This window comes from Thermobia domestica, chromosome 2 (assembly GCF_964235325.1).
Source record: "Thermobia domestica chromosome 2, izTheDome1.hap1.1, whole genome shotgun sequence".
Taxonomy (NCBI): domain Eukaryota; kingdom Metazoa; phylum Arthropoda; class Insecta; order Zygentoma; family Lepismatidae; genus Thermobia; species Thermobia domestica.
In genome coordinates this window covers 30,125,768-30,197,856 of record NC_137455.1, presented here as the reverse complement: position 1 = coordinate 30,197,856, position 72,089 = coordinate 30,125,768, and the positions used below count along the sequence as shown (strand labels likewise).

Here is a 72,089-nt window from a genome sequence, read left to right as displayed (position 1 = left end):
GAATACATATAGAAAGCAAGAGAGAGAAATTAACAGTCAAGAACGGAAGGTACTCAAGCACAAAAGAGTTGATCGAGGGAAAGGAATATCAAGGAAACGTAGTACAAACCATTGTTATAGTGTGGCGGCTATTATTACAATGAAATTGATGGGAACGATTGGTTCATGTGTAATGAATGCAAGGGTTGGTTCCATGAAGACCATTTTGGGCGAGATAGAGTCCAAATTGGAGTATGTACTGTTTGTCGTGATTACTGATGGTTTATAGTAGGGGAACACTCATGTTGAAGTTTTATTTTTCACTTGTTTATTACATTTACTTTAAGTTTTTTATACATCAGAGTACAATTTAAGGTGTCCATCTTTGCAAACCAACTCATTAAGAGTGGGCCAACTTTGACATATGTTTGTAGACAGCCTAGTTTCCACTACCTGCTATTTTGGTTTCTTGTGCAGACAGGATATCTGGTTAGTGGATAAAACCTGTATTTTCTGATAACCTAAATAATCATTAATCATTAAATAATCATTAATCATTAAATAATAACCATAAATAATCATTAATCATCATTAATTATATCATTAAATCATTAATCATTAAAGTATTAATCATTAAATTGCTTTTTCTTCAAAATTGATATTTTCTTGTTATTCGAGAGCAATGTCCTTAAAGGTGCCCTCTTTGAACAAATGATAGTAATACGTGACGATTCTCTGCATGACAAAGCTATATATGCCGAAACTGTTTAGTCATGGACTGATTCATAATTTAATTTTGAAAAATATCAAAAGAAAAAAAAGAAGTGAAGAGAAATAACTATGATTGGGTGCTTATCAACTTTTGAAAACTTTTTGCTCGTAGCAATGGATTTATTTATTGTAATCTTTTCTTCTAATACAGGACTTTAAAAAAATGAATACAATTTTGTTTGTACGGTGCTGGGAAGGTAATTTCTTTATTCAAATGTATTCGATTTTTTGTTTTCTTTAATGCCTCCTCTCTTGATAGAAGCATTAGATCAAAAACGCTGTGTTGTACAAATTATTTTACACGTAAATCTTGGACGCTAATTTTGTACATGGTAAAGTAATTATCTATCAAAACTAAGGTAGATTAAACAAATGACTAGATGGCTATGAAAATAACTAGTTAAAGAGCTTAGTTCTGAAAAAAGATTAAGATTCTAATACAGTAAGTCAGTGATACTAAACCCAGGCCCGTAGCGAGCCTAAAAATTTAGGGAGGCGGTAGAAGTTAGGAGGAGCCCGACCCAACCATATTATATTTAATAGTTCATCACTATATTATAGTTCATTTGCAAGCCTACCGTGAAAATTTAGGGGGCCCGGCCCACCCTAGTCTCCCGTGGATACGGGCCTGACTAAACCTAATTCATATCACTACCCCCATTTTATCACATCCTCTTACCAACGACCTCCTTATAATTTCTGCTTTCTAATAAGCTTGTGCGGGATTTTTAATATACCTCTTGCGTAGATTTAGAGATACCCATCTATTTGTATAATAGTAGAATCAATTTATAAATATATATATATATATATATATATATATATATATATATATATATATATATATATATAGTGGATACAGTAACTTCCTTAAAAGCGAAAGGATTAAAACAATATTTGGTCAGTTCATTCATATTACAAATATCGATCCGATACTGTTTCAAAATTTAGGTCTTTTGAAAATTTGAAAACTTCATAACTTTCTTAATTTTTGGGTCATATGATAAAAAAATAAAGTGATTTCTAATTTTTGTGGGAAAGAAAACTGGGACAGTTGTTAAGTATTTTAATTGAGTATTTTAATTTTTGAGAGGCCGCAACTTTGAGTTACCTCATCTTGTTGTGAATTTTGTAACATAATTGTGTTTGTGTTCAGTATCGCCAATAACTGTTAAAAGCAACTCGTATATGTTTAAAATTTAGGAAACAAATAAAACCCGACACCAAAAATATACCTTCATTGTGGCCAATTTGCTAAAAAAAAAAAAAAAAAAAAAAAAAAAAAAAAAAAAAGAAAAAGAAAGAAAAAAGAAAAACTTGTTTCTCACACACATACATGTACCAGGCACGTAGCCAGGATTTCGCAATGGGGGGGTTCCGTGACGAAATACTATAGTTATCACACCAGGAGTTCGATCATTCTAAACTATTTTACTGGTAACATACATTCGTTCGTTTAGCCAGGATTTCGTAATGGAAGGTGGGGGCGGGGAGGGGGGTGCGTGACATGAAATACTGTGGTTACAACACAAGGGGTTCGATCAACCTAAACTATTTTACTGACAACATATCCATATTGGTTTGTCAGGACAATAAAATGAGGATATGTTAGTATTTTAATTTAAAAACTATGAAGAAATCTTGCGTAAAAGAATAGAAAAAAGTATGGAAAAAGACATAGTCTTCCGAGGTCATTCGAACTCGGTTCTTTTCGTCTTCTTATTTCTCTTGTCTTAGTTTAATGTCGTCAACAATAGCAACAAGATCTATTTCGGGATTAAAGACATCCTATAGAATGGTTTAGTATTGCCGCGAAATTCAAAATGCTTCATATTATTGATAATTCTGGACATTGCTTAAGTTCTACATGAGATGCTATCTGACCGAACCGGTTTATCGATCATCATTTGTAGTCCATAGAGTCACTGGCGCAAATCCCGGGGAGATGAGGGGGACATGTCCCCTCCAATCTTAGAACTGGGGAGGACTTTCCCCCCAATAATCCGATTTGAAATGCTTTTTTTGGGGAGAAATATGATTATTTGTGTCCGATTGCGACAAAGGAAAGTGAAATAAAATTGATGCCCCGCCCCAGCCTCAAATCTTCCCGCCTCACAATTTTGAAGACAACTCTGCTCCCCTGATCCTCCGCAGATTTGCTTTTCAACTTCTTAAATATTTTGAACATCCTTAAAAAAATTATGAGAACTGTCTTAACCCTCCCTCCCAATGTTGATGACAGATTTGTGCCGCTACATAGGGTTAACATGGACCTAGATGGAATTCGGAATGTTCCCTTACAATAATATCCAATATCAACTTGATCCCCCCCTCCCCCGTTTCCTGCACACAATGCTCCTCATAAGAAAGAGTAACCAAACGCTTATTGTAGCTTATTCTGGAGGCTGATTTATCTCTTTCTCGTTTCTTTCTGTTTCATCTTTCCTTAATATTTTTCATTTCTGGATCCGAAGGACGGGTCCGAACCCTCCGGACCCAACCCTTGGCTACGTGCCTGCGTGTACAATTCTGCAAAGAACAACAATGGATCCTGAACAAAAGCAAATCCTCTTTATTCTCGACAGAATAATTTGTCCATTGTTGATTTATCAACAAACGCAACAAAGCTATTTCGGATTGGTGTTTTCAGTTTTAATTTATTACAATATGCAGGTTCTGTTGTATTAGTGTTTTTCTAGTATTTCAATATCCAGTTCTTATTAGTTTCTCATGTTGTTCCTCTTTCATTTAAATTGATTTTTAAACAACCATGCATCTGTTGAAATTGTTTAGTAGATCTACCTTTGTTTTTCTTAATAGTATGAATTTTAAAAAAATGCCTATCAGAGCAAAATCCAAAATAATATTTAAAAATATTTTACTCTAGTAGATTTAGTTGTATTTATCTTCGCTTATCTTCGCGACCCCCATGAATGACTCTCACGACCCTCTAGGTGTCGGGACCCCAGATTGAGAAACCCTGCAGTAAGAAAGTCAGAAAAAGATTAAAATTGTAGTGTCTTCTCACAGTGATACTGCCAGATCTACTAATATCTTGTCATATTTTGTTCTGAGATCAGCAAATGGTTTTGAATTGTACTTTTTACATTAGTTAATTTGGTAGCTTATAATTTGTACCTGATTCCGATGTACAGACTGATAGCTCGACGGACAGGCAGGTCTTAATGTGGAAAACAAGTAGATTAATCCACGATATTGCTATCAATTTTGGATTTTTTTCTCTCAAATGTATCCTTTTTTCCCGAAATATAAGCTCTTTGAAATGATCGGTTGGATATACGGAGAGACCACGATATTTTTAAAAGATAAATAAATAAATAAATACAAGTTAGCTAAGGCTTGTAATTCCAATTCTAGAGCCCATAAATTGATAGACCTTACTGGTATCGAGATACTGAGGTTTTTTTTTGGGGGGGGGGGCCCTGGAGGCATGTACTGTAGGTGGATAGAAACTTCTCTAAACAGGATACAAATAAGTTAAGTAATTAAATAACTACCAGATAAACTGAGAGAACTGATTCCAAGTATGAAGTTTGTTTATTGATAACAATTTTTTTATTCTGAGATGCAAGAAAGAGACGAACAAATTGGTCATAAAACTTCATAACCGAGTCTAATATTCGTTTTACATTAGCTGTTTTCTTGTTTTTAAGATCTAGTAGTTACACTTAGAAAAACCTACAAAAGACTACTAAATCCTAAATGAAATAAATATTATAAATAAATAAATATAAATAAATATAACGTTTGAAAATATTGAAACATATACAGTCACTTCAGTAACTGACTGAATGACATTTCATTCTATGAATTATTGAACATACTTTTTTTTTTTTGAATTCGTAATATCTATTCAGGGTCGCTTTGTGGCTCAGTGATAGAGTCTAGTGTCCATGGTTCGTAGGGTCCATGGTCCATGGTCCATGATCCTCTGGTGGGTAGGGTCCATGGTTCAACACACTTCGCGGTAAGTGGACTTTTTGGTGGACAAACACCATGTGCTAGGGTTTTCCCATACATTCCTCATTCCACCATTTCTCATCATCACCATCTCATATAGCCTACCCATCACAATAGGATGCAAACCAAAGATTTAACTTTCATTTCATTTTATTTTCAATTCATATTAACCGTACTTTTGAAAGTTCAGCTATAATGACTACAGCAACACGTAACATCCTAACAAAATCTAGACTATACAGGGTGGCCCAAAAGTAGTTAAATTAAAACCTGCATTGATAAAGTATAACATTCTAGCTTGTAGGTTTATTTGCTTCGGCTGTTCTGACCTTAAGATATAAGTAAAAAGACATTAAGAACAAATGATAAAGAAACTAAGTCTACCTGATGGATAACAATAAGAAATGATATAAAAAGCAATGGGTTTATCAGTACGGGACTGTATACCTACTTTCGGGCCACCCTGTATATACAGAAATGAATGTGACCGTGTTTGTGACTTAATAACTCTTGAACTACCTGACCAATCTCGATCAAATTTTCAACGTAAATGAGTTTCGGGCCTGAATGGATTTTATCGTTTCAGTTAGATGGTGCAACGTGGGAAATCGGGGAAATACATAATAAAGATCGAAGATGACCGACATCAGAGAGCGCTTTGGTACTAGTAAAACATGACTGACTAACGGAACATATAGTTTTACTATTTTTTTCTTTTTTTAACCCAGCGAAACAGGTAACTGACGCTAGAAGTTAAAGTTTGACACAATAAAGTTCACACATGTCTTCAACTTCGACTGGTAGATGTCACCGGTTAGATTATGCTTTTTGCCATCTAAATGTAAGTTGCATGACTTCTAACACTCAACGGCAATACACCTTTCCTTCAATAATGTAAAATCGAGACACATAGCCATTGTTCAGATCACGTTATCCATTAAAATATTAATAAATTAACTCCATTAAAGAAACCGGTCGAGACAGTGGCGGATGCAGAAGATAAAAACTGAGGGAGACAGCCAGAACCCAGATTATGAAAGGAATATCATAAGTTTATTGTAAACTTTATAAAAATATATAAATAATAGCTTAGATTATTTTTGTCACTCAAAAATTGAGATGGACCTAGGCCCCTCAGACCCCAGGCTACATCCGCCACTGGATCGAGATAGTCGGTCAGAGAAACAAATCAGAAACTCAAGAGTTGATGTATCGAGCAAGTATATACTACTATTACAATCTTGTAAAGCTAACTTGCGTGAAAATAGTAAGTAAATCCCCCTGTGTCGTGAAAACAGTGGAGAAGGTGTTCATTCACGAGCACTATTTCCGCCCATATGAACACCTTCTTCTCTGTTGTAAGTAACATTATCTTTGCGCCAATTGCACACTACGCTAGTCCACACACGACTGAGCACACGCGTGGCGCTTACAGCTCATACCACGTTGCATCTGTGAGCTACCCATACGCGAATTTTAGCACTGTTTGTTTTGCGGCATACTGTAGTAATACTATTAGGAAGAGGTAGAGAAACTGGTTGGGACATCGTCTAAGAAGAAATTGTATCATGAGGGACGTCCTAGAGGGTATGGTGGCGGGAAAGAAAGGAAGGGGGCGTAGGAGACTACAATTAACGGATGATATTAAAACAGAAAGATCATACGTGAAGACGATGAAGTTAGCGGAGGACCGTGGAGCATGGAAGCTTCTCAGCTGCGGCAAGTGACCTGCCAATAAAGGCAGAATACCTATGTTGATGATGATGTAGTAATATTTCAAGTAAGGTTTCCTCTCTCTCTCTCTTTTCTTTCATTCTTTTCCCTTGTTTCTTTCCTCCTCTGTCTTCTTTTCTTTGTACCTCCCGAATTTTGCACCCCTTACTTCGGCGTCAGGAGCCGTCGCCCCGCGCCCCCCCTTAGCCGCGGCACTGTTATCCCGAATACGTAGAAAAAATGTGAGTGATATTTGCAAATTTCAACCCACCATGTGTACCTCCAACTTTCAAAATATCGAAATGTTTGTCTTGCTAAAATTGTTTCCTGTTGGTGGCAGTGAAATTACCAGCCAAAAGTGTTATTTCTTTTAATACCGATTCAATTTGTCAAGCACGTGTATCCTCCTTTCTTTGGAAAAACAAGGTTGCTTCCTTGTTTCGCGAACAAGAACTCAATACTTGGAATGCTCTGATCTCATGATTCTAGACAATTTCTACATACCCGTGAATGTGTTTCGTGTTCACAATCATTATACAATTGCAACTCAAAGGATTTTACAAATTGTTCTTGCGAACAGATTTTCTAAATTTAGTTCCTGCATTTGCAGACTACTAATTATATGCTTTTACTTGTTTTTATTAGCTGACAACAGAATTGTATAAATTTCATAAAACTTATCATTATCAAGAATCTTAAGCTTGACATAAATTATATTAGTTATTTTTCTTTCACCAAATAAAAATTTAAAATCTTTCATAAATCCAATATTCCCAAATAAACATAAAATTAATCGTTAAATTATGAGCTCTGCTATCTGAAAATACAGGCTCTGCCACATACCCCTTCTTGAAAAATTGTTAGCTACGCTAACAAACTAGATCTCATCGGAGATCGTGATTAAAACAAACGCCCTGTAGATATATGACAAAATATATGAAAAGATAACTTGAAATTGAAACATAATATTGACAAAAATAAAGAGTATATAACAACATAAATAAATATTTACAAGTCAATTGAACCATTTCCTAACCCAAAATTTACTTAAGCTATCAATATTTAATCATTATTTAATCATTCCATTTGGTTAATATGTGATATACAAAATATACATTTAAAAATGTAGGCTCACTCCATATCGTGAGTACAACCAGAGACAGAACGAAAGCATAATTTGTTGTGTGTTAATTGCGTCTCTGGTAGTTCTTATAATTCGCAATTAAGCTTATCTGTTACTAGGTGGATAGTGAAAATTTTCCGTTGCTTTATTGTCCATACTTGCCAACTTGCCAACTTGTTGACAGTATATGCAAAGTTTTATTTTCCACTTTTTCCACACTATATTCATTCTTCGTTTGGAAAACGACACTTCTACACTAACACTAATATTATATGCACTGTTGTGATACTGTGATTGACAGAAATAAGTATCACTACATCATAAATTTATTTCTTAAAAAAATAAACACTATATTTTCACTGGTAGATAAGAAAATTCTCCTCTAGGCCGTTTGCTACGGTGCGGGTAACTTTGAGTGTGAACCGCAAATTCAGCATTTTTGCACCAAAGTTAATCGGAACTTCCGTTGCAAGATCCATTTGGGTGTCACCTCGGTTGAATGTTAGCACGGTGTTGAAACCCACTGAAAATTTAACAAAATTTATAATAGTTTTGCGTTTTTAAAGTATTATCACGTCGCAGGGAAAGAAAAACTCCCTGTTGGCGTTGATCGTGCATTCCGTTTTTGCGGGTTTTTCGGAATTTATCACAAAACTGTTCGATTCTTTATTCGTGACATGTCCCGTTTCCGTTTTGTGGTGTTCATCTAACCCAATATTTGAAGTGTTGCTTACCAGTGTAACTTAAATTTCAGCATCAATGCTAGTGCATTGGAACACTATGCTCAATCTGGCTTTTCGTTAATTATATAGTGAAATATAACCGTGATATAATATAACAGTGATCTCTTACCATAATAATAAACATAAACAATGTGGACAATAATAATAAACATCTACCAGGGTAAGTACAATGATTTCCTATTTAAATGTGTATATGTATGTGTATATATGTTTATAATTACTTAACTATCCTAACTTATAAAATAAACTATGTATTTATCTAACACTAGATAACTGAACACAAAACCCGGTTAAGATTCAGGGGTAAAAATCGATGGAATCTCGAATTTGTGCGAGATTCGATAGAGCTTTGGTTGTTAAACGGCTGCTCGACTAGCCGTCCATCCTAATCGAGAATTGTTTCCAGTTATTACATTTACAAAGAACTAAAATGTATATACAAAATTATAAAAATCTGACAGGGTAATATAAATTTTGAAAATCTGATTCTTCTTCATACTCAATTTCTTTGTTTTTTCCACTAAATTACTTGTGACGAAAGAATAATTGTTTTAACTTAATTAATATTAACTTAATGTGTAATTAATCTATATCGACATAATCGGTGATTTAAATAAATTCATCACTCTGGTGAACATAGACGTACTTGTTATTTTATCTAACTTCATTGCTTTGGTTGGCCATTCCAAAAACAAATTCCATTAGCTAAAGACAAAATATTCATAAATTAATTATGCGCGCGTTAATTATCATTTACTATTATTTATATTATATTATTATTACTATTACTATTCATTATTATTATATTCATTTATATTTATTACTCTTATTATTATTAAAATATGCCTACAGGGCCTTACTTGTGAAATGGAACCTCATAATCAGTCGTCAGACTCCGTTATTTTGTCCATCTCTTAAATGTTCCTTTCTTGTTTAGGGCTAACACTTGCCGAATCTCCTTGTCTGCTTTTCCCCAAATCTATAATTCTTCTTTTCTTCTGCGCTATATCTATATCAACTTATATTCTATTTTCTTATATTCAGTATTCACTATTATTCAGTATATTAGCGCTAATAAACTCATATATTCATCATAAATTCAACGTTGCATGCACTCTTTTCTATATCACTTATTTCTATTAATATACTTCTTCTATTATTATTTATTATTTATTATCTATTTATCTATTTATTATTCACTTATTATTTAATATCTTCATTCTTCTTTATACTAATATTTTTAATTTATATACTTGTATGTCTTTATTATGTATTTATTAATCTTCGTCACGTCTAGTTTTATTCTATTTAGCTATTAATTTGCTATCACTCCTATAATCTATTTTATTACTATTTTGCTTCTTCTCACTACTCACATTCCTTCCAACACCTTCTCTATTTCTTTACTTCCTTCAATCCATATACAAATTTATGAAAATTAATGCTAGACTCTCTTTTACTTAATTCATTAGCAAGAAAACTAAAAATAGAATTATATTTTAGTTCTTATTACTTTTACTCTAGTTCTACTAGATATTAATTAATCTTTCCGTAATCACACTTATTTGCTATATCCTATTCTTACATACTAGGATACTAGATTACTTATTAACTACACTAATTTTAACCTTAATTTAGTATTCGCTAGGATCTAGTCTAAAAATGAAGGATATCACCCCCCCAAAAAAATATTCACTGCTTTGCACGTGATAAACGAGTCGTCATCTCTTGTGTCTCTTTGAAATTATCACGGAAGACTTATGTGATTTCTTAAATAAATTATTCTCATCGACGTTCGGTAATCGCCCAATTTCAACTCGAGGAGAATGGGATTTTGTTCCTAATTAGAGTTTCCCCTAATGAAAGGTTTGCCAATTCTCACTGTTTGTCTTAATTTTAAATTTCTTATCTAGCTTAACTTTACATAATTTGTATCATTCATTGTGTTTTGTTATTTATTCTTTCTTGCCTTCCTTAATTCTACTTTTCCCTAATCTTATTCTGATAGCAAAAATCATTCAATTTTTTTCATTCTTCTCCATAGTCATTTTCCCTAAAACTAGTTTTTTACTTAAAAATAATCATGTCACCATTAATTTACCAAACTTCTAATCTCTATAATTATCTATATGTCTTAAAGACATAGTCAAAATTTCCAATAATCAAATGTCAGATTTCTACTTATTTATCACTAATAATAACACTACTACAAATTAACATATACGCGTATTTACTTATCACTTAAAATTCACTTATTCCTTAAAACTAAATCACTAACCTAAATAATCACTTTACACAAAAGATTAATAGCTAATAATATTCCTAGTCTTACCGTCCTAATATTCCTAGAAAATTTTTGAAAATTAGCTTCTCAAAATCGTGTTTTAATGCTATTCCGACAGTAAAATTGCTAGTTCGAAAGTAGAGTAAAATCCCCCCAAAATTTTTCTCAATGGCGCAGCTTGCGCCATACATCCCCCCTGTGGGCGGCCCTGTTCGTTACAATAAATTGAAAAATATCACTACGACCCATAACTATATTTTATGTTACTCAGCCAAGAATCAACCTCGTGACCTCAGCCAAGAATCAGCCAAGAATTCATCGCTGGACTTTAAACTTTAGTCTTAAGTAGTAACAAGTGGCTTAAACATAATTATGCAACTACTGTACTTCCACTGTACTTCCCGTAACATTAGTAAGGGTGGGTGGGTGGGAATTATTTATATTTATAGCAATTAAAATCAAGCAAGTAATCTTCAACCATGACATTAGCGAGGGTGGGAGGGAGTGAATTAATTTAGTTACGTTAATAATCTTCTGCGAGAGTTAATCTTAACATGTTTTTCTGAGAAAGACCCAGAACATCTCCGCCATGACAACCTCCTCAGTTCGTGCCTTTGAAACGGGGATGTAATCGTTGAACTGAGAAGATCACCTTCCACTCACCATCTAGAATGAGTGGGTACGTTACTGATTTCTATGCGAGAGGTAAACACTTTAAGCATGTTTCTTATGGGGATTAACTTAAAATGATAACTCAGAAATTAAATGGGTAATTGACAGTTATATTTCTGATTAGGCCTACTAGGTGTTGCTGTGTAAATGTTGTGTTCTAAAACGGATATCTAGAAACTTTGCCAGAAGAGCAACGCATGCCAAGCATTGAGCATTTGTTCACTGATTTCGAGGTCACACATACCTTGAATGATGACTTCCGTCGATGGTCGCTGGTGGTGCTCTCCTGGGCTGGACTCTGAGTGTCGATATCGCCAAGTTGATATCGTCCTGGATAGGTGTCTCTCTGGTTAAGACACGGCTAACATTGGTAACGGCTTTTCTGATCAATGTCCTAGTTAACTAACTCCCAAAGTTAGTTCGGTGAATATAAGCGCTTTGAGACTCCAGTCTCAACTTCGTAATCGGAGCGGTACTTTCAAGTCACATACTAACGACTCCGTTGTATTGGAACTTCTTCACTCTATCGACTCGGTACTTCTCTCTCTCTAGACCTCCTGTCCTCTCGTTTTGTTTGAAAATCGTCCTCAGGAATTCGATGTTGTCGACTGACGTCAAGCACGTGTGTCCTCCTTTCTTTGGAAAAACAAGGTTGCTTCCTTGTTTCGCGAACAAGAACTCAATACTTGGAATGCTCTGATCTCATGATTCTAGACAATTTCTACATACCCGTGAATGTGTTTCGTGTTCACAATCATTATACAATTGCAACTCAAAGGATTTTACAAATTGTTCTTGCCAACACATTTTCTAAATTTAGTTCCTGCATTCGCAGACTACTAATTATGTGCTTTTACTTGTTTTTATTAGCTGACAACAGAATTGTATAAATTTCATGAAACTCGCATTATCAAGAATCTTAAGCTTGACATAAATTATATTCGTTATTTTTCCTTCACCAAATAAAAATTTAAAATCTTTCATAAATCCAATATTCCCAAATAAACATAAAATTAATCGTTAAATTATAAGCTCTGCTATCTGAAAATACAGGCTCTGCCACAAATTGTTTATTACTTTTGTTAGAGTTGTTTCTTTCTCATTTAAATGTTAATTATAATTTTCGTTTATGAGTGTATGCAACTCTTTTTAATCTTCTAAATAAGTTGTTCCATGTGAAAATTTAGATATGAGGTGATCAGGCATTTTTCAATAAACATACTCCGTTCAAGATTTACCGATAAATGATAACTCTAACGGTGTTCGGCTGCCGTCAGTTTTGAAATTTTTTCGTTCCTTTTGCTAACAGACATGCATGTTTCGTCGTTTTACCTGTTTTCTATAGTGATAAATGAATTAACATATATGGATGAAGAAGAAATAACAAATATTATAGCAGTTCCACCCTATGATAACAATAATAAACATATTTTGCATAATTTGGCGCGAGTAGTTCCGAGTTCAATTCCCTGCGGGGACACTAGATAAAACATATCTAAAGGCTTTTACCAGGTCAGCCATCTTGAGTGAGATTTTAATGTGTATACTCATTCACACTAGTCCAGAGTTTCTCAACCTGGGGGTCACGAGAGAGTATCATGTGGGTCGCGAAGATAAGCGGAAGAGAAATTGTAATTAGAATCTAACACCAGAAAATATTTTTAAATATTTTGAATTTTGTTGTAATAGGCATATTTTTGTTTTTGTACGTACTGCTAAGAACAACAAAAAATAGTAAACATTTTCAACAGGCCCAGAGTTATTTAGAAATCAATTTAAACGAAAGAGGTACCGGTACGATATGAAACTAATAAGAACTGCACATTGAAATACCAGAAAAATATAAATGCAACATAACTTGCATATTCAAATACAATTAAAAGGAGACAGACCCTACCTAAGCATGGTGTGATTTCACTAGTGCGGTAATGTCTGGTTCAATTTTCATGACACATTATCAAGTCATTTAAAATACTCAAAAACTTTTTTAACAACTGCCTAAGTTTCTGTTTAACCAAAATTAGAAATCACTTTATTTTTTTTTTTTCGTATGACCCAAAATTAAGGGAGTTATGAAGTTTTAAAATTTTCAAACGAGCCCCCACTTTGAAACAGTATGACGGGTCGGATTCGATATTTGTGATATGAATGAACTGATCATATTCGGTTTTAATCCATGCACTTTCAGGGAAGTAACTGTATCCACTATAATACAAGAAATGAATTCCACTAGACCCTATTATAGAAATAGATGGATATCGTGAGATCTCCGCAATAGTTATATTAAAAATCCCACACAGGTTATTACAAACCATAAATTATAAAAGGGTCGCTGGGAAGAGGATGTGATAAAATGGAGGTCGAAATAGGGATTAGTACCACTACATTACCTTAATGCCGGGATAGTACCTAACATAAGGTTCCAAAGCGTTACCTTCCTTTCCCATTAACTTCCTTTTCCCTCGTTTTTTCGATACTATAATTGCCGAGAGATGGTGGTATAACATAGCCATAGATGTTGGAAGCTCAAAGATTTCGTTGCAAATCAAAATCTTGAATTTTGTATCTTTGGCACATTACCTTTTTCCACCTACATGTAAAAAAAAAGCATTTCTTTTACGTGATGAAGTATCTCTTCCACATAACACAACCTTTAAATGTGGCATTCGCCGTAAATACAAATGTTTAAAGATGTATTACATGGTTTATTAAGTGATCCCTTTAAAATTCATTGCATCTCATACCAATATTTTCTTCTGAATTCTTTCTGTTATAAAACATCTAGTTATATTTCTTTTTTTAGTGAAAATGTAGGTGGAATAATCTTTTCATTTATCGTCTTTTAGGGTGAAAATTTATACACGTTCAATATTGCATAGGCTTTGGCTTGTAGTATTGGACCCTCTTTAAAACTTGGACTCCTCTAAAAAAAAAAAAAAAAATCTGAGTTCGCACCTGAAATCGCTGTTTGACAACTAAGACATGGTTGAACTTGTGTTGACCATAAGAATCATGGAATTTGTCGTCTCGTCTCGAAGACAAGACGATAACAATCATGGTTCTCGATTATGGCGAAATTTCAAAATGTACGTCTCTTCTCGTTTAGAGCAAAAATGGTTTGAAACGTTTCTTGACTTGAAGAATATTTAATTCCAACCTACATTCCACTATTAAAATAAGATCCTATTACTTGTGGTTTTAAGGTTGGGTTCCTATGATTTCGAAATGTATATACAATATTCTCAAAATAATGTAGGACGAAAAGGACTCGATACCTATATAGGAATATATACTACTTATAGTAGAACTTTGTCAAACAATATTAGAGGATTATTAAATTTACACTTTATTCAGTGTAGGCTATCTCCGCAATTCTTTATTACATTTGGTTCCTGTACACTTTATATGTGGTCTAATATTCAGTATACGAAGGGAGGTAATGCTTAAGGCCTTGGATATATTGATTTTCTCTCATTCTTCTAACCATCTTATTTGTGAAAAAAAATGACAAAGTATTTTTATTTCAGTGGGAGGAAAGGGTTAGCACTATCATATAAAAGAGACATATTCCCCATTTTTTTAAAGCTGGAACTCCAAACTGTGTGCGTTGCGTTCACAATCTTCTGCTTAAGGAAATCCTGCCTCAGGGGAGTTAGTTTGAGAAACATGAATTGGTATGAGGGTTGCATACCATAGAGAAACCACAGAGTTTTTTTTTTTTTATCTTTCCCTTCCTCCGTCTACCCGCACACCCATGTCTGTCAGCAAACCTACTTGAGGGAACAAACTCAATAAAAAGGAAGAGAGAGAGAGAGAGAATGTGTGGGAGGGATGGAAGGACTCGCTTACTCTCTTATAACTTCGATCTGTATTTCCCCTAGAGGCTCTCTTGCTTGCATAAATCTTCATTTCAATCCCTCATAGTCAAGAACTCATTTCGTCCCAAACAAACTCAGTATCTAATTTGAATTCGGATTATACGTTTTTTTTAATGTTGACTACTAATGTATATCTGTGGTTTCCCAGTGGTTATTGCTAAATGTCATAGATATTAAAAAAAGTTTCTTATTTATACTACGTATAGCTTTGTTCAAGAAATTTTGGCCACCTGTCTTGTTTTAAAAAAAACATATTTTAAAATTTTCAGATGGGAAATTCTTATACTATGATACTAATTAAAGATCTAGATCTCTAGATCTCAATAGGTCTCTAGATCTCAATAAGTGGCAGATCTAGAAGATAAAATTGGGGGAGCGGCCAGAAACCAGATTGTGGATATGTGATGAGTTTATTATAAATGTTTAAACATGTATAAATAATAAACCATTTTTGCCATCCAAAAGACTGAGGGGCCTAGTCCCCCAGGTCCCAGGCTAGATCTCAATAGAGCAAAAGAAAATAAATATTTGATTTAATTAATCCAAACACTCGATTCCAGTATAGATATTTTGGAAGAGAGGTAGGTAGCCGGTTTTAAGGCTATTCATTTTTTTGTATTATGTAATGTTCAATTAAATTAGGTACATTAAGATTGTGCTAGTGGGCTTTATAAGATTGTAATATAAATACGCGTGTCCGTCAGACAGTTATTACACATGATAGCTCTTCATCAGAAACCAATTCTGGAATTCTTGCTTTTTCCAATAGACAGCCAGAGCAATTATTTCAGCTGGGTTCTTTAATGGAGTCAACGAAATAACATATTCACAAAGTCTTGCTTTAAGTTTTACGTAACACAGTTATACTGGTTAGGCTAAAGAAAATGGTGATCCCTGAGAAAACCTATGAACATGGTATTTGTCCACCACAAAGCACACTTCGCGTGAACCGGGATCCAACCAGGGACCCCACGCGCCAGAAATGAACTCTTTACCACTGAACCACCGTGCTCTTTAACATATTCATGTATAATGGTGACCCGTGAGAATGAAACCCCAGATTCCTGGTGCATGAATGATTATAAAAAGCCTACAGCTTTGCTGTAGATTAAACTGATGTCAAATAACTTTTCGTTAAATAACTTAAATTACACTAAGGAACAAATTTGAATTTTGGGTTTGTTACGAGAGAACTAAAATATGTTCCTTATTTAAAAAAAAAAATGATTTCAAAAGTTGCTTTCAGTTTATTCTATTGGGCTGAGTTGTAGAGTAACTCCAAATTCAATCTACAGCCAAAAGGCCCTTTTGCATTGTAGTGTAGTACCCTATCATATTTTATTATGCATATCACTTAAAATTGACTCTTGGTTGAACTTCCGCGGAATGTTGCATTAGAAAGGCCTCCTTTTTATGTTTCAGCATTAACCTGCCAACATCCTGGAGTTACTTCTGCCCCAATAACGACTCTCCATGATGACAACTCTTGGTAAAACCTTTGCTCATGTTCATCACTGACAGCTCCAATAATACTAGAAAAGAAATTCAAGTGAGAGTGTAAGAAAGGATGCATCCCATTTCTTGTAGGTTTGTAGGAGCTCTTTTACAAGCACTTCATATTTTTCACCGCTACGACTACTAAGAAAGATCTTAACGATGCTAGCAAAAGATGGCCATACAGCCAACTCTTATGGATTTAAGTAACGTTCAAACGCTGGGTTGTGCAGTAATGTTTGAATTTGGGGACCAATAAAGATACCTTCCTTCATTTTTGCTTCATTGAGTTTAGGAAACTTTCTCTGTATGTACTGGAAACCATCCCCATTACGATTCATGCCTGTAACCAATTTTTCATGTGTGCCATATTATTGTGTAATGGATACAAAAATACTTTATCCGAAGGAACTAGTGATTTATGCACCACGTTGGTCTCGCCAACTACGGATGTTTCTCGCTTTTCCCATTGTTGTTTAACGTTTAACGTAGTGTTCCTTAAAATTCCTGCTATTTCAGAGGAATATGAAACACCATAACTTTGTAAAACCAGGTTTGAGTCCTAACAACAGCGAAATAACTTTAAAATTTCGATAAATATGCCATCGGTACATTTTATACTGTATAATGCTCAATATTATTTTAATGTTCTCGCAAGATTCACTTATGTTATTAGGATAAGCTCTGGGAAGGATGTTTTTAGATTTTAGATTTCCAATATGAATTAGAACTGCTATCATACTAGTTTTAGAAGAATTTAGAAAGAGTCGCCATTCGTCAGGATTGTGTTGATCTCACACGGAATGCAACAATGAGTTTACATCATTACAGATAATCTAATTGTCCGATTGGAAGGAAAAATATTCAAATTCCGTTTGCCTTCGTCTCAAAGTACAGGTTCTGATGTCTTTATAAAAAAAAAAAAAAAAAAAAAAAAAATCCAACCTTTCAGTCTTGGTGCTAATAAGTCACCCTCCGTTTTGGACAAATCAAGGTCTCGTACCTGACATTTTAATTTTGATTGGTTGACAATGTGAGGTTCGTTGATTTCTTGAAAACCTGGATCTTTCTTTCTTCTGCATCTGACAACATGTTACATACATCTACATAAATGTTTCTTCTTTCTCTAAGTTCCATTTGTCAGGCGTACACAGGGGGTGGGTCGTGGGGGTACGGACCCTCCCCGAAATTCCAACTTTTTTGTAAATGTAGTCTACTTTAAGGGGCAATTTTAGAAATGTTCATATAATTTAGCCTCAAATTGTATTTGGACCCCCCGAAACGCTTTAGACCCCTCCCGAAATAAATTCCTGCGTATGTCCCTGGTCAGGTACCAGCAGAATGGGAAGGGTTTGAATGTAGGAAGTCCTAAACATGGTATAAAAGATCTCTTATACCTTGTTTAGCACATCAACTATTGTGTTTATCAATATGCATAGTACAGTTCATATTGTGATAAAATATTGGTAAAACAATTTTATATTTCCTTGCCTGTCCTGCCATCTACTGGAACGTGCAGCGTTATGTAAAATTACAGTTTTTAGCATACAATTGAAAAATACAAATTACAAAAATCTGGAACCCGTTACATAATCTTTATCACGGTCAGAATGTTTCCTGTATGCATTGACCACAATGGCTTTAGAAAAGGAAACCAAACGTGACCCCGAGTGACGAAACCACAACAGATCGTAAGAAATCCTGAAACAAATATATTAGTAAAGCAAGAAAATAAATACCACTAAGTATCATTCAAACCAGCACACAATCTTCAAATTTAAAATGAATGGAAAAGGGTAATGGATTTTTTTTTCTTTGTGTGTAATTATTTAAATCGGTTGAAATGCAACAGCTAAAATTTCACACTTTGAACTTTGAAATACGTAATTTCACTACAAATATTAGGATTGTATCTAAAACTACAGTCCACATACAGAAAAGGAAGAGAAAGTAGAACATGTTTGTAACACTTTTTAAAATCAATTCTCCGCTTTAATTTGATGCTTTTTCTCCTTCCATGATATTGCCTTACTCTATTCTGTAACTTTTGCTCCTATTTTTCTTCAACTTCAAGATTTTTACCCCAGTTTCAAAAGAAAGTTGATACAAATAATTACACGAACAACTGAGGAATTTGATCTAATAAGAGCGTAAGCGAGTTTAGGCCCCTTCTTTCGCATCAATCGCATTTGTGGCTTTTGCCATGCTTCTTTAGTCTCCTGGTAACACTTCAATTCAATATCGGAATAAAATGCTGCATATTACATTATTTTATGTAAGAAAAAAATACTATTTACATTTTCAACATCGTTTTCTCCAACTGCATGATTCAGATTGCATCAAACTCCTTAATTGTATTAAAAAAAATAAAATTTGAACACATCTTCCCCTAAAGAATTCCTGTCTAAACTGTATAGGAAAATTACGTGGTAGTTGAAACTTTATGTGTTTCATTTACAAAATTAGGTTTCGGAATGTAGATTTCGACAACATACTCTGTGAGTATTCATTAAAATGATTGGAAAGAGAACAATATAATAAATCTCAACTTAAAATTGTGTGTGTATGGTTTTTTTTTTTTTTTTTTTTTTTTTAAATACTTACCATATTAATGCCATTTGTCCCTCTTCTTCCGTGTGTACTCTTATGACCACGGCCACCATTCAAGAGCAATTGTTCCAACATCTTATATGTAACACATCAATGCGCACACATTTTGAATACAGATAAATTAAGTATGTTTAATTAATATTCAAGACGAGACCGAGACTTTCGAGACTGCACTTACAAGGGAAGTTCAGGAGAAAGCACTAACCTGCAGAGAATCTAACTACATATGCCATTGGAAAGACCAATTCATGCTGATTACAACAAGCTAATATAATTCCTGTATGGTTGAGAAGTTCTCTAGAGATTCAACTTTAAATGCACAGTTGCGCCTCATAGCGACTTAATGGTTTACACTTGCTACTGGTTGGTGAATGTTGTCCATTCAGAGACAAATTGTCCATTGCAAGTTAGATGACGGAGCGGCAAGGACATAGTAGTTGAGAATATACCCAAGAAATGCACACGGTTTTAACAGACATTTCATGTGTTTGGATTCCGACCAATCAAAGATTATAGAAGGAGATTTCTACATAGCATGAAAAATTTTCATCCGAACGTTATGATGTAGCAACGATACAATCAAATAAAGTTCGTGTCCATGGTAATGAATTAGTTCCGATCATCGCGACACATTGGACTGTTTCAGTTTGCTTTCTAGAAGACAGGCTATCAATCAAGTTATATACCTTTTGAATCACCTGTCGAATTTGCTTTCTGCTTTTGTTATGCGAATCGTTCCCTTGATAGATTACGGTCGTCGTTAGCGGAGGGTAGGGGGGACGCGTCCCCGGAATTTTAGTCAAAGGTATTTAAAGAAACTAAGACAACTTTGTATATATAAAGTTTGTCGGAAAGAGGATTTTGATTCATCCCAGATTTAAAAAGCTAACGACGCCAGTGGATGGATGCAACGGAATTGCACATATAAAATATTCATGATGCAAGGAAGTCTTTTGCCGGAGTCATTTTTCATGGAACAGAACAACTACAACAACTACATGATCAATTGTCATTTCTAACCTATCATTATTGTGAACAGTATAATGACTAATTTTATCTAACAGACCCTTTAGTTATTGCAAAACATTTTTTTTCTATTGCCTCAGATAGATTTCAAATCGTATGTCATTTCGTTGGTAGTAATGTGTATTTAAATGCACATATACTCATTATATACAGGGTGTTTCAGATAAAACGTCCAGTGCTTATAAATCCGAAACGGCTGAGAATAAAAAGATGAAACAAAAACTGAGATAGGAAAATGTCATAGGGCGCATCACATGGTGTTGTTGTGGTGCCCCCAGGACCCTCCTTCAATGGGGCCCAGGGGCCAACTTCAAATTTTCAAATAAGAACATACATTGAATCATACCTCATTCAATAGTACTTGAAAAACGAAACAACGTTTGTAGGAAACAATTTTCGATTTGGGCCACCGTTTTTAAATGGCCGCAAAAAGTGGGTCCTATATCAGATAAAACGTCCAGTGCTAATAAATCCGAAATGGTTGAGAATAAAAAGATGAAACAAAAGCTGAGATAAAAAAATGTCATAGGGCACATCACATGGTGTTGTCGTGGTGACCCACAGGGCCCTCCTTCAAGGGAGCCTTGGGGCCAACTTCAAATTTTCAAATGGGAACATGTATTGAATCTTATCTCATTCAATAGTACTTGAAATACGAAACAACTTTTGTAGGAAACAATTTTCGATTTGGGGCACCGTTTTCAAAATGGCCGCAAAAAGTTCTGTATCAGTTTGAAGTTCGCACCTGGGCCCCCTTCACGGAGTTTCCTTAGGGTCAACACAACAACACCACTTGAAATGCTTTATCATCGTTTCTATCTCAGTTTTTGTTTCATCTCTCTATTCTCAGCCGTTTCTGATTTAGGCCTATAAGCACTGGACGTTTTATCTGATACAGGACACACTTTTTGCGTCCATTTTGAAAACGGTGGCCCAAATCGAAAATTGTTTCCTACAAAAGTTGTTTCGTTTTTCAATTACTATTGAATGAGGTATGATTCAATACGTGTTCCTATTTGAAAATTTGAAGTTGGCCCCTGGGCCCCCTTGAAGGAGGGCCCTGGGGTCTCCACAACAACACCATGTGATGTGCCCTATGACATTTTCCTATCTCAGTTTTTGTTTCATCTTTTTATTCTCAACCGTTTCGGATTTATAAGCACTGGACGTTTTATCTGATATAGCACCCACTTTTTGCGGCCATTTAAAAACCGTGGCCCAAATCGAAAATTGTTTCCTACAAAAGTTGTTTCGTTTTTCAAGTACTATTGAATGAGGTATGATTCAATGTATGTTCCTATTTGAAAATTTGAAGTTGGCCCTGGGCCCCCTTGAAGGAGGGCCCTGGGGTCTCCACAACAACACCATGTGATGTGCCCTATGACATTTTCCCATCTCAGTTTTTGTTTCATCTTTTTATTCTCAGCCATTTCGGATTTATAAGCACTGGACGTTTTATCTGAAACACCCTGTATATATATATATATATATATATAAACTTTCAAGTTCAATCTTTCGAAACGTTCTCAACCGTACAGAAATTTTATTAGCTTGTTGTAATCAGCATGACTTAGTCCTTTAAATGACTTAGTCCTTAGTCCTTAGTTGCCTACAGGCGAGTGCTTTCTCAACTTCCCTTGTTAGTCTTTTCTCAGTATCGTATCAAATCACACATACCTGTCTTGATCTCTTTCTGGTCTAGAGTAAGGCTGAGCCTCGTATTAATTTACAAAAGTTCGTCTCGATCTCGATTTCAGTACCATCCCTACATTAGGCCTTAAAGTATTACAATAGTTGGTTTATTTACTGTTTACTAAGATCGATAAAATATATGTATAGAAACGTAGTTTTAAACTTTACGTTGAGCTGTAAGTATTAATGCTGTTTGAAAGTAAATACTAACTAGATATTATACAGGGTGTCCAATAAACAATGCACCAGGCAACACTGCTATTAATTTCTATGGGGCTACTTAAAGAAAGAGGTATACAAGAATATAATCTCGAACTATACAAGATTTGGAAACGATTTTTCGCAGTGCCTATGAGAACATTAACACTTCTACTCTTCGTAAAGTTGCTGCCAACATGGTGAAACGTGTGGACCAGTGTTTGAATCAAAACAGGGGTCACTTCCAGCATCACTGTAGAGCTGATAACTCGTTTCGTGATAGTAGCAGTGTTGCCGGGTGCATGTAAGTAAAAGTTTTATCATGATAATTTCAAAGTTTCTTTTTCATTATTTTCAGGAATTGCAAAATGTAGACAGATCCTTAACACACTGTTTGATGCACTGAAACACTAGCAATGTTGCCAATTCAGACAATTAATGAAAACTACGTTTTCCCTAGTTCCCCCTTACACAGGCCTCATACGATTAGTTATCGCTGGAAATGAAAAATTCTTTGTTCTGTTCCTTAGTTTCCATGCTACTTCAACTAAACAAACTGAAAAGTAACGACAGAACAACCATACATATGAGTTATGAGTCAATTTACATGTTTTGAAAAAAAAAAAAGATTTATACCTTCGGTTACAGCTTGCAACACTTTGTTTTTCCTAGTGTACTTCAATCGTTGCTTTCTCCTTTAAAAATATATGCACGAACAAAGCTTCATTTTGGTATAACCATTATTTGTGTATCGCTTCAGGTTCAAAAGTTCTACTATCCCAAACTCCGGGTTGCATTCAGGCACGTAGCCAGGATTTCGTGAAGGGGGGGGTCCGTGACATGAAATACTTTGGTCATCACAAAAGGGGTTCGATCACTCTAAACTATTTTGCTGGAACATATATTGGTTCGTTTAGCCAGGATTTCGTAACGGCGGGGGGGGGGGGGACATGAAATTCTAGAGCTCGATCAATCTAAACTACTTTATTATCAACATATATTGGTTTGTTAGGACAATAAAATGAGGATATGTTGGCAAGTATTTTAATAACAAACTATGAAGAAATTTCGAGCAAAATAATAAAAAAAGTATTGAAAAAGATTTTGCAATATTTACGTCCTTCTCCTGTTTATTCAAATATAACAATTTTCCTTTCGTTATAACCTCAATTATTATAAAAAGTACATACTGAATACTGCCTTGTAAACTATCTTCTAATATAAATAAAATAAAGAATTTGTTTGTGTGTTTGTCTGTCTATCTGTCTGTGTGCGGCCTAGGGACCAGACGAGTGGACCGAGAGTTACCAAATATTGGTCAGGGGTGCCTTGGCCCAGGCCCCAGATCAAGACGAAGCGATTTTTTTTAAAATTTCGAAACAGTGGGGTCTCAGGGGGGCGTTTACCGGAACCGGCTTGGGAACCGGACAAATTGACCGAGAGTTACCAAATTTTAGTCACGAATACCTTTGTCCAGGCTCCAGACCGGAGTTGAACGTTTTTGTCCAAATTCGAACCAGAGGGTCTCAGGGGAGCGTTTACCGGGACATGTAAAAGTAGTAGAAAATGACCGATATTTATTTATTTATTTATTTATTTAACAATCACCAGATACAGCTCATAGGCCATTTTACATTGAATATCCAAGAACATTAACAACGGAAAGGATTTGGGAAGGTATCGGCCAGGGCCTGTTTAGTAGGTGCCATCCCGGCATTTATCTGGTAGGACTGAGGGAAACCCTGGAAAATCTCAGTCAGGATGGTAGGCAGCGGGATTCGAAGCCACGACCTCCCGAACTCGAAGCCAACGCTCTACCACTTGAGCTATTAGTGTCGAATTCATATTTTCGCGGTCGCTAAAGTCAATGGTGAAACTCCAGTCGCATTAACTTCCAAATTCACGCTATTCGGCTCCGAGCCGGGGGTCACCGGAGGGGAGTGAGATACCAAGTAATATAAAAGTAATCCAAAATGACCGATATTAGTGTCAAACCCATAGTTTTCGCGGTCGCTAAAATCAATGGTGACACTTCCATTAGCTATGACTTGTAAGGATGCGGGCCGGGAGTCAGCGGGGGATGGATACCGAGACATGTAAAAAATAGCCCAAAATGTCCGATATTAGTATCAAATCCATAGTTTTCGCGGAAATCAATGGTGATACTCCCACAGGCAAATACAGCCCCTGTGCGAAGCATGTGTATATTCAACTAGTTTTACAATATATGCGATCCTTTCTCTGTTGAATCAAATGCTAACAGAACGTTCTTTTAACATAATTTTTGTTTTTATTCTTCCGTCAACTACTGTCGGTTCCAAATGACAGGTTAAAGGAGCAACAGAAAATTGTCCTTGAAATAACATGTTTGATACTGCAAGGATGCGATGACGAAAAGTTATGATTAAAAATGTCCACGCGGTTACACAACGACACTTATGCTTTCGAAAGCTTGAAATCTTCCTGACTAGTAGCAGGAATTCTGAGAATTCCATAACTTTTCTTGAAATTTCAAATTCCCCGACTCTTCCAGAATATCTCGCTTACCTCGCCACCATATTGCAAGTAATAAAAAACTCCTCATAAGAAAGAGTAAGCAAAAGCTTCCTGTAGTTTTCTTTTTAATTTTAACGCTGATCCTTCTTTTTGTCATTTCATTTTGTTTTATCCTTCCCTAATTTTTTTCATTTCTGGTCTCGAAGGGGGGGGGGTCCGGACCCCCCGGACCCCCCCCTTGGCTACGTGCCTGTTGCATTGTATATAGGACACCCTCTAGTAACAATACAGAATATAAAGGCAATAAATAAAAAGAAGGTGAAACGAAACTTACCAGTTCATCTTCTGTACGTATTGAAGTAACGCTCGAGAACAGCAAAAACTTCCCAGTTTGCAGTCATAACTTCGATTTTTCAACCGCTGCTTTAATACCCTTCCAACAACTACTGATAATATGTACCATTAGACTCTGTTGTGATTAATATGACAAACATTAGTTCTTTCATTTCTGTAATTTTCTGCCTATTCCCTACTGGAACAGTAATGATTTCATACCGAGACGTTTGTTGGCACAGTTACCAAATAAAAAAAAAAAAAATAGTATACACACTATAAATATTTTATCAGTTTCAATTTCTAACAAGTTTTCAACTGAAGTAATATTGACAGTGTTGTACAGAGAATTTTGTTCTCTCTGTACAAATCGAAATTGAATTAAATGGGTAGATTAATTTCAAAGTTATTGACGAGAAACATTAAATTTCTATATACTTACTATTTTGTTCACTGCACCAGGAATCAGTGCCTTTTGAGAGCATTATTGATCGCTAATAGTTCTTTTGACAGTTTCCTTTCGAAGATTATCGTAAAAGATAAATTTAAACTTAATGGGCGAATTTTCCCAACAACAATGAACAATCTTGTAGGTACTACATGAGAAATGGAGAAAGTTCGAGAGCAACATATAAATTTCTGACCTTGTTTTGCTCTTTTTGGCAAAGGCAACAAGTGGTAAACAACTGGCCAGTGCCTAGAGGAAAAGAACGTAACCTATTCTACAACATAACTTTTATTTGAGAACAGGGATACCCAGTACCACCAGCGCACAGAAACAAGTTACATAACTTGTGACTCCATGCTTCCAATCTCGTCTCTCTCTCTCTCTCTGGAGGCAGATGTGTTCCTGCAAAAGATCAGAACCAAAAAGTAGCTAAGGAAAACGTATTTCTGTTTTTTTTTCTTCTCCTTCTTTCTGTAATTTACCCATTATGCTTTTGGCGATCTTTTTTTTTTCTCTTCCGAAAATTAGAACAAACTGCTGGAATTCAACGCACCAATTGTGACCACTCCCAACATCATCTTTTCGAATTCAATCCTCGACTCCTATAGAGATAATTTGATTAAAATTACAGTGTTACACCAGAATATAACCACGAAAGAAGAATTGCAAATGAATTATTGATTCGTTCACGAAAACTAAGCAAATATAAGCTAGTTTAAAGAAAAGAAGATCCAATTTTACAGTACAATAGCAAATTACGAAACTCTATGAATAACTACAATTTATATATTTATTACATTAAAAATATTGAATCTGTATTTATCTGTATATCATTCTATTTCATATATATATATATATTAAATCTTTACATTTTACGTACCACAATTATACCGGCTAGGCTCAAGGAGATGATGATGAATGGAAATGAATGGAATGATGGAATGAAGAAATTGGAAGGAAACGGGAGAACCTGGAGAAAACCCATGCACACGGTGTTTGTCCCCTACAAACTTAACTTGGCGCGAGGTGGGATCGAACGAAGAACAGCATGCGACATAGGTAGGGTGACCAAATCGTCAACTAGAAAAAACGGGACCTGGACAGGTTGCTCCCCTAAGTATATATTTTTTTTAGCCTTTCCGTTCCCTCTCTCTCCCTCCCTCTCTTTGTAACTCACACAAAAAAGGGCAAATTACACTTTTTCGTTTTAAAATCTAAGGTAAAGTTTTTGGAATTTATAAAATGAAATATTTGAAAACATTACTAAAAATATGAGTGCTCAAATCTGTCACCAACAGGATTTATCATCACTCTCAACATCGGATCCCACCTCCTTTTATTTGCATTTTCTTACTTTTAAACATTATTTCACTTCCCACACAGCAAGGAATATTTTCTCAACCAAAAGAAAATATTTTCCTTGGTTTCCAAAAGGTTTTCCTTCTCTGGAGATTTTCATGCTGGTTTCCCTAATGTATTCCGAATATTTCCGGAAAATATTTTCCCAAAAATGTTTAGAAAACATTTTAGAAATTACCGAAAGTACATTTTGAGAATGCTAGCCGGAAGGTATATCCAGGAAAATATTCACAAAATGTATTAGAAATATTTTATTGGATGTAATCTAATATGTTTTCACTATTGAGAAGGAAAATATTTTCGAAATGATAATAAAAATGTTTTCAATATATGATATGGGAAACAATGAAAGGAAATATATTCCATATATTTGAAAAATGTTTTCTAATAGGTTATTTGCAATATTTTCTATTTTTACAAGAAAACATATTGAATATGTATTTTTTAAAACGTTTAGAATATTTTAAAAATAAATTCTTTCGTAACATAAGAAATATTTTTCAGAAATGTTTTAAAAAGGTTTACTTAATTTTAACAAAAGTATTTTGGTAACCTTCTGTTATAACTTAAATGGAATATTTTCGTACAATATTTTAGTCTTATTTCCAGGATATTTTATCGGATTTTGAATATAAAACTCTAAAACAGGGAAAAGTAAACATATTAAAAATGAATAAAAAATGTTTTCCGTTATGTTTTGGAAAATATTTTGTGTTCTTAGTGAACAACATTTTCTGATATATTATAGAAATATTTTTACATTGTTTTCAGAATATACTCTTCCGTTACTGGAGAAAATATATTTCTTGTTATATCTGAGAAATATCCCAAATACTTACCGGAAATATTTTTAGAAAATGTTTGGAAAACATTTTATGAAGTACAATAAGTATATTTTTAGAACGTTAGAAGGAAAATAATCTAAGGAAAATTTTCACAAATTCACTATTATGTTGAATGTAATGCAATATGTTTTCAATGTTGAGAGAGAAAATGTTTTCAAAGTAATACTGAAAATGTTTTACATACATGATATAAAAAACAGAACAGGAAATATATTTTATAGATTTTACAAACGTTTTCCAACGTGTTACTTGCAATCTTTTCTATTGTTACGAGAAAACGTATGAAATATAATTTTAAAAATGTTTCGAATATTTTAAAAATAAATTCGTTCGTAATATGAGAAATATTTTCCAGAAATATTTTTAAAAAACCTATTAATTTTGTATGGAAATGTTTTTGTTACCTTCTACTGTAAATTAACCCTAGGAAGTCCAAGAATTTTTTTGTCTCAAGTAGGTCCAAGGGAGGGCTCCTCGAACCCACAGTATAACATACTATAACTCACATAATATCATCTAACAAGAAATGAATATAGAATAAGCATTCAGAACTTACTCGTGGCTGATATGTTGTTTCCCAACATAAAAACACAATCCTTGTTAAATACAAACGAAAAAATCTAAGTTCAGGAAATATACTTGTAGAAAATATGTCACATGGAAGTCCAAGGAGGGGGTTCGATGAGCCCACTACTTAGAAATAATTTTTAATTTACAAGTTACTAAATAATACCGCACATTAATGATGTGGATTTATCAAAGAAGTAATAATACACAATAAATAAAATTCTCAATATTTTCATCAAGACTTACGACGGGGTTTTTTCAAGAAATACAAACGAGTGGGCTCGAGAAGCCCCTCCCTTGGACTTCCTAGGGTTAAATAAAATATTTTCATACAATATTTTAGAATTATTTTCAGAATATTTTATCTAGTGTTTAATTAAAAAAGTTAAAACAGATATTAAAAATGAACATAGTTTGATGTTTATGAAATATAGTTTGTACTTTTAGCTAATAGTATTTTATTATATATCAAAGAAATACTTTTACATTATTCTCATAATATATGCTTCTGTTACAATAAAAGTACATATTCCTTGTTATACCTAAAATGAATTTTATCGGAAATGTTTCTGAAACATTTTTCTTATTTAAATATGTTGGAGAATATATATATATATATATATATATATATATATATATATATATATAGAGAGAGAGAGAGAGAGAGAGAGAGAGAGAGAGAGAGAGAGAGAGAGAGAGAAAAGTTACTAATATCAGCCCCCTATCCCTAATCCGTCACCCCAGTCTCTAGAGTTTCTATGAAGCATAAACAGCCAAGTGTTGTGCTGGGCACACTACTTACTTCGATTAAGAAAAGGAGCTGATATTAGAAAGTAATCCTAAAAGTTTGGGGGCTGAGAATCAGTAGGCATTGTGATTTGAGTGACTTGCAAGTTTTGATAGTGTCACAGAAATCTGAAGTTTCACGATAAAGGAGTATGGGTAGGCAAAATTTTCATTATAGTAGCTAATTAAGGAACTACAAAGTAAGTAAATACGTGATTAGTAATGCATTATAAGCTTTAAAAGCTTTAATTGCGAAACAATTACGTTTGTTTCCGCTACAGTTTAAAGTGGTATAACAACTACATGAGCTCCCAGCGCAAATCGAACCATGGTCTCTATATTGTTGAGTTGATATTGAGTTTAACGTCCCTTTTAGCAGCAAAGCGTGGACCTACTGATTAACGTGGAATCCGAACTAAATGTGGACGTCTTTTAGGGCGCGCCTCTATTACTTCCGAATGCGATTGCGAATGCGAATTTCCCAGCACGTGTAAATAAATTGGAGAGGCCTCGACTAGTTCCGACCAGCAAATTGTGAAAAAACCGACGAAAAGATACGAATGATCCCAACCTGTTGGGATTGTTCGTCCGAATACGTGCGAAGGAGATTTGTCTGCAGAGGAATTGAGCGCTACGAGAGAAATAAAGTTTGTTTTGCGTGAAAGCAGACAACGTTGCAAGGTGCGGAGATAAAATAAAAATTAAGATGGAAGTAGACAGTAGCGTACCCAGGAATTTATTTCGGGGGGGGGGGGGTTCAAACTAAATATGAAGCTATTTTATATTAAAATTGCTAAAATTGCCCCTAAAATTAGGCTAAATTTTTAAAAAGTCGAAATTTCGGGGGGGTCCGGACCCCCGTGTCCCCCCTTCCGTACGTCCCTGGAAGTAGATGTTCATGGTTTAATAAATTGTGCTTTTGATAAAGTTGCATTGTGGAACCAAGCTTATCCAGATTATCACAAACGACACGTCGTGAACAAATTATGGGCAGATGTAAGCAAGGAACTTGGCGTGGAAGGTATCTATATTTTTCTTTGTTTTGTCTTTAAAATATGAAGATTTAATTAATACATGAATTCCAACTTTTTATTCAATTTATTTTTCTTTCTGTTCCTTAAATAATGATTTTTCGGAATATATGTAATTATTGACAAATATGTTTGAAATAGCAAAAACGGGTTCCTTTTACTCATGGAGAATAGTTACTTAGAAAGTAGATTGAATCTGTAATCTTTAATTTTATTTAGTTAATTTATTTTAAAGTGAAAAAAGTAGCGGTTACCACGAAAGCATAATAATAAAGGGAGCGACATTCAGTCTATTTTGCACACAAAGGAAATGCCATTCATCCTTTGAATGTGCAAAATATGTCATTTATCCGCATTCGTCTTCTTCGTGCTCTCAAGATTTTAAGGTACGAATTTTGAAGCAAAAATATTTCACATTGAAGCGTTGAAAGAGACATTGCAACTTGATTCGCATTCGCAATCGCATTCGGAAGCAATGGTGGCGCAGCCTTTCACGTCATTCTTTTACCTGTAGTATGCAGCGCCAGGGGCAAGTATATGAACCAGCGTTGCCATATCTAGCATAATGATGCTAGATCTAGCATAATTTGCATTTCTTTAGGATCTAGCATCTTGCTTTTAGCATCCTACCCAAATCTAGCATAATTTCGGCAAGTTTATCAAAAAGGCGTAAAACTTGAAGATGAGAAACAAGTTCGTCATGGGAAGAAAAAGAACGGCAGAAATGTATCCTCTTTCATCGATTCATATAGTCGGTAAACCATACACGCAGTCTTATTTTCCGAAGTAAGTTAAAAACGGCTTTGGGCTTTTTTTGTGGCTCCACCCACGGTTTTCTAATCCTTTAACTGTGAGGCATGGTCGGAGCTATGGGGGCCATTATCCCCCCAACTTTTTGACAATTTCACCATCTTTATTTCTGACTTCATGACCATCTTTATTCCTGAAATGAAAGGTCAGAGACCGACCAAAAATTTGCCCCCCCCCCCAGCAGACAAATCCCAACTCCGCTTATGCTGCTAGGTAATTTTCTTTCAAAATATGTAAACAAACACTTTGCATTCATTTATACGATATATACGCCATTGAGTCTGGCAACGACTGCACTAGTTTAGTTGAGTTAAAGCTTTGGTGCGTGAAGTATTGAGTTCTATCCACGCATTCTTGCGCTCTGCGTATTTTAAGTTACGTTATCGTATCTCAACTTCGTTCTTTTTTCTTTTAAAACTCCTGAAATAGTAATTATGAGGATCTAGCATAATTTGACCGAATAGTCTAGCATAATTTCGATCAGGTTTTGGAATAATTCCGAGCTGTCAGTCTGGCAACGCTGATTTGAACCTGCGAATTTTGAAAACAAATGAGTGTTAGATATTGGTGGACCATTCGTAACTGTTGGGTGTTTATGTTGTGTTGACGTGTATGAAGAATTGCTGGCAAAGTCTAATAAATACATAAATTAGTAAATGTTAACATGAACAATGCAACGCAAAGTAATGTTAATCTTTATTGCAATATGCTTTTTGCCTGTCATTGCAGAAAGCAATTCCAATGAGAAGCTTGAGGTGGGTATTCGTGCTCTGGAACACCATACCAGATGGAATTAAAAATTACATCATTAAATAGTAGTAATATTAATAATTATGCCATCTAACGTATTTTAATGTTAGATGTTTTTATTTTTAAGATGAATAAAATTCAAGGAGTAAAAATAACTTCTTTTCGCTGATATACTAAATGTAAAAACTTACAATAAAGTGTTTAACAAATAAATAAATAAATAAATGGATTATTAAATGAAAACTTAACGTACAGGTCAAGATGTAGTTTTACTATACGGATCCACAGATTGTAAAATGTACAGAAAAATTTGGGGATGACATTTAGCATCTCCCCCAACTCGTTTCAGAACCGAGTACTTTGTTTTTTTTGTCTAAATTGTGATAAAAGTAGAAGTAAAAGGTGTCTGGGTGCTTCTAACTCTCTTCGCTAGCTGTCCCTAGCTCAGCTATATTTTCTAAAGTAACTAACACACTGTAAATCTTATATGTGCAAAATTGCGGAAGATACAAAATATCAGCCTTTCGTTGCAATCACTCAACTCCTCCTACGTACTCCCAAGAGCAGAACCCTTACCGTAACTCTTTCGGACAATAAATTAGTAAAAGAACCATAATTTTTCAACAATTTATTTCGCGTGGTATGTCTGAACTTGACCTGCGTGGAGATTTACTATACAGATCGATAGTTTAAGTAGTGATAGGAACGGGTTAGAAGCCCCGCAGAGGTGAGTTACTACTTGCAGATTGACATAAGGAGAGGTCAGTATAAGGACAGTATGGACGTACAACATAAAAACTAGAGTGCATAAGGGTAAACTTTACTAACATAAAAACTAGAGTGCATAAGGGTAAACTTTACTACAAGACACGCCCCAACTGCGCATCGATAAGTAGGGCCCTTTGAAAAAGTAGAGTAAGTAAGGTAAAGTAGAGTAAGATATAAATAAGTAGGGTAGGGGTTAGCTTAAGGTTAGGTAAGTTTTGATTCATTTTCATAAAATTATTAATGTATAATTTCTACTTTCTGAGTGAGAGTATCTGCTGGAGCGGGCGTTGTAAATTAACTCGTGCATAAATCACAAACCGGAGTTACCCCTCCGTTTTTTATAAAAATCAGGAAAATTTACAGGAGAAATGAGGTAAGAAATGATAATTTGAAGTTTTTATTTGATGTTTAGGAATTTAAGTTCGGCATGAGAGTTATGTTTAATACGAGAAAAGATATGTGGAAGTTAGTACTATTTGCCGGATGCGGAAGCATTCGCGGAAGGTTTCAGCAGCATGGTAGTTGTAAAATATGGCGAACAGGTGTAATGGATGCTCAAAAATAATGAAGAAAACCTTTTAAATTTTTGTAAAGCCAACGAAGTACTAAAGTTAAGTGGAATGTAATAATTTTTAATACTTTAAGCACTGTTTTTTGTATGTTGCAAAGTCCAAGGGCACCTACAGACTGGAGGGGCAACTCTAAACTTAAGCCCTAGTTTGTGCTAGGTGGCCACTGAAAAGTGCGAGTGCTATCTAACTGAGTCAGGGCAGGAGTGCAGCACGAAAACCCGAGTGATAAGGGTGCGCCCGTAGGGAGCAGGCGCGTCAGCGATGGGGGTTACGCGCATAAAGGATGATAGTGAAATAGCACACTAACAGGTATTTATTCCGAAGTTGGTCGTCGCCTACTTTTTGGCTAAAAGTGTAAGAATTGGTTTCTTTCTTTACCAAAGTTTTACATTTAATTCACATAATAATGCCGAGTGAGCGTTAGCGAGTGGAGACGGGTTAGTGCTCCGCAGAGTACGTTGTTTTCTGTTTTTATTACTGCTAAATGGGAAGACGGGCCTGTGTTCTAGAAGATTGCTCCCTTCTTGGTTATGTCACTAACCGTTACAGTAGACAATATAACTTTCTCCAAGTTTCTTTATATTAGTATATATCAGGGTTGGCAAAAACCATGGTTTTTATTGAAAAAAAAACTTTTCTTTTTTGGTTTAAACCAGGTTTGTTTGGTTTAAATAATTTGCTCTATATATTCATATCATATATATGGACAGAAATAAGTTTGTTTCATCTTGATGTTATTATGCAACAACCGGGTTATGCTGGAAGGGGTCACATAAGCTTAATGCGGAATAAAAACCGCTTCTCGAGTTACATCCGAGAGAAATTGTCCTCCATTTGAACTCGGAACCAGGACTAATTGGCCACAAATGCGATAGGTCTTCCGACTCACTCACGAAGGAATCCTCATAAAAATACGTTGAACTGATCTTTACATGCTTCTTGATATAATTGTCAAGAGTAATTTCAGAAGAGCAAAAAGATAAACAGCTGCACAAGTGAAACTATTATACAGAATTACATATGGACAATTTCAAAGTACTGCAGAGTACAGAAGAACTAATTTAGTTCAAGTTAGTTAACAATGACTTTTATTGGTCCAAATTAAAGAAATACGACGACTTAATTTGCATATCAGTAAGAAAAGTGAATAAAGATACGAATTATTTCAGTCCACTTTGGCTCAGACTCATTTATACATAAATAGATACCAAAAATACTTCGTATTCACTAAATGCCTCTCGTGAGGTCTGTATGACCCCCCCACACACAAAAAGTACGGCATTTTCGATGTATTTTATCAATAGTAAACATTGAAACGAAACAATATTTAGTATTTTTCTTTGATTGCAATTACATAACAATAATAACAACTACAAAAAAATCACAAACATTTATAAGCTTAAAAAAAAGTTGCTTTTGTAGTATAATCTTTTTGAGTAATGAATGGGGAATTTAGGTCTGAATATAACACGAATAATATATGGGAGTGAAACGTGATAACCCACAAATGTCTGTTCATCAAGATTTTACAAACAGTTACACTTTTACGAACCTTTTTTTGTTTTTTGGTTTAAACCAGTTGGTTTTTTTGAAAAAAAAAAACAGCTGGTTTAAACCAGCCAACCCTGGTATATATATAGGATGTAAGAAAATTTAAAGCATCAAACCTATAGAGGTGATTTGTCACATCAGAGCAAAGAAATAGTTCATATGGACCTGTGGTCAAAAGTCCATACTTTCGAAGCTATAGACTGTCAAAGACATAAGAAAATAAACTTTAAAAATCTATAGCTTCAGTGTGGGACCGAGCGCAGTCAAGGAAGACATCACTTAAGATCTAGTATGTACCCTATTCAAATACCCATGTTTCAGAATTCTGCGGTGCTTGCGTATCAATGGACAGTTTATGAGCACTTCAATTTTTCTGAGTATTCCTCAACTGGCTCTATAAAAATTAATGTGTAAGTGCCGCAAGATTCTGAAATATGGATATTTGGATAGGGCACGTACTAGCTCTTAAGTAATGTGTTGACTCGGCTGGGATCGGTCTCACAGTAGTGGAACTCTGGATCTCTCAATTTCCTTTTCCTACGTTTTCGGCAGCCTGTAACTATAGACGTTTGACCACGGGTCCATATGAACATTTATTTTCTTTCTTTTCGTGTGCAGAGTAAGAATTAAATGATAACTTAGCTGCTGGTAGTCGAATTTCGGTTAAAACTACGCTAGAAGTCGTGTAGCCGAATAGTAACCGAGCAGTACTCAGTGAAACTACACTTTGCCTTTTCCTGGATTACTATAGTACGGCAGGTATAACGTCGTTGCTTTCCCGTGAAAAGTTGTAGTGACGTTTATGGGGAGTTGCCAGCTTGGTTACTCGTGGCTCGCTGAGCGCAGTGAATGGTGGCTGGTGATTTGCTATCCTCTTACCACACCCCCAGTGACGAGCAGGTCCAAGTGCGGGAAGCCAACGACGCTATACCTTCTGACCTTTAGTTACCAAGAAAATTGTCAAAAGGTGTTAACCAACTTACTTGGTTACATTAAGCAAAAGGAATAGCAACTGTACAGTTTTGAGGTAAAAATAGCCGTCTCGTCTTTGTAATTGCTCATTGCACTTAATTATTGCCGGTACTTGGGTTGTTATAGACAATTAGTTATTTTAACCCCTCTTCCTTGGTTGCAGGACTCAGTTATTCAGGATAAATTAACACGTCCCAATTGATCTTTCTTTTCGAGTATCGAAATTCTTATATAATATTAAATTAGCTGCAGTATGGGATATTTCGAAGTAAATTTTTCTGGTCACAGTATGAAACATCCTCAGATATGCTAGTTGTCATTGTCGTGTATGCGATGCACTAACCAATTAAAGTAGTGTCTACTAATTACGGCTCTCGATTAATTTAATCGTGTGGTTGGCGTAATCATAAATATATTCATCTTTATTAAAAATTAGTTGCTACATAGATGTATATGTAGTATATAAGCGAATTTTAAAAGGAAATGTAGACATAGTATCTCCCACAGGATTTTTTTTACAGGGGGGAGTGGGCAAAAGGACCGACATACAAGCGAAGTCACGGATACAAATACCTAGAACCACATAATATTTAATGTAAAAAAACAATTATTACAACTCACTGCTAACTTCACTAACTGTTGTGTGTGAATAAAAAAATTTAGCATATTTTAATACTAATTAGGAAAATCCATTGTTAAAGCAAGTGCTCCCTGCAGCGGGCGGCTATGGTTACAGAATACAGTTTTAGTGTTATTGATACTTCGTAAGTGAAATCCTCATTTAGTTGGGTGAAGAATCTAGAATACGATAGTGCTATGATAAAGAAAAGAGTAAGTTTTTATATTTTAGGTATGTTTTGTATTTGTAACCTGTTCTTCTTTCCGAAAGTATATTCTCCTTTAGAACAACTTAACTCTGTGCATTTAGAAGTGCAGAAGTACAACTCTTATGTAAATCAGGCGCAAATATATATGTATTGAAAATTGAAAGTAAAGATTACCATGAAAGAAGCAATGATAGAACGACAGTGCGAAAAATACGAACCAACCAGTGCTAGATAGCCACTGAAAAGCACAGATATTATTAACAGAGTGAGTACAAGGGCGTAGCAGGATGAGCTTGGTGTGCTTCCGTATGGAGCGGGCATGTCAGCGACGGTGGATATGCACGTAACCGAGGGTAGTGTAAAAATTTTATATCCCATACAACTATGCCTTACATCTAATATAGCTTTACTTCACTCCTGTGGTTCTGCATCACCACTTTACATAATGCCTTGAGTTCATAATAGCTTCCTTACGGAGTACTATGCATTACGTATTACGTATTTCTACCTATGATAAATATTATAATAGATATAAGGTTCCGATATATAGTTACATGTAGATTGCTATTGCAAAATGAATCAACATATAAATAACATAAATAATGGTTTGAACCTTCCATTTCAACTCAGCCAAAAAAAAGTACCATCACCATCTCAGATATTGTTGAAACTTTTTTTATAGCAACTAGACATGTTTTTTAAATGACCCGTATTTTTTGTTGTCGGAAAAGATTTTCCCGCCAAGTAATGGGCCATCAAAACGGGAAGTACAATTTACGAATTTTAGAGGACGTGGAAAATGGTAAACTTCGTAGCCTCACCATTCAGCTATGGAGACAGATAATTATAATTCTTGTTGTGGTATGTACACTCATGACAAAAATTATTGTCGCATGTCTATAAATATGTTGTTGTAGGAATATAATTTGATAACGAATTCGTCCGATATTTCTTAAAATGTATGTGTATAATCGGGAAAGACGATGTATGTGGCAAATTTCAAGTCAAAAGAGCAGTAAATAAGAACAATAAAACGAAAATAAAACTTTCTTGTCCATTTAGTAACATTTTGTTTTACTCATTCTAATTTTCGTGTTTGTAATTCTTTTCTTCTGAAATTTACTACGAGTATACATTTCCCGATTATACATGTAGTATCAGTATCAATAGTACCATGCAAAATCATTATCAAATTATATTCTTACAAGAAGACAGTTATAGATATGCAACAATCATTTTGGACATGAGTGTACATAGGAATATAAATAAAATATATTTTATTATAGTTTGGTTTGCGCATGCGTATCTTTTGGTACATAAATTAACAAATGAACGTAAGTTTATCTGAAAAGTCGAAGTTTATGCTTTCTTTCGAGCACTTCCGGTTCGAATTTTAAAATTCTATTTTACGGTTTGTAAGACCTAGTTACCCGCTTCTCGAAAAAAAAATTGTATTGCTTGTGTGTGCAACCGTTTTGTCGCAAAAAATTCGAGAAACCGTCAAATTTTCAAAAATCACCTTTCTCGAAATCACCATAATTTAAAATCCTGAAATGTTGTCAAATTGTTCAACTTTACATGAATAATAAACACACCAAATAGCATTGTCGACCAATGCTTCATGAATGAACTACAGCCCCTTGAAGTTAGCGAAGTTTCATTAAGTTCAGTATCACCGTTGGCAACACTGAAAACAATGAAAGTGCAACAATTTGATGATGTTTGTGGTTCACATTCATTAGATAAAGACTAAAAGTTTTTCCTGGCTCCTTTTTATTATTTTGATCAAAAAGGCTCTCTGAAATAATAAGATGAGCCTCCCCCTACTCCGTTTTCTTAAACCGATGTAACCTGAGGTGAAAATTACGATTACGAAACAAATTTTAAACTTACTTAAAATGGTTTTCGGAAACAAAGTTTCACTGATTTTTTCCACTCTGAAGTAATTATTTGCTTGCTTAGTGTCTTCTTCGCTAATAGCATGTCACCATGGCAGATGCTCCAATAGGTGTTGGTGCACTCACAACTCGTAGCACTTTGTCGATAGTCACAAAACACTTATATTCTCTTCTCTTATTCTCTTCTGGAAACCTGTACCCTGTTGAAGGTCCATGTGGAAACAAAGAAAAAAAATGAAATGAAATCTTGGGAGTTTTACGTCCCACGTTTATGCCGGTTAGGCTAAAGGAGACAGTGATTATGAGAAATGAGTGAAATGGTGGAATGAAGAAAGTGGGAGGAAACGAGAGAACTCCGAAAAACCCACCAGCACGGTGTTTGTCCACCACAAAGTCCACACGGCGCGAGCTGGGATCGAACCAAGGAGCCTAAGCACCGGAGGTGAACGCTCTACCACTGAGCTACCGCGTCACCTGGAAACACAAAGAACACTGCAATTTCATGTAATTTTATGATTTATTGATAATATTTCTGCTATCCATCACTGGTTATCATATATGCATGTAACAAAAGTTCATTTTTGCAGATTTCTTAAATCTACACTTTGAATTGCAGAAGCTCGATTTTCGGGAAAGCATGAAGTTAGTCCATGGTGACCCGTTACTGCCATAAAAAATAAAAATGACTTCGGTAAATACCAGTTACCGGTCGCACACTTTCCCACTTTTTTGAGTTTTGTTTTGTTTTGTTTAATTGTCGAATTCGGTTTTTGGCAACAAGACGAGAGTAATACACGGAGTTGGTATTTGCACTATACTCACGAATTTTTCTGCAGGTTTAATACTGTGAATCTGTTTTTCATTTTCCCGGGTTGCCACATTCTTATCCCCCCTCTCCCCAATACGTCGCAGAGACCCTTACCACGGCCGGTTTCACTGAAAAGTCACTGCTTTATCAAACCTGTCTGCATCTTGGACATCTGAAAGCAATTTTTAAAGTGGAATGCAGCACCATCAGAAATCACTGAAACGGTTTATTAAATTGTAGACACTTATTTTCACGTGTTCGAACCTTTTTCTATAACGTATATTATCGCTTTTCTTCGAGTATTTTTAGAATCTTATTCATGGCTATGAGTACGAGCCGAATCGTCTGTTTTGTCATCGCTTATTACGGCAAAACTGTCAGTTGTTTCATAATAATATATCACTCCCGTAAAGAAGGACATTTGCTCGTTTCTCCAGTGATCATTCTGAACTTCCCTTTGCAGAATAACAGTCCAATTTAAGCGAAGTCCACATGCAGTAAAATAGAATTTGTATCTTGAAATTTTACACGATGCTTTGCGGAAACATTTTTTTATACTTTCATTGTTTTCATTCTTGCCAACTGTGACTTCAAAGTTAAAGAAAGTTCGCTAACTTAAAAATGCTGTAGTTCATTCATGAAGCATTGGTCGAGAATGCTATTTGGTGTTTATTATCCATGTACAGTTGAACCATCTGACAAAATTTAAGAATTTTAAATTATGATGTTTTCGAGAAAATGACGATTTTTGAAAATTTGACGATTTCTTGAATTTTTTGCGATAAAACGGTTGCACACAGAAGCGATACTTTTTTTAAGGGGGGGGAAGGGGGGAACTAGGTCTTACCAACCTTGAAAACGGAATTTAAAATTCAAACCGGAAGTGCTCGAAAGAAAGCATAAACTTCGACTTTTCACATAAAGTTACGTTCATTTGTTAATTTATGTACAAAAAGATACGCATACGCAAACCAAACTATAATAAAATATAGTTTATTCATATCCCTATGTACATACCACTACAAGAATTATAACTCTACATGTCTCCATTGCTGAATTGTGAGGCTCCGAATTTGACCATTTTCCACGTTTTCTACAATTCATGAATTGTACTCCCCGTCCTTGATGGCTTATTACTTGGTGGGAATTTTTTTTTCGAAAAAAAAACACGGGTCCCTTAAAAACATGTCTAGTTCCTATTAAAAAAAAGTGAACAATATCTGAGATGGTGATGGTACAATTTTATTTTTTATTTATTTATTTATTTATTTTTGCCTCAATTGAAATGGAAGGCACCAGATATCTAATTTAAGTTAAAAACAATGTACGTTTCTCATTAATTTTTAGTTACTATAAAGATGTGACTTAAAATTTGTAAAATACTGTATAATTATATTTTAATTTTTTGCATTTTCTTTTTCTGTAATAGATTATTAAAACACATGGTACAAAACATAAGAAATGTTTATTAGGTACTGACCTGTTCCGAGAGATCAGAAAAGATGAATACGAGCTGGTTTTGGAATGAAAATGGTGTTCTTTATGCTATGTATTGGGTAGTTCAGGAAGTGAGTATTTATTGAATGTTTTATTATTATTATTCGATATGCCCATTAAACCATATAGTTGAGACTCTGTTGTATTGATAGAAAGTTGAGACACTATAATATTAATAAATTTTCATAGAAATAGGTACTAACTATACATTTAAATAGGAAGAATGTGTCAAATAAAATTAACTGTAGGCAGCCAATGACACCCCAAAATAAACAAACTTCTGTTCTTTATAATATATCGAACGTAAAGAAACGACATTGGTTGATTTGGCGCTTTATTTATGCATTTCGAAGGAAAAAAGAGAAGCAGGACACGAGGCAATGCTTCGAGAAGACGATCCGCCCAAGAAAAGAAGAAAACTCCCGACGAGAGCTCACGTCGTGATTCGGATTCCACGTTAATCAGTAGGTTCACGTTTTGTATAGCCTCGCTGTTCACGGGACGTTAAACTCAAATTCAACTGAACTGAAAGAAGAAAATAGATTCAAGCTGATGAAAGAATTCGCCGTACAGAATTTTGAAACTGTTGACATTGCAGAATAATGCTGGATTTGGCCCATAATTCCGTCATGGAATGTTAATGTCATGGTAATTGTAACATAAGACAAAGTAAATTATTCAATTGGTATATTAGATTTCACTCTTGTTTCCTTTCCAATTATCTGTGTTGCAAATACGTAGTAATAAGCAGTAATGCAGGCTTATGAATTGCTATGAAGTTATGAATATCCTTTACGTTAGAGATATTGTAAAGATAACTTCACAGAAGTTTGCTTTGGGGTGTTGTAGGATGCCTACAGCAAATTTTATTTTAGCCCAATATAGATTCATGCTGAAAAAAATTTCTGCTGGTCATTGTCTCCGATTTTCCTGAAATTAGGATATATCATTCTAAAAACAAAATAATTAGACCCATTTTTTTCTGCATTATACAAAAAAAATATTAGATCTAAATTAGGCATTTGGTGCAACTGAGACTTTCAGTGACTGTTTGCCATGGCATTTTAAAGAAAATGTGGATCAAATTTAACCTTTCCGAACTTCTTAATTTTAGGTTGTGCAGTTATTTTTTGAGTTTTAGTGATATTGATGCCTATTTTTAAGGCTTTTAGTACGTAATTATCCGGTTTCTATTTTTGAAGTACATTATAACCCATTTAAGTAGATTAACCTATTTAGATATACGGCTTTGCGACCAAACGTCCTGCTCCGGTATCACAGGGTGATATAGGAGCAGAGGGCTGGTGTATATATAAGTGAGCATAGTGAGAAGGACCACATATACTTCTACCTTATTAATTTATACAGTATGGCGCTAAATTCGGTGTACAAAAGCAGAGGGGTGATTCCTGAGAGTAAAAAAAAATCCAATAAACATAGGGCGAAAACCCCATCGTTTATGTGTTATAGGCTGCTGAAATCATGAAAAAATGAACTTTAAAGGTTCATAGCTCCAAACTTTGGAACCTACCTTGTTCCGGTCAAGACTTCACTTAGAACCTAGTATGTTCCCTATCCAAAATTGCGTGTTTCAGAATCCTGAGGTGCTTCCACAACAATGTTTATAGAGGGAGTTTGACTACGGGCCTATGATAAAAAAGTACTCTCCAACTACCTCCATTAAAATTGTTGCGTGAGTACCTTAGGATTCTAAAACATGTATTTTTGGATAGAGCACATATTAGTTCCTAAGTGAAGTCTTGACCCGACTTTGGTAGGTCCCATAGTTTTGGAGCTATGGGCCTTTAGAATTGATTTTTTCATGTTTTCCGCAGCCTATAACACGTGAACGATGGGATTTTCGCCCTAAGTTTATTGGAACTTTTTTGTTTGTTTTACTCTCAGGAAACACTCCTCTGCTTCTGTACGACGAATTTAGCGCCATACTGTAGGTATCGTTAAAAAAATGTAAATATTAAGCTAGGCTTAATCTGCACTTTTAAAAAAAGTTTATATCTCTATTACTTTATGGCAGGCATGCATATAGCGGAGTTGGGATTTGGGCGCCAGAGTCCAGCGGGCAAGCTCTGTGTCGGTTTTCTACATTATTTATTTACAAATACTGAACAAAAATTCAGAATAAATTAAATCTTTTAAAAGTTTTTTTTCTTTTTAAGTCTTTTTAAAGCGAGCTTATCTTCTTTATCTTTTAAGTCGAAGCAGGAAATATAAACCACCGAACGATTTCTGTGTATGAACTCTGTCAAACTCGTAAGCCAGCTGAGTTACTTTCCTTCCTTCGCTCAGTAATACTCATGCATCTACAGTTTCCATTTTCATCCTAAGTTAAGTTTATTGTGTTCTGTAATATCATTATTTTAAGTTTGGATCATAGTTTCAATTCTATATCTACACTATAACTTTATTCAGCGTACCAAATTTGAGTGATTGTTATTAAGATATTTAGTATATAACTTCCAAAAGTATAGAAAACAGTGTTTTAGTATTTTGAATAGCCTGAGGTAAGATTAAAAAAAACGCATAAAACGCTTCGTTTGACTTAACCTTGATTCTGAGATATCTTTCGTTTTTAAATTTTGCCACATATGCTACAAATAGTAATTTTACAACAATTGCTTTATTTTAGGAGTCCACTGTGTTTGGAGGCTATCAACCGAGATGATTTCAAGGTACGCCGCACACAGGTACTACATAGACGGTACCAAATTTGACCGTAAGTAAGGATGAATCCCAGAAAAAGGAAGAAAGTGTTGTGACTCACCTAGCATTTCAAAGTGTCTTCCTATGTGATGAACTATCATCAGCCTCCCATCATTAGCGCGCGGCTTGCTCAATTTGCAGATTCGACGAAAAACGTTTTATATATAGAGAGTTTGGCATAGAGACATTTAGTATAGGAAGCCCAAAATTCATAGCGTCAACATAACACCAATTTAAAAATATAGACTGAAGATCTAATTAATTCTTATTGACTGTGATTTTTTTTTTTTATTGGCGTAGCTCGCTTCGTGTGATGTGTATGGTACTCATTTAAGCTAATTTGCGTGCATATTATGCTGTTTTAATTTATAGCAGTTAAATCGCACTTCAGATTCTAAAGTAATGTATAATATACCTACTTCGTATCGTTAAATATATTCTTAGATGAAGGTGACCGAGAACTTTTCAAGAAATAGTTTAGTTTATTTTGTGTGTGTTGAGGGGAGGAGGGACGTAAGTAAACGCATGATTCTGCTGCTTGGTTTTCGGTGATTGGTACAGTCATCTTCTGAACTACAATACTAGGGTGTAGGAAAGAGTTTGTAAGATGCAACTCTGTTCAAACTTTTCTTACAAAGTGTTTTTTTTTTTTTATGTTAAATAAAACTTGTTAAAATTGATACACTGATGAGGTGTATATACATTTCAAACTATTATAATGTACGGTATGCAATTAGTAGACTTAAATTAATATAGACTTTTTGTTTATGTGTTCACATTAAATATATTGTGTACTACAAATGTATATTTAATGTAAAATATAATAAATTATTACTGTAATTATTCTCAATAAATCTACAGGATTTTATTTTATGTATTGTCTTTTAAAGGTTCATTCCTTTATTTGGCTTTCGGTTTGTTATGTAATCATAAGTAATGTAGAATGGTGGAATTTAGATCATTTTAAGGATAATTTCTCTATTATATACGATAACTCAAAGAAATAATCGATTGTATATCGCATTAAATATTTACATGATATAAAATAAGTTATTTTCCCCATTTATCATGTATAAATCTTACCACCAGTGGGGTTCTGTAGTATAGACACTGGTTGCTCAAGTACTTCACAAGTTGCGGTATAGTCAATGCGGTCTGGTTGCTTGAGCACTGACTTCAGGAGTGGTAGAATGAATGACTATTCGGAAACAGTGAGTAGCCTAGTGGTTAATGCATCGACACGGAAAGTTGAAGTTACAGGTTCAAATCTTAGTCCAGTCTTGCATTTTCTTTCCTTTTGTAATTATGTACTTTAGCTTCGTAGACCTGATTTCTTTATACTCGAGTTATTTCATCATGACTTTCAACACAAGGACGACATGAACCACTCACATGTTGATAACTGGGATGTCTTCCTTGTGCTCTGTCATTTATTCTACGCATTACAATAGCTATTTTAGTGTTGTGTAAAACATACAACGAAGAGCACAATTAAGACACCTCGACTGTGGACATCTGAGTGGTCCACGTCGTCCTTGTGTTAAGAGTCATGGTGCAATAAAATGGTTTCATGGTGATATGATCACGTTTTATAGTGATTCTTTATAAGAAAAACTCATTATATACACGTGTTTGTAAGTTTCGTATATTTTTAATACTTCTGTAAGAAACTGTACTATAGCATTTTTTTTTTTTAGTTCCATTAAGAATACTTTTCACAAAATGCATGTGATTTGTTCCGATTGTTATTGTTCCTCCATATTTTTAAATGAATATTGGCATAGATATAGAATGTTTGTCCTAGATAATTTAGTTTTCTCCACTTGTACTGCACAGTGCCCCTGTGGTGTCGCCTTTTAATATTAAGGGATCCCGGGTACATGACAAAATATTTAGAAAATATTTTCTGTACAAGATAGAAAATATTCAGAGAATATAAGGTAGACAAATCAAAAACATTTTCAAATTACTTTTCTTGGTGTTTTGTAGCAGTAGCAAATGTTAAGAAAATATTAAACTAGTTTCAGACGAATTTATGCTAACAAAGAAAATATTTACGATTTATTTTTCAAATAGCAATTGATATGTTTTTGATTTGTTATTGTATGTAGTTTCAGAACGTACTTAAAGTATTTTCTAACATTTTCTGGTTTCCGCAGAGAAATATTTTAAATTCTTTCTGAATATTTTTCCGTCATTACCACCATTACACCTACAGTTTGAAATACATTTCTTTCTTCAACCTATAAGTTAGAATACTAGAATTTATTTCAACAAATTTATGTGATGATAGAAGTTTCCGTGTGTTCTAAACCGGTTCCAACATACACAGACTTCTACCACCCCATCAATTTGTAAAAATGAAATCCAGATATTTTAACTTACAAGGGTTGGAAAACTGTTCAGTATGCACTTCCTTCAGTATTGAAGAAAGAAATGTATTTCAAACTGTAGGTGTTATCGTAGTAAAGACGAAAAAATATTCAGAAAGAATTTAAAATATTCTATGTGAAAACCAGAATTCGTTAGAAAGTATTTTAAGTACGTTCTGAAACTACATACAATAACAAATCAAAAACATATCAATTGCTATTTGAAAAATGAATCGTAAATATTTTCTTTCCTAGCACAAATTCATATCTGAAACTAGTTTAATATTTTCTAAACATTTTCTACTGTTACAAAACACCAAGGAAAATAATTTGAAAATGTTTTTGATATGTCTACCTTATATTCTCTGAATATTTTGTCATGTACAGAAAATATTCTCTAAATATTTTCTGTCATGCACAGAAAATGTTCATTAAATATTTTCTGTGATGTACGGAAAATATTCACTAAATATTTTTTGTCATGTATAGAAAATATTTTTTGGTATGAGTGGAAAATATTTTAAAATTGTTATTTTACAGAACATTAATTTTTGTTAAAAATGGATTAGAAATCTTCAGAAAACATTTCAACTAAGTACCCAATACATTGTAAAAATATTTAGAAAACATTTCTTTATTTTGGACAAATGATTTTCAGTGTTATTGGCAAATGATTTTAAAATATTCCATGCGAAACATTTTAAAAACCATTCCGTTAATATTGTATAAAACGTTTCAAATACATTTTCAGTAATGTGTGGAAATGATACAGAAAACATTTTTTGGAAAACTTTTCTAACGGCGTATAAAATATTTCTACAACGTTTTTGAGTATATTGCGAAAATATTTTCAGTATTATTTGGAAAATGTTTTCAACAACGTATGGAATATATTTCCTTAAGGGAAGTAGGATACATTTTCTGAAGGAAAATGATGGTACGTTTTAGAAACGTTTTGAAAATATTTCATTGCTGTGTGGGTTACAACTAGTTTTCTTTTTACTTTCACGTTTATGGTTCTGTACCTTTGTTCCCCTACCGTGTTGTTACATCTTAGTCAAATCACAGAAACACTGTATTGTACTGATGACAACGCCTCAATATTGTACGGCCCGAAACAGAGAGCAAAAACAGGTTACGTTTGTTCTTCATAAGATTTCCAGCCCCTTGCACTGTCGTCTGCGGAGTGGGGAGGCCTAGGAGGGAAAACAGGGCAGCCACCACATCCAATATCGCAAACGTCGTAATAACATTGCTCAGTCATTAGACATATTGCAATATAATCTCATAGCTTAGAAAATAATAATATAAATTAAGAAATTTTATCGATTCGAAAGGTTTTTTGTACCTAATGTACGTAAATACGGGACATTTTGGCGTCTCGGGGGAATTTTTCGGGACACCGGGAATAGTAGTGAAAAAACGGGACAATCCCGTTTTTACGGGACGGTTGGTCACCCTAGACATAGGTGAACGCTCTACTACTGAGTCACCGCAGCCCCTATTTCATATATTGTCGAAACCATGTGAGTGGAGGAAGAATTAAAGAGTAAATGTATGAATGATATATACTGAACTCCATTTTTAAAATATTGTTGGCGTTTGATGGAAAGCCATGTCCAAAATAATAGATATATCAATTGATTGGTCTTATTAATGATACGGTTAAGTATGAATTCCCATGCGTAATTTTCGAGAAAAACTAATTTTATTGTATAAAAATATGTATCTTACTTTAACACTCTTATATAGTGCATAGCATTTATTCATATACATTATTATTTCCACAAATATATGCATAATTATTTATACAGATACATTATTATATATAATCAAAATTACACACTATTATATAACAGATTACATCTATTTTTGTTCGAATTCTCCTAACAGTGACACACATGATCTTAAAATTGACGCCAATAGCTACTACTTGTAACTAAATTATAGATAACCTATCTCTATTTGTGAAGTATTCGCTATTTTCTATTTTTTTGTTGACTTTTCACTATTTACGAAACCAATTAACATTTTGCAATTGGTATTTCGACCATCTTTTATGTTATTTAAATATTCACTATTCTCTTTTAAACAAAGTTCTTTATTCTTTTTTTATATTTTGAGAATTTTGTATCTTATGGAAAAGTAAACGTCATAAATTAGTCTACGAATGTATCATTTTAAATACAGAAGTAGATTACCAAAATCTTCGTCTTGAAAAAGATCTTTAAAACAATAAATTGTTTAATTTTCATAATTTTTCTTACAACTTTTGTCATCTTTTTTTTTTTTTTTCTGGAACATTTTGAGCCGAAACTACAGGGTGTCCAATGCAACCGGGAGCTTGGATAGTAGAACTTTTGAACCGGAAGCGGTACACAAATAATGGTTATACCAAAATGAAGCCTTGTTCAATCATATATATCTAAATTAGGAAGCAATGATTGAAGTACACTAGGAACCACACAGTGTTGCCAGATGTAACCAAAGGTGTAAATCAGTTTTTTTTTTTTTTTTTTTTACAAGACACGTAAATTGACTCATAACTCATATGTATAGATGTTCTGTCGTTAATTTTCAGTTTGTATAGTTGGAGTAGTTTGGCATCTAGGGAATGGAAAAAAAGAATTTTTCATTTCCACCGTTAACTAATCGGATGAGGCTTCCGTAACGTGTTTCTAGGGAAAACGTCGTTTTCATAACGCGGTGGCTCAGTGGTAGAGCGTTCACCACCGGTGCTTGGGGTCCCTGGTTCGATCCCAGCTCGCGCCGTGTGTACTTTGTGGTGGACAAACACCGGGCTCGTGGGTTTTCTCGGGGTTCTCCCGTTTCCTCCCACTTTCTTCATTCCACCATTTCATTCATCTCTCATCATCACCGTCTCCTTTAGTCTAACCGTCTCTAAGAACATACTACACGAGAAGAAGAAAAATACTCTATGATAGTAGAAGCCTTCAAAATGTGGTGCTATAAATTAATATAGAGAATATGAAGGATGGATAAAGTGTCAAATGAAAGGGGGACGACAATGCTAGCAGAAAACAAGAGCAAACCAAATACTATTTCGAGAAAAAGATGTTATCTAGATACACTGGAAAAAGTCCGTTATCCGGATAGCGGTATATTATACAAATATGCGGGATCCTTAAATTCACTACAGAAATGTTATGGAGCATACGTTATCCATATACTACATAGATACTGTCCTCTCTTTCTCTTAGATGTTACAAAATGCCTTGCAGGATGTCTGACATCTAAGAGTCTTCCATATATTACATACGTATACGTATGTTACATACTTCAGCAATATGTTACATACGTCTATCTATATGTGGGATTCTGACCGCCTTTATACACTTCTTTCGTTCGTACGGGAAGTACGTTTATTCGGAACATTTCGTCAACTATTTCACGAAGGGTCGTATCTCAAAATCTTACTTTTTCAGACATAAAGAAAGAAATAATAATTCCATAGACAGGAAAGTAGTTGAATATGTAAGAACTCATCACCTATCCCAGATAATAATTATGTAGAATACATGATCAATTGTTACATTCTAATGATCATTATTATAACGTTTACTTCATAGGATGGTAATCCAAATAGAGCAAACATTACATTAGATAGTCGTTGATAGTATATTTGCTCGAGCGTTGACGATGAAACAAGCTATAATAAATAATATCTCCTTTCAACGCCAACTACACATAAGCAAAAATTCTAAATACAACCTTTTAAAAAAACGCCAAAGATTCAGCATCATATTTCCGAAAAGATAATAAACTCCACAAACAATAAGTGAAAACAATTTCTGCACTATGCACTCAAACGAATTACCACGAGGCGTGAGGAGATGGCATGCACAATCGTAGCGAACACTCAAAAATAGATTCAAAAATTTTAATTGTTAAAATATACTCATATCGTCTTACATCATGGAAAGGTAATTATGACAATAATATTTCTAGATGCGTTTTATCTTGTGTAGTATACATGGATTCAACTATGCAAATAACATGACTACATAATGTAATTCTGCAGCAGTGTAAAATAGGTTGTTACGTATTCGTATGTTCGGCGCCAAGTAATGCTGTCTCCCGCTAAATCTCTTCAGCTCTCGCTGTTCGCGTGGGTTTCACGCGTTAAGTGACGTAAGAGCGGACAGAGCTGTGATTGGCTGGAGAAACGCTAGCTGTCTGCATCCTCTGAGTGAGAGAACGCACACATAGGAACGTCGTCTGCTAGTAAGTGACAGTCCTTTTAAATAAAAAGAATTAAACTGCTTGAGCCGCATACAGCCAAAATGATGCACAAACGAGTTTATGACATTATTAAATACTACTCTGTTTTCCTCTATGGAATTATATTTCTTTCTTTATGTCTGAAAATGCGAGATTTTGAGATACAACCTTTCGTCAAATAGTCGACGTACGGAAAGCATCTGTAAAACATAATTTTTCAGCTATACGTTCGCTGTTCGTTAAGCGAAAACTACAGGATTTACATATGTAACCTACGTTTCTACATACGCCACATGTTTTTCCTCATTGTACCTTTTCTAGGATAGTTGAATGTATTATAAGGCATGAAGCAACTATGGTGTGAAATACGAAGGGAATGTCAGAAGAGAAAGGACCCAGAGGAAGTCCGTGGTTGACGTATACGGTGCAAATAATAAAAAAAAGTAGAAAATAAAAAAATATAAAAGGAAATTCAAATTGATACTGAAATAACAAAGACGGAAATCTGCGTTTAAAAATCAAGATATTCTTGAACTAAGAAGAAAAGGAAAAAATATTTCCGTGAGAAAAGAGTGGAATAACTCTGTATTTTGTATGTTTTTCCTGTTGGCAATTATCTGCTAAATTTGTATAAAACAGAGAGAAAAGCCATGAGCATTATTTAAACATTAAAAAAAAAACTAACTAAAATTTCAGTGATGTGCAGCTAGTAAAACGATCCAGTGTGTATTTCCTAACACACACACATATACGCGCATACACTAATGATGTAACTCATTATCAATAATACCCAACTCATCAGCTTTTTCTCATGAAACTAATGATAGAACTCATTAGTGAGTGAAGAGCAGGGACTATTCGAAATATCGTCTCTCTCACTTGTTTAGAGGAAGTCGAGAAGGAAAAGAGAGCGTGAGAATGAAATTGATTGCGTCATTCAATCTGTCAGGCAACAAATACGAGGAGGAAGAGTGGGAAGTGCTATATCAATGGCAAGGCAAATATAAATCCTCTTAAGATGCTAAACAAACAGATTTCCCATATCATCATTCTTGTCCTATTATCTTAAATGCTTGTTTGGCATTTTATAAAATTTTACCTTCCGTTGTCAGCACTCAATCTATCTCGTATACTTATATATATATATATATATATATATATATATATATATATATATATATATATATATATATATATATATATATATATATATATATATAACAGCAGAATACCAGTTCTTCGCACGGGGTGAATACGTTTCATTTTCGACATAAAGGGCTAAATTTGGATTTAAGTGGCATCTGAGCTGTTCATCTCAGCGACCCCAAAACTCTGGGCTCGACACTAATATTGGTCATTTGTGATCATTTTAAATTGTCTCTCTCAATCCTTCTCCCCTAAGTTACACCGTGATAGTGAAATGAAAAAAACGTCTCAGGTCCAAACCTCATCTATGTTGAAAATTTGATCGAGATCGGGGGTGTGGTTCAAAAGTTATTAAGTCACAACCGTAGTCACTTTCATTTTTTTATTTATACAAGTATATCTCTTCTCCCCGTTCCTAAGTTGTACCGTCAAAGTAATATCATGAAAATCACCCCTGGGCCGAACCTCATCTATGTTTACAATTTTATCGAGATCGATTGGGTGATTGATTCAGGAGGTACGAAGTCATATATATATATATATATATATATATAGATAGATAGATAGATAGATAGATAGATAGATATAGATAGATAAAGCTCCGAACACATTTATATTTGCACATTCATGTTTTTTAAAACTCGCGCTGGGGCTCATCCATTGGTGAAGCTAGAGGTAAACAAAAGATCAAAACGCAATGTAACATTTAATCTCCACGAGTATGTGACATCATTAGATACATAGCAAGAAAAGTGTCTAGGGGAACGCTCTTACTTTTGCTCGGCTCCGAGTAAAGTTAACGTGTATGTCTGGCAAAATGGTAATCCGTATTCATATTCCAACATTGGCTCAGTTTCTTTTCAAAGTGCTAGACTCTATCTATCTATCTATATAAATAAAGATGCAAGTGACTACGAGGTGTGGCAATTAAATAACGAGACTGCCCACTTCCCGTAGCGCAGGATCGTGGGGGAGAAGGTAGCTAATGATGTGTTGTTGATCTTGAACCTTCATGAGCAGCCACTGTTTGTTTCATGATTCTGTAAGCTTTTCTTTTCTTTGCAGGCTTGCATGAAGAGGACGGTGTTCTATAGTAGTGCCGGAATCATGGTGAACAGTAAAGTTGAGCAGCGCATTAACGTCAAGTTTCTGGTGAAATTAAGTAAAACACTGACGGAATGTTGTGCAATGTTAAAAGAGGTGTGTGGTAATAACGTTATGTCACATGAGCGAGTTTTCGAATGGCACAAACGATTTTCAGAAGATAGGGAGGAGGTTGAAGACGATGAACGACCCGGCCGCTCTTTAAGTTCAAGAACGGGACGAAAATGTTCAAAAAATAATGAACTGGTGCGGAAAGACAGGCGTCTGAGCATTCGGATGATTCCTTACATGACAAACATTAACCAAGAGACCGTAAGACAAATTTTGCATGGCAATTTAAACATGACAAAAGTTTCTGCAAAGATTGTCCTGAAAAACATCTCTCAGGAACAAAAAGACATTCGAAACACCATTTACTGTGACGTCATAGAACAACTAAAAGCAGAAAAAGACATGCTAACGGGTGTCATCACATGTTATGAAATACGGATTTTCCAGAAGCGTCAATCCATGCACTGGAAGACTCCCACATCGTCAAGAATGAAAAAAGTATGAATGAGCAAGTCAAAAGTGAAGGCAATGCTCATCTTTTTTTTCGATACCAGGGGTATCATCATGAATGAATGGGTGTGTCAGAGTCAAACGGTGAATCAGACCTACTTCAAAGAAGTCCTAATCAAGCTGAGGGAAAGAATAAGGAAGAAGAGACCGGATTGTGGAAGAACGATGAATGGATCCACACCATGACAATGCACCTGCCCATAATGCCCTTTCTGTGAAGCACATTTAGCAGCCACGCGCATTCCTGTGCACGACCATCCTCTGTATTCCAGAGACCTGGCTCCCTGTAACTTTTATCCATTCCAAAAGTGAAAAGTACATTGAAGAGAACATATTTTCAGTCTGTGGAAGAGGTGAAACGAAAAACGGCAGAGTTGTTGAACAGGGTGACATCTCATGACCTATAGCATTGCTTTGAACAACGGAAGCCACATATGCAGCGGTGTATAGATAGGGGAGGGAATATGTTGAATAGGATAACAGTCAATTGTAACTTTCTTTGTAATACATCACATTTATGACACCAGTCTCGCTATTTAATTTCCATACCTCGTATGTTAGTGATTTAATACCGCTTGAACCTTCTGACCAATCTTCATCAAATTTTCAACACAGATGAGGGTCGGGTCTGGGATGTTTTCTACATTCCAGTTTGACGGTGCAACCTAAGATCTGGGAGCGTAGAAATGTATAAAAATGATCGCCGAATCCATAGTTTTCGGGAGATGAAAATTTACACTTTCGATGCAGTTTAAATCCAAATTCAGCCCACAATTGAAATTTTTTATTTTAAAGAAAGAAAAAAATAGATCGTCTATCAGAGTGTGCTAAATATATATACGTAACGTATGAACATCACGACTCTAACATGAAGACTCGAACCAGGCTCACACGAACTGGAGCTGAGTCTTATGGCCGTTTGGCACGCGAAAGATGCATATTTATGCGACTTGTTTATAGGAGGTGCTGCCCAAAATATCCGAGAACGTCATTGTGAAAATCAGAAAATTATACTTTAATCCTAATGTAATCTGCCATCTTAAATGAGGTCTCCTTTGGTAGGTATGCAACGATCCCAGCCTTGTTCACACATTTGGAAGCAGGGAATGGGTTGAGGACCCGTTACGATTCCACTTGAAATTTTCAATAGAGTCAAAACGTCGCTCTTTCAACCCTCGTTTCTTCTTCGAAACAGGTAGAAGTCGCACAGCGCTAGATCATTTGAATAGGGAGGGTATCTGGACCGTTGCCATATTGTTTTTGGACAGGCATTCCCTCACAGCAAGCGAAGTGTGCACGGACTCGTTGTTATGGTGCAGCAACCAATATTTCGTTTGTCACAGCTCTGTCCCTTTGCGCAGAACACATTTCCACAGCCTCTTCAAAACCTCGCTGTGAAACTTCCAGTTGACATTCTAACCAGGCGGAAGGAACTCCTTATGCCCAATTTCTCAAATGTCAAAAAAATCGATTGCAGGCATCGGCTGCATTAGAATGATTGCCATCTTTTACAGATTCGCGGCCTCCTTTGAAATGATTGAACCACTCAAGAGGTTCTTGCTGGATTCAGTGCACTATGTCTCTTTCTGCGTGCTATGGGTTTCGGCTCCTGTTATCTTAAACTTGCCACAGAACTTGTCGCAAATCGGCTGCTTCTTAACATCAACCATCTGACAAATCGCAGAAGCACTGAAACACGTCCTGACATGTTTGACTACATTTCACATCTCAGCATACCAAACATGACGCAATTTTGTGATGCAGCAGCTAATACGTGTTTCTAGAGATATCTAGCGTCGGAATATCGTACTGCTACTGGTTTGCAGGAAAAAAATCTCGGGTACTTTGAGTGGCATCTCGTATATTTGTGAGAACATCTACAACCACATAATAGCTTGAAGCACAAATGAGATATGTTCAGATATTTACATAGTATGTTACTGTGGTTATTTCTGTTTCCGTACACAATTTCCAATTTCTTTTTTCCATTATTTTCATTTGCGTGTATCTTAAGATAACGTTTGCATCGAAAAAAAGTTAGAAATTAGATCGAATGCACCGGTTCCCACTCCCACACGTTACCTTACTCTATCCCAAACAATGATATATTTTTGTTCGACACTTATCTTGCTATGTGCCGTGCGGTTTTAGGTCGAAATAAGGCCCCAAATATTAAACATATTGTTACTTCGCTTTCTTTTTAATTCTACTATCAACAGCACTGATCATGGGCGCATATCTGATGCAAGCGATCTATGCCTTGAGCTTCTGTCGGTTGTATTTATATATGAAAGAAACAATGTTCCGGATTTTAGCCCATATATTTAACCATAACGCGAATACCAACTCCATAGAAAGTAGAAATCATGCATTTTCTCTAGGAGTGGAAGAACCTATTCCATGAATAAGAATTTCGAGACTATAAATCTTAAGCACTCGATGAATATTATGGGACATTTCATTATAATATACTTAACAGTAAACTAGCTTGCTAGAACTATTTTCACGATTTGAAATAAACATACTGAATAGAAAAAACATGCCTAGAGTCCTCTGCTTTATTTTTACTGTATGTGAAAACGCAAGGTAATGTATACTAAATCAGAAACAAAAATGATAAGTGCAACCTACAATAAACTCAGAATAAGGACAGTTAACATTTATTTACACTTACCTTCTTACATTATACAAGGTTAAAAGTGAAATTGTGAATATATGATGTCATGAAAGATAAGAACTGTAATTAAGTAGGCTATAACAGCTATTGTGTTCTGTTTCAATAAATAAATATATTATGAAAGAAAATGGGACAAAAACTTATTTCCCTTTTACCAACATTTTAAAGATCTTTTAGTTGAATTTGAATGATGTTTGTCCGCTGGGCTACAAGGCACAAAGATGGACGATAAACATTCCATTTCAATTATTCCGTTGATGCGACTGGAAGTTTTGGAAATATGGGTTTGGAGAGGAATGGAGAGAATTAGATGTATCGGTCGGAAAACAAATGCTAGGGTGTGGGATGGGCAGAAAAGAACAATTTAGATATTATTAAGGAGAGGAAGAGAAACCGCGTGGGCATTAGCTAAGAAGAAACTGTATCATGAGAGACGTTTTAGAGAGTATGTTTGGAGGAAAGAGAGGGAAGGGGCGAACGTAATCTAAACAGGGAAGTCGTACATGAAGACGAAAATGTTAGCAGAAAAATGTGATACATAAAAGCTTCTTAGCTGCAGCGAGTGACCTGCCAATAATGGCACAAAATCTGTGATTATGATGATGATGTGACCAGAGATATATCGTTTTACATGAAATCAAAACAACATTCCCAACTTGATTGGTTGATTTACAGTTTGGCATCGAGAGTATTAATAAGACGTGAACCTGTAGCTTAACGTGATGTTCTAACCATATGAGCTCCCATCTTCTTCCAAATTGAATTGGCCTCGGCACTTCCATATTAAAATCTGAAACTTGGTGTACTTCAATTCGATATATTTAAGCTTAATTAGTATTCGAAAATATGGATAATACAGAAATAAACGTTACTCGACACTTGTCGAACTATGCACTGTGTTCTGTAGGTTCAAATATACGTAATTCGGAGGCTAATTCAACAATTACCAGTGCTGGATTTCGAACTTGAATATGACCTACTTTATTTCCATTATTTTTATTATAACGTTGTCTTAAAAGGATTGAGCTGCGGGGTCAAAATTGATACGACATTTACTGCTATTTAAAAGTACGATTATAAAGCCATATAAGCACATTTTTTTCAGTGACCTACTGATATTTCCGATGCAACATCGGTCGCTGTAGAACTCTGTGGTTTCTGGTCACAATATTGCCACACGTGGTTTTTACAGGCATCTTCTCATACTAACTTAAAACCATTCAGAAAGGTCTGCAGAGACCAAAGGAATCTCTGTTCTGACTGTCTTATGTTAGGTCTGTACGATAGATGCATTCAAATTTTTATCCAAGTTCTTTTAATTTCTGACAGTTCGATAAAACCATATGTGGTTTAAAGTTGTCAGCATGATATATGACACCAGTGGCGTATTTAGTGGGGTGGCTTCCGGGCTTAAGCCCCCCCCCGAAATCTTACTTGCTATAGTAAAGTATATGAAATATCTTGCAGAATTTTAACATTTTCAGGCAAAGCCCCCCCGAAAGTTAGCAAAGCCCCTCCCGAAACCAAATCGTAAATACGCCACTGTATGACACCTTCATATTTATCACTTGCACTTGAACTAATTATCAAAAGTACAGGTCTGAATTAATCGTTCTGCCTGTCGGCAACAACTACGAATTTCTTCTATCTCTAGGTGAGACACCTAAGGGACCGCTATGAAAGATCAGATATTAATAAACCTTATATTCACCATGGCAGTCCCCAAGGTGTAGTCAAAACCTGGAGGCATGTTGAAGCTCACTCAGCAAGATAGGGCGAGGAATTTGAGTAATATTGTTAGTAATCATTTACATTAACTGTAATCTGTTACTTGGCTCTTAAACAATCCAAAATATTTGAAATTTGGAAACGGAAGATGTTTGTTTTCTAGTTCATGAATTTTATCATATATATTTTGAATAATTACCTTCTGAATATAATAAAAATTTATTTCTTAGGCCTATATGTTTTAGAAAAGAACATTTCCTACTCATTATAAGTTAGAAAAGGCAATAAAAATGTGTTGGATGGGTAATTTAGGGGAGATTAATAAATACGGTCCTAAACCCCACCATGTTCATAGCACAATCTTCCTGGGCGCCAATGTTGGCTTTGCCACAGATTGTGGAGCTTCCCCTCACTTGTACCACTATATTTTCCGTATATTTGTAACGGATCATTACAGTTATGTAACCATTCATTGACTGTCACATTCGATTTTGTAGACATAAAATAAGCCTAATACAATTACGTATATCAAATTTACTCCGTTAGATTGAGCGATTCTTGTGTCGGTACCTTTGATGTTTTAAAATAACTCGCGGCGCGATTGACACTCGCCATAATTGTGTTCTTATATTCCATTTTCTAAATACATAAGTGCTTGTATTCTTAGATGATAGGTCTTAGAACTGTAACGTAAATGCAATAGGCCTATACAAAATAGTAATATTTGTTGGAAGTTAATATTTTCGATACAAACGTGTTGTTTGAAATATTTAGCATTTCATCCATATTAGTTATAATATCACGTGCAGGTTTACTTTTAGAACACCACTCGAAATATTTGTTGAAAAATTATAATTCTTTCACTAATTTCCTTCTTATTCTCTCCTAAATGATATATGCTGGGTAACATGGAAATATTTCACTAGGCATAGATAAAATTAAAGGGATCCATCAAAGTAATTGTTGAAAACTACAATTCCTTTACGACTAGAGTATAAATACGGCGTCCGGATGTACGGCATAAGAACTACACTGCAAAAAACACTAACCATTTTGTGCTAGGTGGCCACTAAAAGTTACAAACGCTATTTATACAAGACAAGGTAGGGCGAAGCTGGAGAGCTTGCGACATAGCGCGAGGGTGCGTCCGAAGGGAGCAAGCGCGTCAATGAAGGTGAGTATACACGTAAGCGAGGGTAGTGAAAAGAAATTAGTTTTGGCAATTATACGAGTTTCAGAAGCACTTGCCATGGTTTCATAGTAGTAACGCTCCCCTTGTAAACATATAGAATACAACTTAATGTTGAAATTAATGTTTATGTACCAAAAAATACTAATTTCCCAATCCAGAAGTATTCCGTCTTAAAGAATCATCCGTATGTCTAATAACCTAATACGATATATATCAGGAAATCACAGATATAGCTTTATATTTTGATGCGAAGTAAAATAGTGTGGTTAAGGATACTAATTAATTTGTAAGTCCTATCATTAACATGAACATTTATCTATAACCAAGTACCTCTACGGTAAAAATAATTTCATAGTGGCTGAAAGATAGGAGTACCTGTTGTAACGTTCTAATAAATGAAATTTGATGCTGATCTACATATATTACGTGTTCGATTGGATACTTTCCTATGATGATTCATTATCATTTAGATTGTTGTATAATGAATGTGTTACTATTGTACAGTTTAATTTCGCATGTCTTGATTGCTAACTGGAGGACTTCTGACATAACTATATGGCCATGAATCATATGTAACGTTTAACTGAATAAGCCACTCTCAAGTACGAAATTACAGCAATAAAGAAAATGAACCACAAGTCATATTATCTGTTACTTAAAGCTTAATAATATAGTAATGGCTCCTAATATATGTACGTGATACAGTTTGTACCTGAAGATTCCAGCTTGTTTGTAATGGACTTGCAATCTTCTGTTACACTTAATTACTGTTAACTCTTTCAAATTCCCCTCCTCGGGCTTGTTATTGCTTTGAACGTATAAGCTATAGCCCTCTCTATATTGAAGAAATACAGGAAAGACATGGGTCACGTTCCTTTGATCAAATGAAGAGTGTTTGCGATACATTATTATCGTAGGTTATTAACTTTTCAGTGCTTGTAATCAAAGATTTCAAAAATGGTTCGAATTTGTTACCTCTCACTAGACATTCGCAGGTGAAAATTCTATCGAGTAGACACTTTTGGGTCCGATCATGTGGCATTGATCAAAATCAAATTTCGTGCTTTTTTTTGTAGCCAACTTTCTCCAAATGATTTTACACTTATTGCTCAGTTATTGGTGATATTATTATTTACATACCGGTCCAAGGATGTTATAAAGTAGAAGACCTGCCTATACAACAAAATCTTCAATCTACACGCCACAGTTTCGCCACTCCCACACTGGAAACTCCGCCCAATAAGATCACAATATTTTGAGCCAACATTCATGGAGGAAACGAAAGTAACCAATCAGACAATGGCCGAAACGAGATAGATCAAACGTGCCGATGCTCTTTTTTTTTTTTTTTTTTTTTTGACTTCATTGAGTTAATAGGATCACGATACATATGGGCAGATCCTCTATTTTATAACTTATTTGTGTCGGTCTTGGTCGACGTTTGTCAGAATATCACTAACATTTGCTATAATCATTCTTCCTATACGAGGAGCATTGTGGTTGTCGAAATTTGAGGAACAAAAGGAACTGAGCAGAGCAGAGCAGAGCAGAGCAGAGATTTCTTGGCGGTTTTTTGTGGTTGATTTAAGTACCGGGCTTGGGCCCTTGCCTTCCATTTGTGTTGTTGACTGTCGTTTGTTTTGCGTGCGTATTTGTTGTGAGAGAGGACGCAACTGTCGCGCTCCTCTTTTGCTGTTCCTATGTCAGTTTAGTGGTTGTGCGTTTTAGGGGTGCGGCATCTTGTAAGTTCGTCTTCTTGGGTTGGCCGTTCCTATGGTGGCTATGTGTTGGTGTGGCGAGGCTCTGATTGTCCTCCAGAAGTTGGCTGATCTGTGAATTCTGTAGTCATGTAGAAATGGGAGTTCCAAATCTTCATGTATTTGCTCGAGGCGAGTGTCTCTCGAGTGTCCAGTGATAGCCCTGGCTACTCTGTTCTGGATGACTTGTAGTTGGCTGAGGTGCGTTTTTGCTGCGTGTTGCCATGCAGGGTGGGCATACATCAGGATGGGACGAATGCTCATCTGATATATATGGCGTTTGGTTTTCAGGGTGAGGGATGGGGAGAGGAGTAGCGGTAGCAAGGCTTGATGGCGTTGACTGGCTTTCTTGGCGATGGAATGTATGTGGTGAGCAAATGTAAGTTTCCTGTCCAGTATTATTCCGAGGTATTTGGCATCATCTCGGTTCTGGAGGGGTGTTCCAGCCATGGTGATCCTGACGTGAACCCTTCTTCTGTTTCTTGTGAAGTTTACTACTGAGGTCTTCTGTTCGCTGACTTTGATCTTCCACTCTTCAGACCATCGGTGGAGAAGTTCGGCGTGTCGTCTGAGGTATAGTTCAGCGTATCTGATGTTTCCATGGCTGGCAAAGATTGCCGTGTCGTCTGCGAATGTTGCTACCGCTGTGTTGGGGGTTGTGGGAATGTTCGCCGTGTACATGGCGTAGAGGGTTGGGGATAGGCAGGATCCTTGGGGGACTCCTGCTAGGATAGGTCTGGAGGGTGTTAGGTGTCCTGCATGGGCAACACGAAAGGTTCTTCCTTGAAGAAAGGATTTGATGATTCTCAGAAGGTAGTGCGGAGTGCCCTGGAGCATCATCTTGTGAAAGAGGCCTTCGTGCCACACCTTGTCGAATGCTTTTTCTATGTCGAGAAAAAGCCCCAAGGTGTGGCCTCCCTCGTTGAATCTGTCACATATCTTCTCTACCACCCGTACCAGCTGCTGATCCGCGCAGTGTCCTTTCCTGAAGCCGAACTGGTGGTCCGGGATGATGTCATGATCTTCTATGAATTGCTGAAGTCTGCTCTGCAGTACTCTTTCAAACACCTTGCTGGTATGCGAGAGCAGGCTGATAGGGCGGTAGTTGGCCGGGTTTGATCTTTTCTTTCCTGGTTTGGCCAGCATTATGACTTTTGCTTCTTTCCAGGCTTCTGGGTAGTGTCCGGTTCTCATAATGGCGTTGCACAACTTACAGAGTAGGACCAGGGCCTTTCTCGGGAGGTGCTTCAGTGCTTGCGGCGTCACTCGGTCTTGACCTGGAGCCCGGTGTGCATTGATCCTCTTGATGATTGCTTGTATCTCCCGCGGTGTTATGAGGGCTTCTGGAGGAGGTGGGTTTTCTATTCGGAAGAGGTGGTAGGATCTATGTACTGCTGCAGTGGTGGTTGCTGGCGTGTTGGTAGTGTTGATCTGGAAGGTGGTTTCCAGGGTCTGGGCGAAAAGTTCTGCCTGTTCTTCCGGTTCGTGTATTGTTCCTTGTGGAGTTTGAAGTGTGAGTGTTCTGGAGTTTGCTTCTGGTCTTGTGATGTTTTTCACTAACTTCCAGAATTGCCTGCTGGGTGCATCTAGCTCCTGGAGGTGGAGGTTCCAGTTTATGATTTTGATTCGAAGGAGCCTTTTCCTGACTCTGGATACTAGGTGGTTCCAAAGTGTTTTGAACTGGGGAATTCTGGTACGTTGCCACTGCTTCCGGGCCCAACGCTTCAAGTGAATCAAAGCTGAGGTGCGTCGTTCTTCTGGAGTGGTCTGGTGTGATGGATGAGTCGTTGTTGAGGTGGTTGAGGCGATGGCTATGGCAGAGTTGATGGCTGCGGTCAGGGACGCAGTGGTGGCCTCTATGTCTTCCGTTGTTTCAATTATCCGGCCTGGATCTAACATGTCGCTGAGCAAGGATCTGTAGTGGTCCCAGTCTGTTGTGAGCAGAGTTGGAAGGGTTCGAGTTGTGAAGTGGTAGCTGATTGCGATCGTTTGTAGAACGGGTAGATGATCCGAGTCGAGGCCGTGGATAACCTGAGGTACACCTAGGATTGCCAGGTTCGCTGTCAGTACCATGTCCAGTACATCAGGCATCCCGCCGTTTCTTGGATAATGCGTGGGTTCCGTTGGAGCCGTGGGAGTGAAGTCTATGGTGGTGAGAGCGTGGTGGAGGATCCTTCCGTTTGCGTTTGACACATTGGAGTTCCACGCCGGATGTTTACTGTTGAGGTCTCCCCCTAGTAGAATCCGGTGTCCTAGCTGTCGCAGGGCTTGCAGATCTGTTGCGTTGAGGTTGTTGTTGTGAGGCTTGTAGGCTGCTATTATTATTATCGGTCCATTAGCTGAGTGGAGGGTGATCCCTGTAGCTTCCAGGGATTGTAGAGGTGGTAGAGGGAGAAGGTCGTACGGGATACTATCTTTGATTAGAATTGCTGTTCCTCCAAGGGGTCGGTCGGGACGGTCGGTACGGATGGTGGAGTAGTTGCGGATTTTTAGGGTAAGGTGTGGTTTTAGGTGGGTCTCTGACAATAGGGCTATGTCCACTTCTTCTCTGCGGAGAAAGTCCTCCAGGTTGTTCTTCTTCTTTTGGATTCCTTCTGCGTTCCAGTGCAGCACTTTGACTTGTCTGTTGATTCTTCTTTTAGTCGGTGCCATCGTCAAGGATGGACGCGACTACCTCAAACATGATGGTGATTTTGCTTAGTGGGTCTGTCGTTTCTTTCACCTTCCGGAGTCCTACTCGCAGCTTTTCTAGCATTGAACGGAGATTGAGGCCCGAGAAGAGTTCTCGGATCTCTTTGAATGTGTCTGCCAATGATGGTTCAGTGCGTTTGTCCTCGGTGTCTTCTTCTCTGGATTGGGAGTTGTCCTGGGTTGTTTGATTTTGCTTTGTTTCTTGGTTGGGGGCCTCCTGGTTTTCTGGTTGGTGTTGTTCTTGTCTTCCGGCGTGGCTGCTCCTGCGTAAGATGTAGCGTTGCTTCTGTGGCTGGTATCAGATTTTGAGGGAGGGTCCGACTTAGCTGGTGGTTGGGTTGGCTGTTTCCTATTGGCTTTGGCCGCCTTGAGTGTGGGACAGCCCATGTAGTTGGCGGGGTGTTCGCCTCCGCAGTTACAACATTTTGCCGGAGTGTCCCTCGTTTTCTTCGGACATTCCGTGGAGAGATGGGATTCTTCGCATTTGATGCAGCGAGGGGTCGCCCTGCATGTTTGCGTGGTGTGCCCTACTCGTTGGCATCGGTAGCATTGGAGAATTGACTGACCCTTGTAGGGTTCCACTGCCACTCTGTAACTAAGAAGGTACTTGAGATCGTAAATCTTGTTGTTCGTTGGGTCCTTGGGTAAAGTAACAAGGAATAGCGGAAACAGGGGCCTGTTGCCAGACGGGTCACTGCGTCCCCTCATCTGGACCACATTGGTTGGGGTGAACCCCTGGTCCTTCAAGTCCTGTAGTATGTCAGCCGTTGGAGTGTCGAGTGGCATCTTCCGGATGACTACTTTGATTGGGCGTGTTTGTTTCGGAAGTTCTGTGGCAAATGATTGTCCGGTCTGGATGCAGAAGGCTTCCATCATTTCAAAGTCGCGCCAGGTGGTGCAGTGGATTTTTATGTATGCACTCGGTTGCAGAATTTTGTAGGGATCCTTGCAGTTTGCGGTGAGCGTTTTTATGAAAGTATGTCTTTTCTCGACGTCATATATGAAGAGGGGGGTATCTTCCTGCTGCGGACGGTGTCCTCCGGATTGTCTTCTTCATATTCGGTGCGTGTTTGACCACCCCCAGCGTTGGATGGGTCGTTGGTGGTGTCCAGCGCCGAGAAAGAGTTCCTGAATTCAACAAGTGGCGTAATGCTACTTTCTGGTCTTCTTTTCGCTTTCTTCTTGGGGTGTTGGAACTCTCCTGCGCTATCGGTAGGGTCGTATTCTTCATCACTGGACCCTGCCATCTCGATGGGCTGATCTTGGATCTGGGGGGCATCCGCGTGGACGGTTGCACTGTCAGCTGTTTCGTTCATGTGAGGGGTAGAAGTGGTTTGAGCCGTGAGGGCGTGGAGTTCCTCGAGACTCATAGGAACCAATTTAGCCTGACGGGTTGTTCTGCGGCGTTGAACAGAGCCTAAGTTACTAAAACTCATAGCTTTTAGTTGTTTCGCAAGGCTTGTTTCCGGTCCTGCGGGTGGTTTCCTGACGGGAGGCACTTGGTTGGTATGTGGATCAATGCTTCTTGGGGGGGGGGGCGACCTGAGTGTTTTGCTTAATTTCTTGGCTGACGTCTAAACGCTGTCTAGGAACGTATTGGACGAGCTCCTAGCGGCCAGTTTTTCTTTTAGCCGTATTGCTGGGATCTTTTATTATTTATGGGAACAGGACCTAATTTTTATTTTTCCCCAGCCTATGAGCCGGGCTCCCGCGACGATGGTCCTGCTCTTTTATGTGTGCTGCTAGCGAATGCTGGCTTCTGATTGGCTCTCGCACCTGCGTCTCTCCGACCAATCAGAAGCAGGTTCTTGGTTTCTGTCGTCTCGGGGCCACGCAACTTGCTGAACAAAACTGTTCTTGTTCGTCGAAATGGCGGTTATAGTGCTGCCGTGATTTGTTGCTAACTACCAACTCTACTGCTAGCTACGCATGCAACATGCACACTGCACCGCACTTTCACAGTCACTAGAGTTCGTCACAGCACTTAAATGGTCGCAAACACTGTAATAAATGTTTATTTAAGGTGTGGGGAATAACAGTTTATATTTTCACGAAAACACGAGAAGATGTCAGGAGCACAGGCACTCGCGTGACGCGCACTACAGCTTCGTATCTCAGTAAAAGGAACTGAACAATATTTCGTCTTTTTATCGTATCTTGCCGATAAACAATACATGATTCTTTACATTCTTACGCGCAATTTGCGCCTTCATCGAAAATAAATTGTAAAACATACAACAGTTTTACGCAGAGTTCATTCATTTCTACCGCGTAATACACCTACTATATTTGATTGTCAAATGTAATATGATGTTAGACCTGATCCACTGCGACTCACATACTCTGAACACTAGCGCCATCTCCTGTATTTATTTAGACCTAGGAGAAATGGAAATTTAGCTATAAGGATGATATCTCAAGTGAAGCAATATAATCACTGCATTATTCTTATCTACATCCAGAACAAATTCCATTTCAATTTGTTTGTTTGTTAAAACTTAACGTCTCTTCGCAGCATCAATCTTATTTGAGACAGAAATTTACAGTTTCAAATGGCATTCGTACCAGTGTAATGTGTTCAAATCCCAAACCTTTTCTACTGGGAATCGAACCCAAAGCTATTCGCATCAGAAAGCTAGAGAGCTAGCTACCAGACCAGTGGGTAAGCTAACTTGAGGCTATATGATTAGTATAGCCTTACGTGTGAGAAATTCTTGTCCTTCCCAATGACCTCGTTTGGATTACACGCTAAGCTGTAGGTTCACGTCTCATATAGCATCAGTGCTGAAAGGGACGTTAAACTTCAACAAACTTGATCTCAAGCAGGTTTTAAACATAGCGAACCAAAAGTGAATCTTTATATAATGGGTGTTCTAAAACTGGCGCCCACGGATTACAGAGCCCTATTCTATAGAACAAAAATAAAGAGAAAATATATGTAATTGTACCCTTTTCGGGACCTAATTGACCTATGTGGCAACGTCGCAGATAGAAACTATAGAAAAGATCTACCAATCCATCAAATAGTTACATTGGTTCCTTTCAGATGGAAGTCAAACTCTAGGTTTGCTAACACTAGCACCATTTATTAGCATAACAATCGATGTAACTGTTTGATGAAGTCGTAGAGGAATGCTAATGAATCCAAGTCAATCTGCGACGTTGCCACATTGAAATTTTGATTCTCGATAGCGGCTGAAGGGAGTAATGGAGGGTATGATATTATATAGGATTTTCGCTTTATTTTAACTTAAAGAATAGTTCTCTATTGTTCATGGGTGACATTTTTAGAACACCCATGGAAGTGGGAAGTCGTAATAAAAAAGGGAAGTCATTCTGCTTGTGACTTCGCACCTCTTAAATCACACCACCGACCTGGAAAAAATTTTCAACATAGAAGAGGTTTGGGTTTATTATTTCACTTTGAGGGTATAACTTAAGGGAGGGGGAGGGGGAGATATTTAAGAATAAATAAAAGTGAAAATGACTAAGTTTGTGACTAAATGACTCTTACACCACACTAGCAATCTTGATCAAATTTTCAACATAGATGAGTTTTGGGCCTCGGGTAACTTTTGACATTTCACTTTCACAGTGGAATTTAGGGGAGGGGGAGATATCTAAAAAAATGATCTTTAAAGACCGATATTATGGTCGAATACATAGTTTTCGTGGTAGCTGGAATGAACAATGACACTTCCGATGACGTTTAAATCCAAATTCAGCCCTGTAGATTGGGAGATGAGCAAATACATATAAAAATGTCCGATATTAGTGACGAATCTATCGTTTTACGGGTTACTTAGAAGAAACAATGACATATCCGATGCATTTTAAATCCAAATTCAACACTTTATCTATGTCTAAAATGAAACGTATTCTTTCCTTGAAAGAAAACGGGTAGTGTTATATATAGGAAGAACTTGTAACTTAAAGCTCTAGTGTTTACTATATCCCAATTTCAACATAAGAAATACCAATTCTTTTAGTTTTAAAAATATTTTCGTACAATACAGTATTCTATTTTTCTGCCTCAAATAATCAATAAAATTGTCATGATTAATAATTAAATCCAGCCTGCTTTATATTTTTCTCCTAATAAAAAAGTTGAATCGAAAAAAAAAAAAAATAACAAATTAACTTGAAATTTTATCCTCTGGCAAACACTAGTCTACGTACCTTTAATATTGGTTTCAGATTACTCTTTACCGTTTTGTTACGCGAAAGACAGCTAAAACAAATACATTAACATAATTGGTTAAATCAATGATGTCTAACTGACCCTATTACTCTTTCATAATGAATGCATCCTGTCAAACGTAATGAAAATGCAAAAAGGAATCATTTCAATGGATTCCACGCTAATTAAACACAGCCTCGGATGTTGACGTTGCAGTACAGCGCTCTATTTAAAAATTAAAACAGGAAAAAAAATATTAAATATTCATTCTGCATATTGTCATAATCTGATTGGATCTGAGATAAATTTTTAAAACGTTTGAGCTTATCCGTTCAACATTATGTTCATTTCTACTTTCAATTAAATGGCTGTTTAAGAGTAAGCGTCAGTATTAGTGGCTCATTCTGTGCATACATTAACCTCAATTAAACTATAAATTGGTTGGTTAGTTTTGGTCAAATTGCAAGTGAATTCATTCACATTAAAATATAACACAATGGGATTGCTAGATTGTTCCAGTAATTGAATACAACTCGTGTTCTGGAGTCTCCAAATAAATATACGGTATGTCCAAGTATACTTCAGATTTTTCAGATTTTCTGAGTTCATGTGCTTAATATACTGAAACTTTTTCCACCTTAATAATATAATTTTGTCTATTTATATTTTGGCTTTGTAACTTTCGAACTAAAATTGTGAATGTTGAAATTGTCTTTTGTGATAAGAACATTCAGAATTCGGTTAGTAAATTATATATCACTTTGACAAAAAATATTACTTTGACCGAAGGAAGAAGGGTGTCTTATTTATCAAGCTTCGTTTGCCACTGATCTTTGAGTGCCACCTGTAAAGCAAAGGAGAAAATTCAGGGAAAAGTTTTCGCAGGTATCTAAAGTTCAAAATACGACTATTCCATATGCGACTATGACTATGTTCGTGATTTTGTACCTCTTGAACCTCAAAATCGATCTCGCTAAAGTTTTCAGCATAGATGAGGTTCGGTGTTTTTATCATTTCACTTTGACGGTGCAACTTAGGGAAGGAAGAGGGGGGGATATTAAAAAAAACCCATCGAAAACGACCGATACTAGTGTCGAATCCATAGTTTTCGGGGTCGCTGAGAATCAGTGGTGCCACACTTGGTACAATTGTACCAAATTCAGCCCTTTTTGTTATTCATTGGCCCGTTGGTACCACGCTGGCATTTTCAGCCCCTTTTGTGAAAAAGTTGGTACAATTCTACCCAATTCCGCACTATTTAGCAAATACTTCTCACATTTTCAAAAGTGTCAGTGCTATAATCCTAGTTCGGTCGTGAAATAAGCAAGAATAAGGTGCAATAATTTATATTTTAACACACGAACTCGGAAATGATTGACTCGTTCCTCGTTTTATATATTTTTTTTCATATATCACTGTAATACCGTTTTGGTTTATTGGTCACTTTGAAATAGAGGCGCGTTTGGTTTCTTCATAATATATACCAAAGATGGTAACTGTTTTCCCTTTTAATTCGCGGCCTCTGTTATACTCCCTTCAAGCGAGAAAAGTTTCATCTACTTCCACGGTTGCTCGGTGTCCTCTTATTTGGATGTTTCTAAAAAGTAATTTTTGAAAAGAGTACTTTCTTGATTTTGACTCTTGGAGGGGGCGGGGAGTGTTGTAGAACTTTACCTCTTTTAGTTTCGTGTTATAAAGCCATGTATTAAATTAGTATAAAATAATGAATTCAGCCCTTTTTGTTTCAATTTGGTACTATTTTTTTAGCCCACTCCAGAACTAGAACTGTGGCAACACTGCTGAGAATGACACTTCCGATGCCCTTTAAATTTACCTTTATGTCCAAAATGAAACTTATTCTTTCTGTGCCAAGAACGGGTGTTCTGCTAGTACGATATGTTTCTTTATGTAAGTATACTACTATCCGAGAAAAGGTATGGTATCAAAAAATATCCTTACTTTTTATAAAGGAATAGAGAATGCATACATATTCTCACATAATTCATTCTGAAAAGTAAATATTCACACTGTTTCCATTCGTGACAAATGCAGCAAGTGGGTATTTATTTTTTGTAGTGATTAAGAGCATGTCAATGAATATCTAGTCCCGTGCTAGCTGATCTACTGACCTAGGCGCGTGGCTTTAATGCATGAAGTACTTAGTTCGATTCCCAGTTGAAAGACTGTTGAATGTATTATGGTGGTTTAGAGTCCATCTTAAACTGTATGACCAGATCTTATATAGCAACAGTGCTGAAGAACAATATTAAACCTAAAACATAAAACAAATAATCGTATAGTTTTCTTTTACGACCTCAGGGTTAGTCACTGGTTAATACTCAAATTCTTTTAGTAAATCTAATGAGGGCAAATTAAAATTCCATTTGTCGTGAAACGACAGGAAATATTTAATATCTATGTAATATAAATTTTGTTCAAACGTTTTGTGATACCTAAATGGAAATCATTCGTAAAAATTCATCATGCGTGATATCAAATATAGAAAAGCATGAAGATACTGAAAAACTCGAAAATATTCTCACTTTTGTTTATATTTAAGTGAAGAACTCTACTTATTTTATCGCTAAGTTTTCGGAATAACAAATTTAATTCTTAGTTCGATATTTGCTTTACTCAGTTCTAATTTCTATGAATTCGTAAACTCATAAACACAAGTAGTTAGTATTCCCGGCGGAAGCTCATGTAGTTCGGATTCCACGTTAATCAGCAGATCCACGTCTGTTATAGCCTCGCTGCTGAACGAAACGTTAAACTCAAACTCAACTGAATTCAAAAAATATTTAGTACATTAATGAACGTCCAGCGAACTTACACTATATTTTCTCAACTAAATCAACGGCAATCTATTGCCTGAAACTACAGCTACAATATAAAGGTATGTGCTCGATTAATGAAACCATTTGCGAGATGTTAATCCCACCATCCTTTCCACTTTCCCCCCAAAACTTTCTCTTAACCTAATCGTTGTTTCGTTCTTACCTTACACCCATTCCATTACTTTGAAAATTTTTAGTTTTTCTCACTTCTTCTTTATGATTTTCTTTCTTTTCTCGCTTCATTTTGCGTCTTGGTACCCTTCTTTCTTCTTGACGATGCTTCCGTTTCTACTAGCTAGTACTAGCTTTAGTTTTCTTTTCTTTTCTCTTTTCCTCATTCCTTTTTTCTTCATATCTTTCACTTTCAGAAAATTACTGTTATGTATACTAATAGCTTCTTTAATTCCTGCCCTTCTTTGTCCGACTTTGCTTTTCTAGTATCTCTTCAATAATACCTTTCTAATAATGTTATTTCGTTTGCCACTTTTGATATCATTCTGCCCACATCTATTTTACTTGAAATTTTCTATAGTTATATAAGTTTGATATAATCTTTTCTATCTGTTTTGTTTTTGTGTCTCCCTCACTTCTATGCAGACTAACAATCAAGGGGACTAGGGGTCCACCCAATAAATTTTCCTTGGCCCTCTAGACTATAAGGCATAATAAGTGTTAGGTTAATACTAAACATGTAATTTAGAATATTTATAAGGGGCGCTTTATTTTAAATGTATTTTAATTCCTTTAAGAATGTAGAGATGAGGAGATAAAGGAAAATATGATACATCGGCAGAATACATGTCCTTTTACCAAAATTTTTACACAAATATCTTAGCAGTCCTTTAATGATATCAAGGTTAAAATGTAGCAAGTGAAACAACGGTCATTGTACTGAACAAAATGGTGTGAAACATTCGCCACTAGAATTGCCATATCACTTTCTGCCTAATTAGAAAAGTAGAAGCCGGGATTGACATAGAAATGCCAAAATCTGCTAATTCCAACTGAAGTGGAAACGTTCTTTGTGTGTTTGGGTAGACTTCTATATATTATTATTACTATTTCTTTTAACTCCCAGTATTTTCTTCTATTTTTGAAACAATAGATCAGATCTCTTCTTCTTCTTCCAATTCCTCGCCTTACTGGCCTTCCTACAAAGGAAACTTCCTAGAAACTTCCTCTTCTCTGCGATCCATTTCAAAACATCTTCGTCTCTTACCCTCTCTGTCCTTTATATCTTCTCCATCTTCCTCCAACACAACATTCTTCTCCATTGGAAGCTCTCTAAATATTTCCGCTCTGGGTATTAGGCATTAAACATTATTACGTTTCCGTTTAGTGTCCCATTCAACAGCGACGCTATATGAGATATGGAACTATAGTTTAACATGTAATCGGAGTCGCATGTGCTCCTTCCTCCCTCTCCAAAGGGACGTACGCTATCCACATAACCATGAGAGAGCTAGCAAGTGAAAGTGAGATTGATAACTCAATGAAAAGCAGTAGGATATATATATATATATATTTTTAAGGATTCCCACATCACGACAGAAGCACATGTTAATACAACACGTGTTATTGATTACAAACAATGAAGCAGATGAGAAGTCAATGCGGTAGACACCGAAGGAAGCCGATAGGTGACGGACCTCACAAAAGCACCCGAAGAGAACAAATAAAAGCGCAACAAAGGAGGGACCTGGCATCAGTCGTCCAACTGATCAACTAACCATCACCTGCTCTGAGGTAAATTAAACTAGGAGTATACCTTTCCTTTACCCTATGTCGCACTGGACTAGGGATCCTATCTTCAACTAAAACCTTGCGAGGCTGCCGTGATCTGATTGGATTATCCACAATCTCACTTATAATCCATTGCCAGTGTTCTAGATACTGCCATGAGCGGAAGGGTCACCCGGCAAAACATCGATATCCCTTCATTTAGTCATTAAGGAAAAACATTATTTAGTCTTTGTAATCAAATACATTTGTAATTAGAACTTTGTAATAAAATTGATGAAGGGAAAAGACTCGCCCGGACCGTTATTTAGTATCTACCTATAAAAAAATTGTATGGTGTAGGCACCGGAGTTTTGTACGGAGTGTTCTTTTTATTAACTTTTTAGCAGACACTGATAAGGTCAGTATCAAAAGCAATCTAAGTCTCGTTATCCCTCCATCCGTTTCTTTTTGCCTTTCGCGAGTGCGATTTATGCCGGAAACTAGATCAGGTAAACAGACATATAAGTCAGTAGAAAATAATACAAACATGACAGACGGTGCATCATGCTTCATTTGACGAAATATTAGGGACACGCGCAAGAGGACCCGGGTAGATTTTTCATGCTATTGATCATATGGCAACCATGCAATCATGGTCTCCAGCTAAAAACAAGGGA

At 36.0% G+C, this 72,089-nt stretch overlaps 1 long non-coding RNA gene across 1 annotated transcript; it reads left to right on the top strand.

Annotated features, from left to right (window-relative positions):
• Window positions 1–31,431: 31,431 nt before the first annotated feature.
• On the top strand, window positions 31,432–43,562 carry LOC145679666 (uncharacterized). Its single transcript, XR_014130496.1, has 3 exons — window positions 31,432–31,594; window positions 40,415–40,553; window positions 43,130–43,562. It is a non-coding gene; the product is annotated as an uncharacterized LOC145679666 (long non-coding RNA).
• Window positions 43,563–72,089: the final 28,527 nt, after the last annotated feature.